Source organism: Dendrobium catenatum, unplaced genomic scaffold, assembly GCF_001605985.2.
Source record: "Dendrobium catenatum unplaced genomic scaffold, ASM160598v2 fragScaff_scaffold_1693, whole genome shotgun sequence".
Taxonomy (NCBI): domain Eukaryota; kingdom Viridiplantae; phylum Streptophyta; class Magnoliopsida; order Asparagales; family Orchidaceae; genus Dendrobium; species Dendrobium catenatum.
In genome coordinates, this window is record NW_021320155.1 from 442565 (window position 1) to 514653 (window position 72089).

Below are 72089 nucleotides of genomic sequence, written 5' to 3' on the forward strand. Positions count from 1 at the left end.
ATGAGTCTAGGCATGAAGACTAAAGCTCTAGGGAATGGCGAGGTCCTTCTAAGGCCACGATTTGTTTAAGGATATGAAAAGAGAAGAACGGCTGAGTAAAACTTGAAGGAAGTATTGTTCAAAAGCTATTTAGGATTTGCACATTCGTTTGTTGAACTCAATCATTTAGTTCAATAGCCTAGGAAATCTAATCAGCTCTATAGCACATCAATTGAAAAAATTCAGAAGTAAATGAGAGCAAGTATGCACATGAAAATAATAGTTTCATTAAGATTTTCTATTGCAATACAAAGTTCTTCTTTCTCCTTCAAAGTTAAAAAAATTATCATCATCTGTGGTGACTTCTAGTGTTGGCAGCACTTCTTCATCTTCACCAGAGTCACTTGATAGGAAACAATAGGAAAAACAGGAATTTAATTGCTGAAATCAGAATTTCAGCGGCAAGTAGATTTTAGGGTTTTTATGGATGAAAACACAAGAAAAGTACTCTCGATTGCTAGAAAATAAAAGAAAACAGCAAGATACAAACGATCCTCTATTTGAGAGGAGGATCATTCTCTCCAAAACTCTCTAGATGCTGCTAGAGTCCAAGTACACCAAAGCACTCAGAAACTTAGCCACCAAAAAGATGTCCTAACCCTATTACAACTCATACTTAAAGCAAATACAAAAATAACACCAAATGACTAAACAACCCTCAAGCAATTTGCATTAACATTCTGCAGTAATGCAGGAGCTGGCCCACTGTTTGGGACGGCTAAACCAGTTCGACTGTATCATCACTCCCTGAAGATTTATTAGTTATATGTGAATAAGCGAATTCGTGATTATTGTACTTCATGGGAAGCGTTCGACAAGCAATCGAAATCGAATTGTCTAAGCATTATTGAATTAAAATTTGGAGGAAAGCTTACCCTTGTATGTTTGAGATTCCATGAAGATTTCCATCACTTGGGCATTGTCCCTTGCTTCTTAAACATGGCTGTCTTTCTCCCACTTTATTTTCCTTTTTTATAATCCTTCAAGTATTTTGTTGGAAGCACATAATACTTAGATATACTCTGAGCAATAGAACTTAGGATGAATAGAGAGTGAGAATTAGGACCCTTCTCTGTTTACTTACCTTTAGTTTTTAGGAGACTAAGGCTTCATTTGGGACAGTTTTCTTCCTGCTTTTTAAAGCTGTTTTTAATTTTTGTACTAAAAAGCCGCTTTAAGAAGCAGGAAGAAAGCCGTCCAAAACAAAGCCTAAAGCTTCATCCAACAAAAAATTTAAAAAAAAAAGGAAAATAAAAATAATTCAATGTACAAATAATTCTGTAAAAGCTTTTCATATTTTAATTTTGATTTATCATTTTTGTTGCCCCAAGCCATTCCAGCGCAATTTGATCTCTCACTTTGAATCAATGCAGGAGAGCCTTACCAGTTGCCGTGCTTCTTGGAGTTGCAGGGCTGGCCGGCTTGTATTTCTACCTCAATACAGTATACTAACTGCAAGCAAGACTTTATTCGTAAGCTTATATTGCTATTAGTCGTTTCTGTAGCGTACTGTTTCAATATTTCTCTTTATATTACAGAGGGAATTTTACTTCACAATTCCTGAATAGAATGGTATGTCTCAACTTCTCCAATGCTCTGTTTTGTTTGAAAGAATGTATTTTAATTCAGAATTATCATATTTGATGTTTTGTTAGAAGAAAATTATGCATAAATGAATCTGAACCACTGTATTTTTCTTTAATAATTCACTATCAAATTCTATTGGAAAATGAAAAGAAAAATTTTATTTAAAAAAAAAAAAGAAACAATATTTCAGAGAAAGGAATGAGCTAATTTCTATGTTGCACCGATATGAATACGGCGACAATGGATATGACACGATACGGATACGGGACATAAATTCTTAATAATACAATATACGGGTATGGCGCAATCACGGCATTATAATTTGTAAATCATATATAAAAATTAAGAAAGCAACCAAAGCATAATATTTGAAATTACAAAAAAAATGAGAGCAATATCATTTGTAGCCTCATAGCTTATAATATTAAAATTAAAGTAAGCATTAAATGTCTATTACAAAAAAAAAAACATAAACATAAATTGTTTAGCACATGAAGTTTCAACTATTCAATAGAAGGAATGATATTATTAGCTTTTTCATTGGTTTGTCTTTGAACTTCTATATCATCTTTAATAAATATCAAAGCTTCTATTTCAGGCTCATCAAGTGAAAAATTAGCTATTTCTAATATTCCCATATCATCAAGAGAATCAAATCGGTCTCGGAAATGAGAGAACCTTGCTCGCAGCCACGGAAGTAAATACGACGTGTCTTTTTTTTTCGGGTTTTTTTTTTTCAACGGATACACATATTGGATACGCGTGTCCTTTTGAAATTAAATATTATTTTAATTGGATACGGCAAAGCCGAATCCGACATGTATCGGTGCCGTATCGGAGGCGTATCCGTGTATCAGTGTATCGGATACAACACGCCTTCATAAATAGATGTATCGGTGCAACATAGGCTAACTTATATACATGTCTGCTTTGGCTCAATCCTAATTTGTCAACTTTTAGGAAGGGGTGAGCAATATGGAATGCATCATTTATTAGCGAGTTCAGTTGAAATGAACTAGCAAGAGATCAGATTGGGCAAACAATGCACAGCAGATCTCTTCTGAAAACTCCATGAGAACAAAGATTGCTGAGCTCAGTACTGCAGCTTCTGAGCCTGAGCCATGGAAGCTCAACTGTATTGCAGTCAAGTCACACCTTCCTGGCTTGGGAGGGAATATGAGCAAATCTTGTGTGTAAGACTGCTCGATAATTGCACCTTTCTACCTCAAGATTTACTATAAAACAGCTTATTCAGAGCAATTTGACTTGTTACAAAAAAAAAAATCTACCAAGCTTTGAAGTCGAAACAGTAGAAGATTTCATGCCATTACTGTTACTGTGCTACTGAGAACAGAAACCAAAGAGCCTTTCGCCATGTCTACAATAGAGTTATCAGGTGCTTGAGCTATAGAATAAATAGTGTTGATGGCTTTGTCAGTTGCAGCATACCAAATGCTTTCTGGGAGCCAAAATCTTGTAACTAAATGATATAGGGCGGTTCTAGCAAGCAAAGACTCACTAAGGATTTTAGCAAGGAGTCTAATAGAGCCCAAAAGCTAGGTTGACTTTAGCAAAATTTGACAAAAGAGGTCCCAAAGTTAGGTTTGGGGATAAGTTTGGTTATTTAATGGTAGAGAATGCTTGAAGGGCCTTACATTTGCTTAGGGCAACTTTGAGTCAATTGAGAAAAGTTAAGATCAATGGTTCAATGGCCCTTTTTTAGAGGTAAATATTATATTTAGAAAATAAGCATCACAACTAAATAGAATAGCAATAATCCTCTATAATTAATTTTTCTAATAATATCAACCCTTCTTTTTAGACTTCGGGCAAAGAATAATGATTTTCATTTTACATCATACAAAACATTAATTTGTAAAGGTATATATCTTATATTAAAGAATTCATGTCATGATTATGTGACAAGTTTTACATTGGTTGTCGATTACCTAATGCAACCCTTCATTTTTTCTCATCCAGGACTTGATACATGTCCTCTATTTTTTGATGCAGGCAAACTAGAAAGAAAAGTCAAATAAGAGAACATTAGGACAAATGAAAATCAAACTCAATTCAAACTAGATTGCAAACATTCAAACAAACCCCAAAACAAATGAAAAAGATCGAACAAACGAAACAAAATTTTAAAATAAAAATATTATCCTCAGAACAACCGGCAAGCAGTTTCCTCACATGCAATGAGAAGTGTGAAATATATGATAAAGTGCTTAGGCTTGCAAACCGAGGGTCCACCACAGCAAAAAGGTCCAACATTCTACCAAATTCCTCCAGCAAATGTCTCCCAAATCAGCCAACAAACAACTTCCAATAGCTCAAGAAGAAGGATACAAGTGAAGTGGAACTTGCGTAGAGAAGAAGAGGTTAAAAGCCAAGATGAAATAGAGAGGAGGAAGAGGTGGAACAAGCTCTCAAACTTTTCCAAGAGAAGAAACCCTCAGGTTTTTATCAACTTATCTCAAGATAATCAACAACCCCTTCATGACAAGAACTCCACATATTTATAGAAGAAAAAGGGGAGCCAAACAGCCAACTTCAATCTCCAACCAAACCAATCAGGTAAGGGAAAGAGGAAGGGCAGCAACTATCACAAAACAACTCCTAAAAATCAGCACAGGAACCGGCTAGGAAAAGCTACAGGAACACAGCCAGAGAGGAACCCGAAAAGCCAACACAGAAACCGGGAAGGAGATGCCACAGGAAAGCATCTATGGGGAGAACGGAACAGGCAACCAGCACCCAGCATAATTTCACGAGAACAACACAAGGAAAAAATCGAGACACAAGGAGGGAAAGAAACAAGCTCCAGTCCACATACCTTTTCAAATTATGAGCTAAGAAGTGCAATAAATCCTCCAAATAATGAGCTAAGCATCAGCTCAAGCATTAATCAGCTAGCACCAAGAAGATCCCAAGATTTCAGCTCAAAATCAGTGCAGCCAAAGCCCACCCCGAGAGCAGCCAAGGCCCGAACCAAGAGACAGCAAGCAACCCAAAGAACAAAAGGACCCAAAATGCTAGCAAGCCCAAGCCTTGTCATGCCCAAGCACATCCTACCATGATCGTTGGATAGAATAAAAAAATATAAAATTCAACTAATATTCAAATTACATCAAAACAAAAATAAACTAAAGTATGATTGCATCAATTCCCCCCTAGTTGGAGAATCTCATCTCCTGATGAGAAAGCTTCCATAATTTTCTGATAAAGATCCTTATGATGATTTTTCAACTCATTAGCATCCATCCAAGTACAGTCTATCAAGGGACGATTCTTTCATTTTGCCAAAAATCTCTTGTGCTCGCCATGTCTAGTTTTAGTAACTCTGACATCAATAACATCTTCAACTTGTTCATCATTATTTAGAATTGATGTGGAGAGTGGTAAAGTTTCAACTTCCACAGAATCTTTAGAATTTCCTTCATACAAAGAAAGGTCAGAAACATTAAACACATGAGAAGTGCCAATAGTAATAGGAAGATCTTAGAGATAAGCATTTGTGCCCAACTTTCATAGAACATAAAAACGCCCAAATTTCTTCATGCTTAACTTTCCAAAAGTACTAACAAGAAATCGTTGGTGACGAAAGTAAGTCATAACCAAATCTCCCTCCTTAAAATAAACTTCTCTCTGATGTTTGTCAACAGCATATTTATATTTAACATTAGTCATTCGGAGTTTTTCAAGGACTTGCTGTTAGATAGTTTTGATATGATCAAAAGTTTCAGAAGCTTCAGCACTAACTTTATTAGGCAAAGGCAAATAATTTCTATCTAAAATGTGAGGTATTGGTTGATCATAAATGATCTCAAATGGAGTTTTACCAGTGGAGCGATTAATAAAATTATTGTATGCAAACTCAACTTAGGGCAATTCTTCAGGTGTTATATCAGAAAATTCATCAATTAAAGCTTGAATTTCATTAGGAATTTGAAGAGTTGATTCAGTTTCTTTTTCCAAAACCAAGTAGGCTGCCTCAAAATGTTTCAAATCATTTATGTTCAAAAGCAGTTCATGAGTGTTTATTTTGGCAACCTTATTATTTTTGGCAGGTGAATCAGGCACATATTTTTTAGGATAAAGAATGAACTCTTTATTATTTTGAATCAAAGAGTAAGTGTTATTTTCCCTGTTGTGAATAGTTTTGTGATCAAATTGCCAAGGGCGACCCAACAAAATATGGCAGACTTCAAGAGGTACGACATCGCAAATAGCTCGATCCTTAAAAGAACTCCCAATTGTTAAGTTGATAGAACATTGCTTTGTTATTAGAACTTCACCTCCTTCTTTAAACTAAGAAATTTTATAGGGTTTGGCAAGTGGTTTTGATTTCAACTTGAGCTTTTCAACCATTACTTGTGAAACAAAATTTCCCGAACTCCCGTTATCGATCATAGAAGTGCAAATTTTTCCTTCAACCGTGCAAGTGGTTTTGAGAATGTTTCTCCTAAGCCACCTATCCCTATTTTCAATTTTAGTTGTCAAAACTTGTCGGATTACCAAAAGCTGCTCATCTTCATCCCACTCAACATCAATTTTTTTCTAATGCAATGTCGTTTTTAGGATCGGATTTGATTTCTTCTTCTTCTTCTAACTTTTCATCAATTTCCCTTTCTCTTCAGAATTATTTTTTCTTCTTCTTCTTCTAATATGATAGTATTGATTTAAAGAAAGCATATGATAAAGTTACAAGAGAAATTCTATAGATAATTCTGAAGAGAAAGGGGTTAAAGGGGTTATTAGGGATATGTATGCAGGAGCTATTATTTGACCAAGTAATTTCCTATTTCAATTGGATTACATGATAGATCAACCTTAAGCCCTTATCTTTTTGCTTTAGTCGTTGATGTTCTTACTAGACATTTACAAGAGGGTGTACCATGGTGTATTTTTTTTGCTAATGATATTCTTCTTATTGATAAGACTAGAGAGAGTTAAAGGTAAACTCGAATTATGGAGGTAGATTTATGTTTGAGTAGATTTGAAATCGAATACATGGAATGCAATTTTAGTAGTAATAGATCTAGTTAGGGGTTTGTAACTTTGAGCTTTCAAGTCATTAATAAGTATACTCGTTTTAGATATATTTGATCTATTGTTTAGAGTGATGGTGAAATAAATGGGGATATTATTAGTAGAATTCAAGTTGGATGGTTGAGGTGAAAGAATGGTTTGGGATTGTTGTGTGATAGAAAAGTGCCACTCAAATTTAAGGGAAAATTTTATAAGATGGTGGTGAGACCTGTAATGCTTTATGGCGCAGAATGTTGGCCATTAAAAGAGAAGCTTAATATTAAGTTAAGTGTTGTTGAGATGAGGATGCTCAGGTGGATGAGTGGATTTACTCTTAGAGACAGGATACGAAACGAGCATATCTGGGAAAGGTTGGAGTAGCTCCAGTGATAGATAAGATTAGATTGAGTTATCTTAGATGGTTTGTTCATGAAAAACAACGGCCTTTTGAACCCTGTTAGGAGAGTAAATATATAAGATTTCTCATATGTTAAAAAAGGTAGTGGTAGACCTAAAAAGACTTAGTTAAAAAAATATTAGAAATGACATTTCTTTATTAGAATTAAATGAGAATTTGACTCTTAAATGGACACAATGGAGAAAAAGAATTCATGTAGCCGACCTCACATAGTGGGATAAAGGCTTGAAAATGTTGTTGTTGTTATATATATATCTTATATAACCCTTTCACTATAATTTAGTTAGTTTTAGTGCATTAGCAGCAAGTTGCATCACTACCAAACTTTCCTTACTCTCCTCGATCACAATATAGAGACAAACAAGTTATTAGTGATTTCTAAGTAACATATTGCTTCTTCATTACCTACAATGCTTTATGGTGCAAAATGTTGGTCATTAAAAGAGAAGCATAATATTAAGTTAAGTGTTACAAAGATGAGGATGCATAGGTGAATGAGTGGCTTTACTCTTAGACACATGATACGAAATAAGCATATGCGTGAAAAGATTGGAGTATCCCGTAGAAGGTAAGATTAGAGAGAGAGTAGCCTTAGATGATTTGATCACAAAAAATAGAGGATTTATGATGACTCGGTTAGGAGAGTAGATGTATTAGATTTCGTTTATGTTAAGAAAGATAGAGGTAAATCAAAAAAGACTTGATTATAAAATATTAGAAATGACATTTCTTTATTAGCTTTAAATGAGAATTTGATCCTTAACAGGACATAATGGAGAAAAAGGGTTCATATAGTTGATTCCATATAGTGAGATAAAAGCTTGATATTGTTGTATCTTGTTTCTTCATTAATATAATCAAGGTAGATGCTAATAACCTCATCAATTATTGCCCTTTTTCATTTAGTACTACTAATTTAAAACAAACTCTAAATGATATTCTTACATAGTGAAATTGATCAAACTTTTTCCTTCTTAACACAAAAGTTAGGACTTATTAGTAGCTTATTGGGAATATCAAACACTAGAAAACATATTAAATTTAGTTTAATTTATAATATGATAATGAAATAACCTAACTAGTGATTAAATTAACTAGAGATTAAATCATTTTTCGCTCCATGTTTTTTTTAAAATGGCAAGCAACAAATCACATAGCATGTGACTCCCATATGATTTTGGCTTCGTTTGGAACAGTTTTCTTTCTGCTTTCTAAAATAATTTTTCAGTACAAAAATTTCTTAAACTAAAAATTTTTATATTGTAAATGCTCCAAACGAGACTTCAGAAAAATAATTATCTCTTCTAATCATTAGGCCTTAAATCCTTTCATAGCACTATGAAATTAAATGGAGCTGCATGAAAAAAAAAAAGTTATAAAATGGAGGGTAAATCAAAAGCTTAAAGGACTCTACTAAAGATGCACCATTTCATTAGGCTTGACAATAAATATATATGTTTCCTCTTTTGTTGAGATGACCCTCCTAAAAAAAAGGGATAAATATTCAGTTAAACTTAATAAAAACTACTAGGATTTTTATTATTAATTATCTCATATGGATGAGATTTTATTTCAAGTAATAAAAAAAATATTAAGGAACTATTTGGAATTTTTTTTATTTTATTTTAAGATGAAATAAAATATCTTATAAATAGATTTTGTCTTTAAATCCTTTAACTAAAGAGCTTGTTTGCGATAACTTTTGTTTTTATTTTTAAAAATATAATTGTTTAGTGCATTTTTTAATTATTTTAATTACAAAATAATAATAAATCAAGCTATTTTTAAGAACGCTCTAAACATCTTTAGGTGTTCTTAAAATAATTATCACCATCCGGGGGACATCGCTACCTTCATCGCCTTGTCAATTGTCATCGTTCTCCTGCCAGCGATCACTACCACCATCACTTAAGTAAACTTATTAAGTAAAACTAAAAAAAATAATATTTTCGCCAAATATATTTTATTTATATCAAGATATAAATAAACCAAAATAAAAATAAAAAAAAGTGATGCCAAACTTCCTCTTAGTTTAAAGACAAGTTGTCCATCCAATAGTTGAGTATATTGAGCATCCCAACTAGAAAACAAGTTGCCCTAATCCTTCGAAAAATATGCATACAAAAAAGATAATGATGATTAATTTTCTCACAGCTATCACATTTTTGCATATTTAATTACAAAAAATTACTTTTTAAAATAATTTCCTTTAAAAAAGTAAAATGAGAATTATAGCCAAATTTTTGTAATTTAAAAAATAAAATAAAATAAAATAGCCAAAAAAATTGCCTCTTATAGAGAAAATCATAGGACAAAAATACATTATTTTATCTTATCTTTTAATCTAAAAGGCTTTGTAAGCTAAATACATCAAAATTAAATTACAAGAGGTTTCATCAAGTAAATAGCTCTGCATATCTAAGAAAATAATTTAGAATGTTAGGCCAAAATCTTAATTCCACCCTCCAAGCAAAAAAATCATGACAAAAAAAATCGAAATTTGCAAATATGCCACGCAAATTCTTTAACTAAGCATAAATATATATATCAAACAGCCTCGCGAGCCTATTCGAGCTCGACTGACGACAAGATAAAGAGCTCACGAGCCGAGCTTATCGCGTTTTGAGCTCAAGCATATTTATGAATTCATTGGGTAATCAAGCTCAAGTTTGAGTCCAATGTTACTTGACTTGTTGACTCGTGGAGCGGCTCGATGGAAAAGGTAGACACAAACGCAAAGCAGAAGGCGGACGGGAAGGAAGAATCGCATGGAATCGCACAAAAGGCTGACTCGAACATGAACGTGAAGTGGAAGGTAACTTGAGCAGAGACTTGAAGTAGAAGCTCAGATGCGGAAGGAGGAATCACACACGAATGCAGAATGAGGAATCACACGCGAACACGAAGCGGAAGGCGGACTCGAGCATGTACGTGGAAGGAGGAATGATATCGCGGACGCGCAAGGGCGAATCACGAGCTGCCTCGCGCGCACGCATCCATTTTCACGAGCCGAGCTGGAGCCCGCCATTTGAACTTGAGTTCGAGCTCGCGACTTAGCTGACGAGCCGAACTCGACTTAAGCATAACTCGAGCTCGACATGACTCTTTTACACCTCTAATCTTCATATTATAAATGTCATATTTATGTCCTATCATTCATAATTAAATTATTACGCATTAATTTTAAATTATGCAAGTACATGCTTGAAAGATCAAGAGCATTCTAACATTTTATTAAAATGATGTATTTTAAAGCAAGCCATCTAGTACTTATAATTTGCATATTTATGCATTATGTCGATTAATATGCTCCTTATGAATGATATAAGTATTTAAATGTTCAATAAAAAAAATGCAATGAGCTTAAAAAATATAATCAATTAGCAATATAATATTATGATAGGTACTTGTGAGGCAATAGATTTTTAAGTTGAGCCTCAATGGAGGAAAATGATTAACCTCTTAATGTTAGTTTGAGAGAGAGTTCAATTAATTTTTTTTTTTAGTTCAATAATTATTGAGTCTTTTCAACATTATGATATGAGATGTGGAACTAATATATTCAACTATCTTTTGATTTTGATGATTAATAAAATTAGACATCCATATATTATATATTCAAAGACTAAGATTAGATATTCTATATTAATAAATAAATACAACAACAACAATATCAAGCTCTTATCCCACTATGTGGGGTCAGCTACATGAGTCATTTTTTTTCATTGTGTCATGTTAAGAGTTAAATACTCATTTAAATCTAATAAAAAATATAATTTCTAATATTTCTAAGTCTTTTTAGGTCTGTTTCTAGTTTCTACCTTTCTTAACATAGTCAAATCTAATGCATCTACTTTCTTAATCGGGCCATCGAAAAGTCGTTATTTTATATGACCAAATCATCTAAGACTATTCTCTCTAATCTTATCTTCCACCGGAGCTACTCCAACTTTTTCAAGGAATATTACATTAAGATCAATTAAGTATATTGACATTAGTGCTCTTGGCTAGCATAAAGCTCATGATGATTAAACTCTTCATATTTCTTTAAAGATTTCTTCAATAAAATTATATTACTTAGTGTTATGCTTTATCATTATTTAATTAATTTCACTTTATAATAAAAACAATGATTAAACTAATTTATATTTATATTTTACTCTTTATATTTAGTTTATGACTTGCATAATTTTTTTTAATATTTAAATATTTTATCAAAATTATTTATCTTATAGAGCTTTATAACTCACTAGATTATTATTCTAGCTACAATTTGGATAAAGGGAATAACAAGATTGAGCCAAAGTGAGATGATGATTTGAATTTAATATAAAATGTTTTGATGTTTAATTTTGATATAAAATGTTTCTCCTATATTTTGATCTTTAATAATGCATCTTCATAATTGGCTTGTATTATTATTATTATTATTATTATTATTATTTTGACGAAGAAGCACTGTCCTTGGGCCAGTGAAAATCCCGGTTGACCTAGCATGCAACTCACATCAATTTACACGGGCCAACATTTAAGACTTTCACTGCTTGTCAAGGAATTCGAACCAAGGACCTGGGTTTTGCCCAGCCAACTCTTCACCATCCTGACAAACAGTAGTGGGTGGCTTGTATTATCTTATTGAACTTTATGAGTTTAGCATTATGCTTTTTGTTTAGGTTTGGGTCATTATCACACACTCTATTGTGACGTCTAAATTTTCAAAATGAGCCTTTGATATATATTGAGGTTTTATTTGAGACAATTTTTTTACCACTTTCTAAAATGATTTTTTGGAACCAATATTAAAAAAATTGTTCTAAAAATTTACTTTAAAAAATAAAAAAAATTACCCCAAACAAGCCTTACTCAATTGAAATTTAAACATCTATGAACTCTACTAAAAGGGATCATCATAGGGCAAGATAAAAAGTAAGTAGTTCAATTTTGAGGATTAAATATGAAAGCTTAATTAGATTCAATATCATTAAGAAAATAGATTGAATATAATACCAATATCATCGAGCATATGTGGGTGTAAAATTCTTAAGTGATCCGTGGAGCATATGTTCATTTTCTTAGAAGATAATATTCAACAAAGGTGGATGAGGTATTTTGCTAAACTTTTTAATGAAGAATGTGAAAATAAGATTGACTTTAGTGACTTTATCATCATAAATGAAAATAAAGATTTTTATTTTTATCGGCGTATAAGTAAAACCGAAGTTATAGAGGCTTTAAAAAAAATGAAGTGTGAAAAAGTTGTTGGACCTAATGATATTCCAATAGAGATGTGAAAATGCTTAGGAGATGAAGAAATTTATTGAATTACTAAACTTTTTAATATTGTTTTGAAGATTAAAAGGATGTCAGATCAGTGGAGAATGTGTTTTAATTCCTATTTTTAAGAATAAAGATAATACTCAGGAGTATGCGAATTATAGAAAAAATAAGGAGGATCTACATATAATATTTATTGATTTAAAGAAAGCATATGATAAAATTTCAAGAGAAATGTTATGGAGAGTTTTTGAAAAGAAAGGAGTTAATAATGTTATATTCAAATCATTAAAGATATATATGCATGAGCTATTACTTGTGTTCAAACACAAGGTGGTTTGACCAAGTAATTTCCTATTTCAGTTAGATTAAATCAAGGATCAGCCAAGTCCATATCTTTTTGCTTTAGTCATAGATGTTCTCAATAGACATTTAGAAGAGGATGTACCTTAATGTATGCTTTTTACTGATGATATTCTTCTTGTTGATAAGACTAGAGAGGGAGCTGAATGTAAACTTGAATTATAGAGATCAATTTTAGAGTCTAAAGGTTTTCACTTGAGTAGATCTAAAACTAAATATATAATGTGTAATTTTAGTAGCAATACACCAAGTGAGGGGATTGTGACTTTAAACGATCAAGTTATTAATAAGAGTACACGTTTTAGATATCTTAGATCTATTGTTCAAAGTGATGGTGAAATTGATGTGGATATTATCAACAAAATTCAAGTTGGATGGTTGAAGTTGAGGAATGCATCTGACTTATTGTGCATAGAAAAGTCCCCCTCAAACTTAATTGAAAATTATATAAGATGATGGTGAGAACTGCAATGCTTTATGGTGCCAAATGTTGGCCATTAAAAGAGAAGCATAATACTAAGTTAAGTGTTACAGAAACAATGATGCTTAAGTGGATGAGTGGCTTGACCCTTAGAGATATGATACAAAATGAGCATATACTTGAAAAGGTTGGAGTAACTCCAATGGGAGATAAGATTACAGAGAGACGCCTTAGATGATTTAATCACATAAATGGAGACATTCCGATGACCCAATTAAAAAAGTTGAGGTATTAGATTTGACTTATGTTAAAAAATGTAAAGATAAACTTAAAAAGACTTGGTTAGAAAATATTAGAAATAATATTTCTTTATTAAATTTAAATGAAAATTTAACTTTTAACAGAACACTAACGAAAAAGAATTCATGTAGTCAACCCCACGTAATGAAACATAAGCATTATGTTGTTGTTGTATTATTTTATTCATGAACATATTTTATTCATTAACATGAGTATAAAAAAAATGTGCTTTATAACATAATAAATTGTGTATAGTATGGTGGAAGTTGAGAATGTTGCAATAATGGAATACAGTGCTCTTAGAGGAGAGAATATACTTGTTGCATCATATCCTATAGCCATGATGTATGGAAATATGATGCAAATGAAGATAATGAAAAAGATTCTGAAACTTTCTCTTAAAGTATTTTTTTAGTACAAAAATTTTTTTAACTAAAAATTTTATTAGAAATTAGATTTAAATAAAGCCCAAACGAAGCTTCGGTCTCTTATGTAAACCCTAAATACATGTGCTACTAATAGCACCAACACAACTTGAGTACCAAGTCACTTGAGATAGTTTGAGCAAATTTTTTATGAATTAATTTAATCCTCATTACACAAGATAGGAGATGCAATAAAGTTTAGTAAATCTAACATAAAGAACAAAGATAGTGATCAAGTATGAGATGAATTTTATATTAAGATCTACTACACACCTTATTAGTAAAACAAGTGAGAAATGTTGTAAATTTCAAAAAAAAAAGCTCAATCCTTTGATACTTTGTTTTGTTAACATGACTAACAAATCATGATATGGCTAGTGAGAAAAAAATGATAAATTAGCCTTTAAAAAAAGTTAGCATAGGGTACTAGAGGAGATGGGTAGTTCAAGACAAAGCAAAAGTTTAACTATATGTAATAATAATAGTAACATAAAGGTATGCAACTTATCTAGATCTGCTGGTTAAGAGCTTTGACAATAAATCAAGAATTTTTTAGTTCAAAACTTGCATATGTAATGTGAATATAAATTTATCTTAATAGCTCAAATATCCCAACAAAGAAGTCAATGTATTACTTTAATTTGTGCTACATGTCAAAAGCCTAATTTAGCTTATTGAATTCAAGTGTGATGAGCAAGAACATATAATTATTTCACAATATATATTTTCTTAGTGTCATATCAATCTTACCATTCTCATTTCTTCCATCATACCTCACTTGACTATCAAAGACATTTCCACATCATAATGCAAAGCTCATACAAAAAGTAACAAAGGCAAGTTCCAATCCAACATAACAAAAAGATAAAAACAGGAGAACATTAGCAAGTTTAATCTATCTTTCCCTAAGAACAACTTGAAGAACTTACAGTGACAGAGAAACCAACATCTGTTGAACAGAGAAAAAAGCAAAAGAAAACCTCTGGAACTCGACTCATAAGTTCATTTTAATAGATTTCTCCCATTAAAGTGCCAAATTTTAATAACTTAAAGCAAGAGCAAGAAGAGAACTGATCACCCTGAGCTCAGTCTCCTTTCCGCCGGAACGAGCAACCCTCTGTAAGCCTAGCCTTCCCTCCAGTTGGCTGGCAAAGCACCGTCTGGCAGTTTCCACAAACAACTACTGTTTGAGAATGGCTGAATACAGTAGTTCTGTAAGACAAAACCATAGAAAGAACCATCAGAAAGAAATCTCATAATTGATCAAGAAATCAATGAAAGAACACCATATCATAAACTTACATGTTGAAGCAACCTTGGCACTTGACATCCTTCAACGCAAAACAATCAAATCAGAAATCTTCAGCGCCATTTAAAAGGGATATATCACAATAAAAAATTTAATTCCAAAACTATAATACCATGAAGAAGGAATTAGGAGACTGGACAAGACGTTTGAGTTTGTGCTTCTTCCTCTCAAGGTCAGCCGGTGGGTTTAGCAGATCAATATCGTTCTGAAGAACCTGGAATGAAAAAAAAAATAAATAGATAAGGGAATTGAAATTAGATCATAATTATGGGTTTAGAATATCAACACCGGTCAAGAAAACAAAATATTAGTAAGATGAAGCAATAGTAGGTTAGATTCTAACAATATAAACTGGACATTGAAAGAAATATGAAACCACAGCGAAAAAATGAGCTTTGTAAGAAAATCACATAAGGGATCGGATCCTAACGATAACAGATGAGAAGAAGATGCTTACCATCTTTGTTGAAAGGCCTGAAGAGCTTGGAAACCCTAATTAGGCGGTTTTCTTCTCGAACCTTTTGAAGCTTGAGGGAGGTCGAAGCCCTAACATTAGATTATTTATAGCAAGGTTAGTAATTGCAGACCGTTGGATCTATGCAAGAAACATCTGAACCGTTAACATAGCGATCGTAGCCGAGGCTGAAGATCGAACGGTGAGTAGGATCTACGTTTGGTTTAGAACTAGCGAAGATTAGATCATGGCCGTTCAACTCTCGTGCTTGTTGACAAACGAGATTTCTTGACGGGAAAGAATTTCTTATGGGCTACTGTTTTAAAGTAAATTTTTATTATTAAATTTTTAATTTTTACACTAAAAAGTTACTTTAAAAGTATTAAAAAGGTTATCCCAAATGAGGATTATTAGGTCCGGACACTAGATGTTGGGGGTGTCAATTTTTGACACGACCCGAAACACGATCCGAACCCGACTCGAAAAATTCGGGTTAGGGTCAATCTGGACGCGAAACTGGTCAGGTTCAGGTTCAACAAATCAACCTGTTTTAAAAATCAGGTCGGGTTCATGTTGACCCAGCAACCCGAAAATGACCCAAAATTGACACGAAAACTCCTATTTGACTCGGAAACCCGAGATTGACCCATTTTGACCCGATTTTGACCCGAAAATCAAATATTGACCCGATCTTTGACCCGAAATCTTGCAACTTTAGGTCAAATTCGGGTCATTCGTGTCAGGTCGGTTGACCCGGGCCCGAATTGGGTCGGGTTCGGGTCCGAAAACTTGACCCGTTTTTAAAAACGGGTCAGGTTCGGGTTGACCCGGACCGAATTGACACCCCTACCGGACGTAGATATAGGTCTGGAGATCTAATTAAAATTTGACATGTAGGCTGCACTTTTATTGCCCTTTTTTATTACCCTTTGACTGTGCTTTGACTGCATTTTGACTGTGTTTTGACTACGCTTTTACCTGAGCTTGGCTTAAAATTCTACGGACATATTTAATTTATAAAGTAAAAAATAAATTTAATTGAATATTCACGTGTCAATATTTTATTGGAGTCCGAACGTATCTCTACGTCCGATGTTTGGACTTAATAATTTTCCCTCAAATGAAGCTCATGTATCAGACCCAAAAAAGAAAATCTAACCTTGATTGGCCTCTCTTAGGGTTTTTGATGTTTTTCAGTAGGCTAAATTTTTTTAAGGGTTAGTACCATTCTTTTAAGATGATAATCAAACTTCTATTTCTATTTTCCTCCTATTTTTTAGTTATTTTTCAGAAATTTTTGTCATGAAAATTTACTTTTTATAATCAAATATATTAATGTGTGGAACTTATAAGATAGTTTCTATTTGATTTTACAAAGAAGAAAAAGATTATAACACAAAATAGCTTATAAAAATTTTATTTTTTTATAACATCTTTGTTATCATCTTTATGAAAAGTTACAGTGGCCCCAAACATATCCTAAGAATATTTTTGAGGCGACTACAGTTTTTTTTATAAAGACGCGTGTAAAGTTATTGTACGGAAAATATTTTTTTTTTTAACTTTGGTGGTTATTATAAATACGTTCTATTTTAAAAAATTAGACTACGAGTTTATTATAGCTCTTATACATTAGTATATTTAATTGCAAAAAAGCATCTTGCCACTGCAAAAAATAACAATAAAGCATCATGCAAATAAAACTATATGGTTGCTATATGAAAATCAAAGCAGTTTGAAAGCAACCCCATATAAACCCTAAATTATCTTCAAGCATTTATTCATTTTATATCAAACTTAATTTAAAAGTTCATAAATGTATCACTAACCTCAGTATAAACATAAGAACTTTAAAGTTCATATTGACTTCAAATACGTCGAATATATTTATGCAAATTTCTTAAAACTTTATTTGATATAGGATTTTGCTAAGTTTGTAATAAGATAAAGAGTTAGTGGGTCCCAAATTGATTTGAAAAAGTTCAAACTTATGAAATGACAAGAAAATACAAATGAATATAGTTAAAAAATAACAATTTGAACTAATTTGCTCTTGATTGTTTGATTTGGGGTGTATAAGTTGACCTACTTGTGACTTATGAGCATATTCTAACTAGTAAGTGGAATCTCTAGCTAGGGGTATTATTATTTAGTGTTTACATGATATTATGCAAAGATGATAACAAGTGAAATCTCTAACTAAGGGTATTATTATTTAGCCACTTTGTTTTGATGATAGGAACCCAATATTTCTTTGTAGTATTTAGTATGATATCAGTAAATTTTTAGTTCACTCAACACTAACATTCACTTTTAATACATTTGTCCTAGTCAAAATAAACTTAAAGTTTTCATCTATTTAGAACATTGCCTTTAGAAATTTTGTACAACCTTTTGTTGATTCTTTATAGGTTGTTAAACCTAAGCTATTGCCCCAAAGCTAACCAAGAGGGGGTGAATTGACAATTTAAAAATTCTCTTAGATTTTTTAAATAGAAAAATCGTTTTGAATCTCGTAGCAAGTTAATTTAAGTTTAAAATAAACTTTTCAACTACAGTAAATAACTTGCAGTAAATAAATGTGAAAATTAAAAGACACAAAGATTTATAGTGATTCGGTCAAACACGACCTACATCCACACCTTGATGACTCCCACTTCAAGTATTGCACTATTATCAAAGTGACACTCCTTTTACACCCACAGCAAGGCGGAGAAGTCTTTACACAAACTCTCTTCCATCAATCCCCAGTGCGGGAGAGAATTGTCGTCTTTTACATCCTCCAAGTGTCGGTAGAGTACCATTATACTTTCACACCCTCCAAGTGTCGGCAGAGTACCGTCGTCTTTTACATCCTCCAAGTGTTGGCAGAGTACCGTCGTCCTTTCACACCCTCTAAGTGTCGGCAGAGTACCATCGTCTTTTACACCCTCCAAGTGTCGGCAGAGTAACATCGTCCTTTCACACCCTTCAAGTGTCGCAGAGTACCATCGTATGTTCACATACTCCAAGTGTCGGCAGAGTACCGACATATTTTACACCCTCCAAGTATCGGCAGAGTATCGTCATCTATTTATACCCTCCAAGTGTCGGCAGAGTACCGGCGTCTTACTTCAAAGATCTTCCCTCGATCAACTGGAAAGAAGAAAGGAAGAGTAAAAACAAGCAAAACACAAAAAGATCATTACCTTTGAGTAACCTTGTGAACCCTTCACATCTCTCATGCAAGAAATCTCTCTCAAATACTCTCCCAAATGCACTCTTTCACTTGCTCTTGAAAAATCATGAAGAATGACTTTTTTACATCAATTTTAAAGGACATTTTATATGAAAGATACAAGAAACTGTCCATAAAACTGAAAATTTTCATTTTAAGCGTGTACAATCATACATACGATCGTATGTTCGTACGTACGAACAGTTCAAAAATTGTTGCGTACGAACCTGTTATGAATCAGTACGAAATAATTTTGTACGCGATGATCGTCCAGTACGAACAGTTAGAAAATTTTTCATCTTTATTGGGACGAAGAGGGACCCCATAATTTTGTACTCTGAATGGCATATGTACGATGACGACATCGTATGGTACGATAAGTTCAGAAAATTTTTAGTTCATCGAGACGAAAAGGGACCTGTCCAACTCATACACTGGACGTCATAGGTATAATGATGACATCATACGGTACGAACAGTTTAGAAAATTTTCAAGTTCGTCTAGACGAAAAGGGACCCGTCCAATTCATATGTTGGATGGCGTACGTACGATGACGACATCGTACGATATGAACCTTTCAGAAATTTTTCATGTTCGTCTGGACGAATAGGGACCCATCCAATTCGTATGATGACGACATCGTACGGTACGAACCGTTCAGAAAATCTTTGAATTCATCCGGACGAAAAGTGACCCATCCAATTCGTACCTTGGATGGCGTACGTACGAATGGTATATCGTACAGTACGATCCATACTTAGAAAAATTTTCTTCCTTATGTTAGTTTGACTGCTCATAGGGGAAAATAACTGAACAAATCGTCCCCCATACAAAATGACTTAGTACAGTACGATCAGCTAAAAAATTATAAATTTTAAACTATCCCCCGGCCGGTGTGTGTGCGCACAGTTATTCAATTACAATCACACTACCTCAGACTCAATAAAAATAAAAAATACAGACTTCATTTACAATAAATCCTAAACTAATATGATTTGAAGTCTTCAATAATCCGGAGAATGATTTCCCTGAAATGTTAGTACACACAAACAACAAATAACAATGCATCCAAAATATGTTAGAACAAATTGTAATCAAAGAAATAATATTTAGAATCATAAAAAGCATACACGTTGCAAGTATATCAATAATAAAAAAAACTAAGTTACAATTATCTCAACACCTTTTACTACTTCAGCAATATTCTTCACATGTTTTAGTATATTATTTTTCAATTTCTATTTTTTTTTTCAACTTAGCCTCAAATATTCCTCCACACTTGCACACCCCCCCCCCCCCCCCCCCCCCCCCCCTCCTTTTCTCTTGTTCTCCTAGTCATATAATTTATTTTCCCAATAGTATTTGGTTAATAAAAAGTAATTTTATAGTTATAAAGCCTTCCAACTCAAGGATGTGGATTATCCAAAGAAAATTAAGTGTATTGCTCAATTCAAAGATATATATAATATCATAATTTGATAATTTAAATATTATTCTAAACATATTTGTAAATTTAATTGTATATTAGCTTATTTTAGAGCTATAATTTTAATTAAGTTGTAATATTACAAATAGAAAATCATGAAAATGTTATGCTAATGCGATTTCATTCTATTATAAACTTATTTATACATCATCGTATTTCCATTGAGGTAGTTCTTAATCAAGCTAAAAATAATGTAACCAAACCAATTAATGCTTTTGTCATGCAAATCGGTGCTAATAACCTATAAGAAAAAGTTATTATGTTAGTCAAGAATCTACACAACAATATTTGAACAAATAATGAAGCTTTCACCATCACAACACTTCTTGTTTTAGATTAGGATTTGAATCTTTTTTTTCTTGTTTACACAACTGAATATTTTTCTTTTTAATCAAGAGATGATACATTCTCTCTTGATAAATATAGGGGCACTCTTCTAACTGTGGTAGTCATTAATGCTAAAAAGGTTTATTATCACTATCATTTGTCATTGCATAATTTGAATCTAATGAGCAATAGGAGTGGGTTTTGAAGAAATTAAAAAGTGTTATAATTTGTGAATACCTTTATATAATATCAGATAAACACTAAAGCTTGGTTCATGATTGTATAGATATTTTTATTTGTTCCACACATCATAATTGTTTAAGCCACCTAAGAAATCTTCAAAAAAACATTGTGGGATATGGGTGTAAAAGATGTGGATAGGATTTATAAGAAGATGCACTAGGGTGGAAACACATATGGCCTAAATATATTTAACACACATGACTTATCTACTTAATTTTAAAAGATAAATCTATAATAACAAATAGATCATGCAATAAAATGTGGAGTTTATAATCTGATAATGATTTCAAATTTGGGAGGATGATCACAAATGCTTACGAGTATTTCATTGGTGTGCCTAGACATACTCATGATCTATCAATACATATCTTTTTCTCCTTTTTTTTTCTATAATATTATTACTTTTTAAAGATATTTGCAAATATAGAATGGTTACTTACATTCGGTTACTTAAATTTTATTCTTAAGTCCAGAGTTTTATTACAAAGATATAGGGAAGAGGCATATCAATTTCCATAACCTAATCACATTAACTCATGTAGATATGAAGTATACAACACTTCATATGTATCCTATCATGTTGATCTACACAACAACGTTCAATATAAGTGCATTTGCAATCAACCTTTAATCTAGCACATATATTGCACACATTTTATTGTCATACTTGATACAAGAATGATGAAATATATAGCTTGTCTTTGAATGCTTCATGTCAACTTATGAAATAACTTTTCATATAATACATGATCATCCTTATTAAGCATGATAATAAATGAAGTAGCATAATTGAACTATTATCAAAGTCCAATAGAATAAGAGTTGGTCAATCATGAATAAGATGTTTTTGTAGTACAAATGAATGAAATCATAGATTATAACATAAGATTATATGATATTTATTAGTAATTCATATAAACCTCAAAGAATGAGGTGAGGATTGTTTTCTTTATTCTTTTTTTTTGGTGTATAATGTCTTCTCTTTGATATGTGATAGGAGGCATGACAAATCAAGATTGCACTAATGGGAGGAGGACTCATGGATAGGATTCTAATATAGCAAATGATAAGCAACTACAATTACTAGAAGTCCATCAAAGCATTATCTATGTGCATAGATCACACTTAGTAGCTCTGTCAAATATCATAATATTATTTACTGTATCAGTAACTAACTATTGATTTTACTAAATAATTATGGATATGAAAATTAGAACTATATTAGATTTTGGTAGCCATGTTCTCATGATACAATAATGGTCTATTGAATCTCCCAAGTTCAACAAAGTACTAAAAATTATAATTGTAACTTGACTAAATCATCTTTGAATTATTCATCTTGATTACAACCTACTTATGGTTTTGGTTGAGTAATAGTGCCCATAAACAAACACATTCCATCTTCTAGTTGGAAATAAATGTTGATCTCCAAGATATGAAAATTATCCTTACTATCAAAACAAATATTTTACTACTTGTAGGACATAAATGCTTTTGGAGTTGGAATGCAATGGTCCACATGACTAGAATATTATGATGAGCTTCTTAGCTTACACCTAAACCCTAATGTAGTCACATGATACATTCAATCATAATACTAGGTCCAAAAAAAAATCATAATACTAGGTCAAAAAAAATCATAATACTAGGTCTAAGTACAATATGTGATATTCATATACCAAAACGTGCATAACATTATGATGATTGTGGTGTACATATGCTAAACTCTTACATTGATTTTAATAATACAGAGTTATATAAAGTGTCCATATTTACATCATTTTTATAATCAATTAATTATTAATGCTCAATACATCAGCATATGAAATTCATATATAGTTCCTATAAAATTTAGTGGCCTACTTTTTCTTTTCTAATCTACTCATAGTGTGGTGTAATTCTTACAAATCACTATAGGGATTTAAAGAAGGCAATAAAATCATTAAGAGTGAACATTTATGAGTGTTTACATCTACTACAAATTTAAACTTTGGATCATTTACATGATCATCGGTCAACATTATATGTTTCATATTCTAATGACATTTTAGATAAATTGCTTAGTTAAAGTATTTCATTCAATTTATGTTATTAATACATCACTCCTATACTAATAATATTTGTAGATTCTATTAAATTTATAAAAGGAAAGAAAAGAGTTAGGAGAGTGCAAATTAATAACATTAACTTTTATTGGAAAAGTTAGATGATCTTCACTAGAGTATAATTACAGCTTTATAAATTTTAAAACATATGCAATTATCACTAGATATGATTAAAAAGTTACAACTTTAAGGTTAATTGGAGTCTATACACATGGATTTGGTAATCCTTCTACAAGCAATATGCATGTTTAGGTTTGACATAAGGCATGCAAGTGTCCCCCACATCTCATAAAAATAAGTTGAGTGAGTCTTATAAGATTATTTCATAAAATAGTTTGTTAGTCGATTACAAATTAATAATAAGCCAATGGATTCATATTTTAAGCATAAAAAGGAGAAAAGTTGATGTTAGTTAGTTTGATCATCACAACCTCACATAAAAATATGGAATCAGAGATATGTGTGCATTGTCGAACTAGTGCTTGGTTTGATTGGCAATGATCATACAATTTCTCATCATCTATGTTGGTATAAATCCTAAGCTTCTCTTTCCCTACTACAAGCTAAGCCAAATTCACCAATAACATGCTATCCTAGGCCACCTATCGAATGAGTCTATGTATAAATCTTTAATTTACATTTTTTTGTTGAAGAACTATATTTTAGAATATTAACCAAAAAATTATAGCATAACATAACACAAATGATGAACTTGTATGGGCCTACTTCAATACTAATGGATGAGATGCAAGCAGAATGCAACTTGCTAGTGTTGTGATTGGCTCATAGATCCAACAATTATGAGATAGAGTGGAAAGATGATCTCTTGATAGAAATCCCCAAGATTCATGTCCTACTTTGAGCTAGGATGAATGTATGCGAAAGAGACTCTATAATGCCCTAGGATCTAAGGGAAGGTTTGGACTTACCTATACTTATAATTAATCATATCATCCCCAAAAAGAATCACAAGAGCTACTAATATTTTAAAACATAATTGATACGTCATCACAAATTTATCTTGATCTGGCACAAATCTCGAGGCAAAAAGCTAGTTGGAAATTTCAAAGATTAAATTCAGGAGCATCTGAACTCCGATTTCAGCAAGCTTATAGTCAAACTGAGTGTATCGGAAACACAAATCCAATGACACTGAATTCTACCCAATCCAAGCCCAAATGGGTCTGAATCAAGGACCCGAAGCACTGCTGGAAGGTTTGAATCACAATTTGAGTTACCAAACGGTCTCCAATTTTAATGAGCTTATTCTCGAATCGAACGGCTCGACGAGACGAATCCAACGAGCCCAAGATACATCACTAAGGCCTTCAAATGGCCAATGAACGGTACACGATTGTAGGATTCAATATCGGCCGTTCATTCGACCACTCCCTATTCGCCCTTGATCTCACGACTATTTACGAGCTATGCCACTCCAGAAAAACTATAAATAGAGCCCCCATTCTTCACAAAGGGGAGGGAAGTGAAGAGAGAAAAGAAGAAGGAGGAGGAGAATCAGCTCCTCCTCGACCACCGCTAGAGTTCGTGCTGCAGCCCGAACACGCCGGAATTCTGCGTGATATTCGGGAGAACACCGGAATTCTGCTCAACTTCCACGTGATGCTGAAATTCTTCCCAATTAACAACAAAGTTTCCTCCTGATGCTGAAACTCCGCCGAAGTGAAGCCGGAGCTCTCCTCTGCCACCAATAGACGTCGAACTTCTACCTGACATCGGAAGGCTTCACTCTTCGCTAAGTTTCTACCCGACGCCGGACTTCTACCGGTTATCGGACTTCGCTGGACGTCTATGCGAAGATGGATTTCTTTCCTTTATTGGACTTCTACCTGACGTCGTCCTTCTGATCTTCATCATCAGACAACAGTTCTTCTAACCTTCGTCGCTAGCCGACTACGGTCCTCCTGACTTACGTCGCCTATCGACTACAATCTTTCCGACATCCGTCGCCCGTCTACTACGGTCCTCCTGACATATGTCGCCCGCCGACTACAGTTCTTCTGACCTCCGTCGCCAGCCGACTATGGTCCTCCTGACTTACATCGCCTGTCAACTACAATCTTTCTGATCTCTGTCTCCCGCCGACTACGGTTCTCCTGACTCACGTCGCACGCTGACTACAATCTTTCCGACCTCTGTCGCCTGCCGACTATGGTCCTCCTTACTTACGCCGCCCGCCAACTATGGTCTTCTGACTCACGTCTCCCACCGACTACAATCCTTCCGACCTCCGTCGTCAGTCGACTGCGGTCCTCCTGACTTACGTCGCCCACCGACTACAAGCCTTCCGACCTCCGTCGCCCGCCGACTGCGGTCCTTCCGACCAAACGAACACGTGAACAATGACTCTTTGTATTAACATCATATAATGTACTCCATAAGATGTACATCAAGCTAAGGTCTTCCCCCAAGGAAGGATCTCATTTGTAATCAACTTCAATACTAGTGGATTCATTCAAACTGGGCGAGGCCCTGTGGTTTTTTCCCCCTTTTTTATGGGTTTTCCACGTAAAAATATTGGTGTCTCATGTGAATGCTACACACTCTCTCTTATCTGATTGTGTGCCGGATTTTCGTTCAATGCTAAGACACTAAATTTCATATTTCTCTACCGCTGCGAATACTCCTGGACGCAACAATAATAGTTTTTATTTCTTAAAAATATGTACTTACAATAATTTAGATTATAATGCTCGTACACCAATTACATAAGTACTGAATTACAAAAAACATACCTTAAGAATTCGGACCCAAAACCCTACATCTACACTTGATCTACTCAACAAGATCTTTACTTTTTCCTAAACATTCAAATAACATAATGAGTATACCTAGCTCAGTAGACTTAAGATATTGATTCTTTCTGCTATCAATATTCATTGTAAAAAAAAAAAAGAAATAAAGAAATATTGAAACGGTAGTGAAATAGTAAACTAGTGACACTTCCAGAACATACTCAACATTTTCATTTACTTATAATCCAATTGCATAGAGACTAATAAATGCTTTGAAGAACATGTGGTTTCAGAAGTTTAGTTACACTTGACTTTTAAATTTTATCATAACCCATACAAATTTTCAAACTTTCAAATATTCATTTCAGATTATTATTTGCATGTAATTTATTAATAAAAATGCAATACAATGGTTTTTATACACATCATGATGCCTACTTATACTCTACTTCCACTTATGCCTCCTTTACCTTCCACATTTCCATAAAGCAAGTGAGGCCAGAATCTCTCCCACATCTGCATTAGGTAAATGGGGCAAAAGAGTACTTACAGTGCACACATACTTTCAGTAAGTGAGGTCAAAATCCCTCCCACATCTGCATCAGGCATATGGGCCAGAAAAGTACATTTATGACCCTTGTAATATAGTAAAAAGTGCACTTTTCCATGTTTTAGAGTAGGACCTCTCCCATGCCATGTAATGTAAATTGCAATGTAATGCAAAATGCAATGTAATGCAACAATAACTAAATTAGACTTTTAATACAATATTTAGATGATGTAAGAATTGCTAGTAAAATGCAATATTATTTGTAAAATAGAATACTCATTGAACTTTAATTTCCTTTTAAAATTTCTAATTTCAAAGGAACATTCATGTGAATATTTCAAGACTTTATTTAACTATTGTCTTTTCTAAAAAGAGCCTCAATTCACGAACACGCCGGGATTCTGCGTGATATTCGGGAGAACACCAGAATTCTGCTCAACTTCCACGTGATGTTGAAATTATTCCCAATTAACAACAAAGTTCCCTCCTGATGCCGAAACTCCGCCGAAGTGAAGCCGGAGCTCTCCTATGCCACCAATAGACGTCGGACTTCTACCCGACGTCGGAACTTCACTCTTCACTAAGTTTCTACCCGACGCCGGACTTCTACCGGTTATCGGACTTCGCTGGACGTCTATGCAAAGATGGATTTCTTTCCTTTGTTGGACTTCTACCTGACGTCGTCCTTCTGATCTTTGTCGTCAGACAATAGTTCTTCTAACCTTTGTCACTAGCCGACTACGGTCCTCCTAACTTACGTCGCCCGTCGACTACAGTCTTTCCGACATCCGTCGCCCGTCGACTACGGACCTCCTGACTTACGTTGCCCGCCGACTACAGTCCTTCCGACCTCTGTCGCCAGCCGACTATGGTCCTCCTGACTTACGTCGCCCGTCAACTACAGTCTTTCTGACCTCTATCGCCTGCCGACTACGGTCCTCCTGACTCACGTCGCCCGCCGACTACAATCTTTCCGACCTCTGTCGCCCGCCGACTATGGTCCTCCTTACTTACGCCGCCCGCCAACTATGGTCTTCTGACTCACGTCGCCCACCGACTACAATCCTTCCGACCTCCGTCGCCAGCCGACTACGGTCCTCCTGACTTACGTCGCCCACCGACTACAAGCCTTCCGACCTTCGTCGCCAGTCGACTGCGGTCCTTCCGACCAAACGAACACGTCAACAATGACTCTTTGTATTAACATCATGTAATGTACTCCATAAGATGTACATCAAGCTAAGGTCTTCCCCCAAGGAAGGACCTCATTTGTAATCAACTTCAATACTAGTGGATTCATTCAAACTGGGCGAGGCCCCGTGATTTTTTCCCCCTTTTTTAGGGGTTTTTCACGTAAAAATATTGGTGTCTCATGTGAATGCTACACACTCTCTCTTATCTGAATGTGTGCCGGATTTTCGTTCAATGCTAAGACGCTAAATTTCATATTTCTCTACCGCCGCGAATACTCCTGGATGCAACAATAATAGTTTTTATTTCTTAAAAATATGTACTTACAATAATTCAGATTATAATACTCGTACACCAATTACATAAGTACTGAATTACAAAAACATACCTTAAGAATTCGGACCCAAAACCCTACATCTACACTTGATCTACTCAGCAAGATCTTTACTTTTTCCTAAACATTCAAATAACATAATGAGTATACCTAGCTCAGTAGACTTAAGATATTGATTCTTTCTGCTATCAATATTCATTGTAAAAAAAAAAAAGAAATAAAGAAACATTAAAAAGGTAGGGAAATAGTAAACTAGTGACACTTCCAGAACATACTCAACATTTTAATTTACTTATAACCCAATTGCATAGAGACTTATAAATGCTTTGAAGAACATGTGGTTTCAGAAGTTTAGTTACACTTGACTTTTAAATTTCATCGTAACCCATACAAATTTTCAAACTTTCAAATATTCATTTCAGGTTATTATTTGCATGTAATTTATTAATAGAAATGCAATGCAATGGTTTTTATACACGTCCTGATGCCTACTTATACTCTACTTCCACTTATGCCTCCTTTACCTTCCACATTTCCATAAAGCAAGTGAGGCCAGAATCTCTCCCACATCTGCATTAGGTAAATGGGGCAAAAGAGTACTTACAGTGCACACATACTTTCAGTAAGTGAGGTCAAAATCCCTCCCACATCTGCATCAGGCATATGGGCCAGAAGAGTACATTTATGACCCTTGTAATATAGTAAAAAGTGCACTTTTCCATGTTTCAGAGTAGGACCTCTCCCATGCCATGTAATGTAAATTGCAATGTAATGTAAAATGCAATGTAATGCAACAATAACTAAATTGGACTTTTAATACAATATTTAGATGATGTAAGAATTGCTAGTAAAATGCAATATTATTTGTAAAATATAATACTCATTGAACTTTAATTTCCTTTTAAAATTTCTAATTTCAAAGGAACATTCATGTGAATATTTCAAGACTTTATTTAACTATTGTCTTTTCTAAAAAGAGCCTCAATTCAGTAATATACTAAAAAATTCATGTAAAAAAATTAACCGTTAAAACTCAATTTTGTTCAATAATAAGGGATGCAATAACATTTTAAGAAAATCCCATGGTGAAAACTTCATAAAATCCAAGGAAAACATATTTCATTCATAACTTCTTATTGAACAACATGAATTAAAAAATATAGAAAGAGATTCAAAAGCCCACCTCGAGCTCTACAATCTCCCTCACTAGTCTGACGATCAATTCTTGAGCTTTAGCCTCCAAAACTCCTCCCTCTCTTTCTCTTTCCTCTTATCCTCCTCCTTTTCCTCTCTTCTTCTTTATCAAGTTGAATTATAGAAGTGGCAGGTCAAATGGTTTGAGATATTTTAATATTAAAAATCCACTAATTTTGACCTAGCACCATAGCGCCATAAAATTTTCTAGATTCTCCCAAAAGATGCTCACCTTGGGCCCAACACTTCGGCGATGCTCCCGGGATCCGCAACGCTAACCCAAACCTTTTTTTTTTCCCAAAATTTAGAGAGCATAATGTTGCTGCACTGCCCATCCCAGCGCCACGGCGACCGCAAGAAAAAATTTGAACTTCATATTTCACCTCTTAGATTCTAAACCTTGGTTATTTTCTATCTCATTCAACATTCTAACACTCCTAACTTCTATTTAACTCAAAATTAATAATTATTAGCTAACTAAATTTCATACGACGGATAATACATACTCATACATCACAGTATATGGCAAATGATAATATGGAATATGACATTGTTTCTTCATATGATTTAACCACAACATCCATTCCAACACAATAATATCCACCATGCATACCATCCTAATTTCCATTTTTTTTAACTCAAAATTGCTCTCTATCCACAAAACACACACCAACAACAATAAGTAATATGAGCAAATGAAGCCGACCAAGGGAAGAGGAAGCTAAGTTGGCACAACTTTTGAGAACATCAACACTAAGGCCGCAATGATAAAGTAGTGGCACTATTGCATTTAAAAATATGTTGTTTTGTGAGTTTTCTTGATATACAATAGAACTTTATTTTATGATGGCTAGCTTTTGCATTGAAAGTGAAATAAAAATTTCATATTATGGAGTATAATTACATCCAAAACTTATAAAGCTTCGTTTGTGAAAGTTTTCTTACTAGTTTCTAAAGTAGATTTATAGTAGAATTTTTTTTTAATTAAAAATTTTTGTACTAGAAAGCTGTTTTAGAAAGCAGTAAAAAAATTATTCCAAACGAAGCCTAAATTGGAGCAGATTCAATAATTTCTAGATATTATTGTTTATAAGTATTAATGGTAAAATTAGAATGCTAGAGAAGGCTCCTCAAAGCCCCTTAATGCATGGCAAGAAATCAAATCGCACACTCATTTTACTCTCAATGAAATGTAGATTGGTGTGGTATATGAGCAAGAACTACGCTGTACTCTCTATGAAATGTAGATTGTTGTCGGATAATGTTACGAGAATGGCAACCGAATGAGGATTAATTCTTACGTAAATGGTACATGATATTAATAATGATATGGTTGCCAAATGGAAAGAATAAAAATTCTTTTTAGAATGGCCGATATGAGATGCCTTGCGAATTCTTCTTTAATTGAAGCATCACTTAAAATCATTTGCAATAAAAAAATTGATGAAAATATTGAATAACTTAGATCATATAAAATTAATGTTGAAGATTACATGCTTAAAATTATCAAACAAAATCAACTAAGTATATCAACTAAGACATTATCACACACACTTAAAAGAAATAGTTGATATAACATGATTATTATCAAAGAAAAAAGTTTGAATTTTTATTGAGATTAAAATTTTTAATATTGAATAAATTTATAAATAAATTGGGGAAGAGGGAGGCTGCCCATCCCAATGTGTGGGTTGTAAGAAATGTGTTATTTATTCTAATTAAACTATCATTTCTTTCCTTTTAAATAATTTTCTAAATTTTGAATAATAATGAAAAATCCATTATTATTATTATTTTTATTTTAGAGCTACTAAATAAACAAAAGAGCTGTAATGTGCCACAATAATTCAAACTTACACATGCACCAATCTGATGGTCAATAACATTTGACAACACATAGGACAAATTAGACGGAATTGGTGAAACAATAAAGATTCTCGAAAATTATTATCCAATAAAGAAAGTTTTTAGTAAATAATAATAATAAAATTTTAAATAATGTTACAATTATAAAATCAATTTTTAAATCATATTCAAGCAAAGTTATTTCAACCATGCACTAATTGGGTTGCTATCATGTTTGAACCCTATTCCAATCTTTTTCAAACAGGGTTTCAACCTATTTTAACAAGGTTCAATCATGATTCAAATATGAATTAAATATGGTTTAAACACAACTAGAACATGACTCAAATAAGGATAGAAACATGATTGGAATAAAGTTCAAACATGTAGAACATCGTTTACCTACGATGGATGCAACATAGTGTGTTTCCAATTACCGTAACATGATGGATTAAAAAGTTGATACAACTAGGTGAGTACAATCACAACTGTCATCAAGCAACATTAATATGTTGTCGACTAATAATGAATATCATGATTCAAATGTGGTAGCCCTCCACTTCCAAGGATATTGGGAAGGAAGAGTCGACGTATGGTACGTGTCGACTAATAATAACATCTCAAGTAGCTTATGATAGCACTTACAAAACAAATTCATCATTGACTACAATTTTGACACTGAGGTGTAAGAGGAATCATACTCATACAATGCTATGGCCTTCATAAGTAGTGAGATCTCGTATATCATCCAATGCATTTTATTCAAGTTTTTTGAAAAAAAAAAGAGTTTTGCAATAGAAGATAACTTCAAGAACATTTTCTCCTCTCCACTGAAAATGCATAAAGGCTTCTTTAGGCCACTTGAAGAAGTCCATTCTTTTTTGCCTTATCATAATTGATACGTCATAAAAAAATTATCTTGGTCAAGCACGAATATCAATGCAAAATCAATTTGGAAACTTCCAAAATTAAAATTGGGACCATCCGAACTCTGATTTCAGCAAACTTATATTATAACTGAGTGTCTCAGAAATACAAACCCAACGACACCAAATTCGACTTAATCTGAGCCCAAATAAATCCAAATCGAGGACCTGAAGCGCTGTTGGAAGGTTCACACCATAATTTAAGTTATCAAACGGTTTCCAAACATGACATGTTTATAGTCAAATCTAGCATCTCGACGAGATGAATCCAACGAGCCCAAGATCACCGAATTCCGATATCATTAAGACATTCAAATGTCCATCAAACAGTCCATGATCAAGGGATTCAACATCGGCTGTCCATCAAACAGTCCATGATCTCTCACCTATTTTTGCGTCATGCCACTCGAGAAATCTAGGGATCCAACCACTCCCCATTTACCCTTGATCTCTCACCTATTTTTGCGTCATGACACTCGAGAAATCTATAAATAGTCCCATTATTTCTCTTGAAGAGGAGAACCAAGCAAGAAGAAAGGAAGAGAAGGAAGAAGCTCCTCCTCGACCACCTCCTGAGTTTCGTCGACCACTGGCTGACGTTGTTGCTGCCGGACCACCACCTGAGGCCCTGAGCTCCGCCGGACCACCACTTAAGGCCCTCACCTCTGTCAGACCACTGCTTGACGCCGTTGCTCCACTGAACCACCACGTGAGGCCCTGTGCTCCGCTGGACCTCCACTTAGTCCCTCACCTCTACCAGACCACCGCATGATGTCATTGCTTCATCGGACCACCACCTGAGGCCCTGAGCTCCGCCGGACCACCACTTACGGCCCTCACCTCTGCCGGACCACCACCTAACGTCGTTGCTTCTCCGAACCACCACCTGACGTTGTTGCTCTGTCGGACCACATGTTGAGGCCCTAAGCTTTGCCGGACTACCACTTAAGGCCCTCACCTTTGTCGTACTACCACCTAACGTCGTGATCCGCCGGACCACCACTTGAGGCCCTGTGCTCCACCAGTCCACCACCTGAGACCCAAACCTTCGCCGGACCACCACTTAAGGCCATGTGCTCCACCAAGGCACCATTTGATGCTTGGATTTCTGCCAAACCACCAACTAAGTCCTGGAATTCTGCCGGACCACCACCTGACACCCGGACTTCTGTCGAACCACCACCTGGTGCCCGGACTTCTACCGGACCACCACCTGTCGGACCATCACATGATGCCCGGACTTCAACTGGAGTACTGCCCTACTACTATGATCCTTCTGACCTCCATCACCAGACAACGCTCTTTCTGACCCTGGTCTCCTGCCAACTACGATCTTTCGAGCCTTTGTCTCCTGCAGACTACGGTTCTTCCAACCTCCATCACCTACTATGGTCCTTTTGACATCCATCACCAAACAATGGTCTTTCTGACCTTCCTCACCAGACAACAGTCTTTCTGACCCTGGTCTCCTGTCAACTATGGTCTTTCGGACCCCTATCTCCTGCCGACTATGGTCCTTCTGACCTCCGTCACTTACTACGATTCTTCCAACCTCCATCACCAAACAATGATCTTTGCGACCTCTATCCTATCGACTATGGTCGTGCTGACCGAACAAACATGTCTATATTGTAAATCTCACAATGTTATGTGCTTTATATGTTGTATATTTAAGCCAAGACCTTTTTCCAAGGAAGGGCCTCATTTATAATCGACTGCAAACATTAGTGGATTCATTCAAACTGGGCCAGGCCTCGTGGTTTTCCCTCCTTTTCAGGGTTTCCATGTAAAAACTCTGGTGTCTCTTATGAACGCTACACTCTCACTCTTATCTGCTTGTGTGCTGGATCTTTGTATAATGCTAAGACGTTAAACTATATATTTCTCTACCGCCGCGAATAATCTAAGTCGCAACAATAAGTGAAGATTATTGATGTATAACATTGATCAAATAATTCTGATTTTTAGATAATCGTATTCACTTTTTTTATATATATAAAATAAAGAATAAATATCCCGTATGATGAAAAAAAAAAGAAATTAAAGTTAATGGTATCGACTATTGAATAACTCATACCATCAATAAAATAAAAGATTTCTCATAATACTATCCAATCATGTTATGAGAGTATTCAATGATTATAACCATATTGCACTTCTACCATCCATTCCTATCTCCCTATCTTTAGAGTTGTCAATTAGTCAGATATCCAATACTTAAGGAAGACAATTATTCTTCATCAATCAGTTAGAAGGGATCATTGATGCATGGATTCATAGGCTTGCACATCTTTCCTGATGAATCTGTGAAACACTCATTCAAATAGTTCTTATTATTTTGCCTCCTCCTTTGATAAATTTTTTTTGCATGTCTCTTATGAAAAATGATAAGAGATGGACTAACATCTCTTACTTTCGGGACCTCTTTTTATGCATATATAATAATAAAGGATTATATCCTAATCCATATCTTAATCACACTCTCTAACTTATCTCCAACCTTTCATAGAAGGGCAAGGATAGACATTGCAACTTAATTATATTATCAAATAATTTAGTTTAAAAAAGAATCTTAAATTTCATGTAATCTTGTAGATGGTAAAAACCTTTTTTCTAAAATTTAATTTCATATTTTTATCATAATTATATTTAAAAATATTAAATAATATAATTATATTATCTAATAATTTAATTATATTATTTAATGATTTAACATTATTAATAGTAATATATGATATTTGAAATCATATCAAAAATCTTGAAAATTTTCAAAATAGGGCAAAAAGTTATAAAATTTATTTTAAAACAAGTAAAAATAAATTTTAATATATTACACTAATCTTAAATATATTAAAAATTTAAATTGATTCAAATCATTTTTTTTTCAATCAACAATATGTTAATAAAATAAAGCAATTAAGATTTTATTTAGGACAAAATTTTTACTATTTTTTAAAATAATATTTTAATATAAAAATTAAATTTTTATATTAAAAAATAGCAACAAATTAGTCGCATTAGACAGATAATTTTGTGCGGACGCCAGATGGGAGAACTGTTCGGTAATGCTCGGTATTATGCTCGGTACCAAGTGCAGTATACATTTGAGGTGATATAGCGTATTTTTATTGGTCTCTAGATGCCGTCCGTACTCTATACTGAATAATTTATCCCAAATAGAGCCTAAATTTTTTTTCCATCTGACCTTTTTTTTTCACAGAATAATACGACGCAACCAAATACAAAATAACATCATACGGTATATAATATTAAAAATAAAAAAAAAATAATTTTCTTACGTTGAGGAAATAAAAAATCAAAGAAGATCGGCCAAGTTCTTCCCAGGCAGTTTCGCGGGAAGACAGAGCTCGCAAATTGTCATGTGTCAGCTAAAGACGATCGGAGTTCTATTCGTTTGTGGGCTTGTAGCAGTGATCGCTTGCTTCGCCTCCACGCCGCCGCGAGAGCTGACTGTGTTGGTGGAACCAGTGAAAGGCCATCTCTATGGAATGGTAAAATCCCTTCTTACTTCGGGCTTTTCCCGGTTTCATTTTCTAGTGTCTTCTTGTACAAGATCATTGTGGCTTTGGATGTCTCAAGTTATTATATTAGGCCCCAAATAGTCTGTGTCGGCAAGAAGAAGTAAAGAAAGTGGTCTGCTTGGGGAAAATCTGCTCGGGAGGAGAAAATAGTTTATTTTTCTCTCTTGGTTTGAGGGGATTGGGAGGAGTTTTTTTTTTAATCTCTTTTTGGATAGTTGGAAACAAGTTGACTGTGGCGAAGTGGATTCTGATTCAATAGTAAAGGGCGGTTTAGTTTGAAGTATTTTGATTGTAGTGTAGAAGGGTACAGAAATTTGGAAAATTTAGTTATTTTGTTGTATGAATAAGGAATGCAGCTTAATTTGTTGATGTATTTGAAATTCACCCTTTTGATATATTCCAAAATCATTCACTTTGACTATTTGAGAGATTTTTTAATACATAGTGCACCTGAATTCTAAATTTACTATTTATGATGCACTAGAATTCTAAATACTCTCAACTAAATGCCCCCTAAGTTGCTTAGAGTTGTGGCCAAAGATGAGTGAAAACTGAAATGATTTTAAGCTAAACAGCCAAAAACTTGACAGTCCTTCAAAATGTTTTGATTTATGCGGATTTGTTGATTTAGAGTGAGAGAGAGAAAGTAATGAGTAAGAGAGTTTGTTGGCCTCCTAGGGTGAATTACTTGATTGAATCTAAGTTAGACAACCAGTGGATAAATTACTTGATTGAATCAAAAGTTGGCTTTGTTCTTCTTAATGAACTCCACAACACAGGTTAATGCCAAAAAAATTCTTTGAACCTCTTGTCTCAATGACTGTGTGGTCATCTTTATGTGCAGGTTTCCAGATACCATAAGTTTTGGAAGGTAGGATTGTCCTCAGCTTCTCATTTCAACCGCATTTTTTGCCAAGATTGGCACCTTAGTGTTCTTTCTTCAGGACATCAAAGAACCCTCTCTAGTGGTGGAGTCAAAAAGAAGAGAAAAAGATTCGGACGTTTTAGCGCTCAAGGATGCACTCAAGTATCTTGATGTTGATTTTTTCAATGAATCGAAAGTACTTATTACCTCTCTCTTTTCGTTTATGCCTTAAAGTCATTGGGTTAGCTATAGCACTTACATGATGGTCTTAGGTGCGAGAAATAGCAGAGGGTGCAAAAAAGTTCAACATACCCGGATTCAAAGAGAACCGCAAGTTGGTTGCTTCTGTTGATGGAGGGCTACACAACCCTTCAGTTCTAGTGTTTGATTCATCTTGGGGTATCGGAGATGGGAGCCATGGTGTTCCTAAATTTAATTACCCTCATCTATCTGGTGTAACGAGACCAGACACAGAGGATGACATAGCTTTCATGACTGTAGGTCAATAGCTTTATTTTGAGCTTTTTATACATGCAAAAAATCACACTAATGTGTCTAACAACTTCTTGCCAGATTCTTGAACTAGGTGCCCTCATTAAGACTAAACAGATTACATCGAGTGAGCTTACAGCAATTTTCCTAAGGAGGTTAAAGAGGTATTTTTCAGTTAATAAGAAATTCTTGGTTTTTTATATACCCTTCTATTACTTTCAACATAAAGAAAACATCTAAAAGCTTTAACTGGGAAATTTCCTCACCATCTGAAATAGGTATGATCATGTCCTGCAAGCTGTGATTACATATACTGAGGAACTAGCATATAGTCAAGCAAAGATGGCAGATGAGTTACTTGATCAAGGAGTATATTTGGGTGCATACATATATCCACATTTTGATATTTTATCGCAAATTGTACTAAATCTAACTTATCAAATTTTCTTTGAGATTTTGAGACAATTTTACATATAACCAAGCCATCTAAACATTATAATGATAGAAACATAAGCTCAGGGCAGTTTATATTGCTCTGAACTGCATTCATATAGTTTTTAAGCAAAGGTTTTTTATGATTTTTCTTTTGCCTGATCATTTTTTTCCTCAAGAAAAGCTTTAATTAGTTCACATCTAGTTCAACAAGATTTCTTTGCTATTGATTGGTTGCTTTGCGGTCAGGTCCGCTTCATGGAATTCCCTATGGATTGAAAGATCTCGTCGCGGTGCCCGGCTATAGGACAACATGGGGATCAAAGACATTCAAGGATCAAGTTATTGATACTGAAGCATGGATTTATAAAAGGTGCTTGAATCATGGTAGCATTTTAGGTGTATGGAAGATAGCTTACTGATCAATGCAACTTTATTATTGAAGGTTGAAAGAAGCCGGTTCGGTCCTCATTGCGAAGCTTGTCACGGGATCATTGGCCTATGATGATATTTGGTTTGGAGGAAGGACCCGAAATCCTTGGAACATTGAGGAATACTCAACTGGCTCATCAGCAGGATCAGCAGCCACTACTTCTGCAGGTTATGCCAAGCTTTATAATGTATTTTGTCATTTTCGCCATCAGAAATTTCATAACCAGATCAAATTGTTTCTTTATATGACAACTTTGTGAACTTTGATGTAATTTTTTAGGGCTTGTTCCTTTTGCAATTGGCTCAGAGACATGTGGGTCTATTACTTACCCTGCAGCTCGCTGTGGAATAACTGCCTTAAGACCAACCTTTGGAACTGTGGGTCGAAGTGGGGTGATGTCCTTATCTGAGAGCTTGGTAGGATTCGGTTTCATTATCAGTTTTTTCACTTTCAGTCACTTAGTTCAAAGATCTTGTTGAAGCTAAGAAATTGAACTTTAATCTTAGGATAAACTTGGCCCTTTCTGCCGGAGTGCCGTAGACTGCGCGATTGTAATAGATGCAATCCGCGGGGCGGACCCTGAGGATCTTTCATCTCGGCATGTTCCACTTGATGATCCATTTTCAGTTGACATAAAAAAACTCACAGTTGGCTATCTTGAAGATGCTGAGATGGAGGTTAGTTTACCTCAAAGATTGTTGTGGTTGGTACAAACGTAATAGTAAAACTGCTTTGATAGACTTCATTGCTATTTTATCCTTGCTCATGACAGGTTGTGCATGTGTTATCTTCGATGGGTGTTGAGGTTGTTCCTTTTAAGCTAAATTATTCAATAAAATCAGTTCAGCAAATCCTCAATTTCACTATGGATGTGGACGTATTGTCACACTTTGACAAGTGGCAGCGCACTGGGCTTGATGACGAATATGAAGTGCAGGACCAGTGGCCATTTGAGCTGCGGCGTGCTCGACTGATCCCTGCTGTAGACTATGTGCAGGTTCTAGTGCTTTATAAATCCGCTATTTTCCACATATGAAACAGTAATAGAAGCTAATGTCACCTCTGCATCTACAAAAAAATTAAGTAAATGTACTTTAAAACAGATACAATTTTAATAAAAGTTGTCAATGTTAGGCTAGGAAAATTTTTTTGAGCAAAATATCAAACAAAAAGCTAAGGGAACAAACATAATTGAGAACACAAAATACAAAAATTTCATGGTTTGATGGGATTGATCAACATCCACGAACACATAGATGAAATATTCTACTAAGCTTTTAAAAAGTATATCAAGAATTTCTCTTCATACAAAATTGAAGATAAGGATAGAGTATCACTTTATCTATGTCAATAACTCATGAGTGATGCAACCATTTTCTCCGAAAATAGGGGCTGAATGGGAAATAAGGTTAATCAATTTATCTATGTCAATGAGTAATAAAGTATCACTTTAGCAAGCTCTGCTTATATTTGCATATCAATAGAATTTTTACTTCTTTAATTTTGATTAGCCACAAAGTATTCTATTTCAGTGAATTGTGAATGAAATGGTACTTAGTTGTTTATTCTTTATCATGAACTATAAAGTAGCTTTATTTGTTAAGTGAATTGCGTTGTCCGTTATTGAAGATTGTGGCATCCTCTTATGTTCTTCCTAGTTCTTCCAAAATATCTTTTAGTCAGACCATCCCCTTAGTAATTGCTAGTATCATGCTTATATTCTTGGAATTGCTATTATTTTTTGCTGTTGTGACATCCAGCTAATTGTGGTACCAACGACGATGTAGATGTACTCCATGTTACTTATCTAGATCTTCTTTTATATCTGTGTCATCATAGCCCTACAATTTTTACGTCAACTTTTCTAAACTACAGTGAGTGATTTATGTGTGTTCCAAGTAACGTAAGATCCACTTCATAGCTTCTCAGCATTCCTTTCCTAAATTTGACATGTCTCAACTGATAACTCCCATTACATGAGCATTGTCATGTCTTGTGCAAACCATTGCATATATCAAAGAACCAATTGCTACGTTTGGAGGATTTTAGCCACATAATCCATCTCTTCATTTGTCTTTGCTGATTGATCTTTTGAAAGCTTAAAGTGATTAGCCAGGGGGGTTTATCAGCTTTGCTTTCATCATATTGAATATGTGCAATATTTTTTTAATTTATTAAAATTGTGATAGATTTAGACTATCTATAGCTTTATTGTGGTCAGCTCTCATCCCTAAAGCCCTTATTGCTTCTTTTAGATTCTTTATATCAAATTCATTTGACAATTATTTCTTTAAGTCATTAATCTTCTTTATGTTTGCCCCTGCAATCAATATGTTATTAACTAATATAGGCAAGATAATACGATATTTTTTCAGTTCTATTTATATAGAAGTAATGATCCGCATTGCATATATGAAAGTCAATATTGTATATGAAAAAAATCAAACTTTAGATATCATTTGTGAGGGGCTTGCTTTAAGCTATGGAGGCATTTGAAGTACTTGCAAACCAGGCTTTTTTTTCTCTGGTGTAACAAAGATTTTGAGTTGAATAAAGTTTTTATTACCCTAGATCACCATAGAGAAAAGTAGTCTTAACATCCATTTACTCAAGGTGCAAGATTTTTATTGCTGCAATGTTCAATTCAAACTGTATAGTTTTTTATTTAACTGTAAGAGAAAATTTTTAGTGAAGTCATACATTCATTTGTTGGAAGCCTTTCAATATTATCCTCGCAGTGCATCATTTATCGTCATTTTGCTCCTATTTGACTTTCTAGATCCAATTATTTTGCAAAATTTTCTTATCTTTGGCTAGCTTAATCAATGTGTTTTGTTTTAGAGAATCAATTGTTGAGCTTCGTTCAGTTTACGTTATGGCCAATCATGAAACATGCTAAAGATATTCTGTATGTTTGTTGAGCTTGTCTTACTAATTAAGCAATTAGATTTACCATTTATTTTATAAGGCTTAGATCTCAAGGATCTTTTACTCTTAGCTTTTTTAGATTTACTATCGTTTTGACTTGGTCTATAAAAACTCCCCTTGTTTAAGAGTGGGTTTGAAGAAATGGCCTCCTTAAAGGGAATGCCTTCAAGTCAAGCTATGGTGCAATAAAGAAAGGCTTGGATTCTTTTGAACCCGTTCACGTTTATACCTTCCAATGGTGGATCTCTTGTCATTGATTTACCTTGCTGTTACAAATTGGTGTTCACCATGTTACTTTTGATATTTAAGGCCTAAAACTTAGAGTTGGCTATTGGAATTATGCGATGGTGAATCTGGTAATTATATTAGCAAGATCACACCTTCGTGTTTATCTTATAACTTTTGATATTTAAAGTCTTGATCGTAAAATTAGATGTCAAGACATACTAGTGGGGAATCTTTAAAAATTGTATCGCCCAAATGTCACGCCTCAATATTACTTTGTGCAACCTTTGACATTTAAGATCTTGACTAAAGAATTGGCTGTTGGGATCTTTTGTGGTAGATCTCATAATTACATCAGTCATGCCATTTATTCTTCCTGTAATATTTTATATTTAAGGCCTAAGTTTTTTAATTGAGAATTGGCTCTTTGGAATTTTTTATCGCAGATCGCTAGGAATTGCATTTCCCAAATGTCATGTTTCGGTGTTCACCATGTAACCATTGATATTTAAGGCCTTAACCTTGGAATTGGTTGTTAGGATATTCTAGTGGCTAATATGTATTAATTAATTATATTGCACATATGTCAATCATTGATGTTCATTAGACAGTTGAATATTTAAGGCCTTAGACTATGAGTTTGCTTCCGAGACTTCTCAATGGTAGATCTCTTATTAACTGCATTTCCAAGATGTCACACCTTGATGCCCACTATACAAGATTGGAAATTTAAGGTCTTCACCTCTTAGTGTACTATTAGGATATTTTGATGGTGGATATCTAGGAATTTTATTACCTAGATGTTATGCCTCGATGCTCACTATATGATGCCTTTATGTAATGCATTTTTTTTTGAAATGCCAGTCATGCCTTAAAGCAAATTGTTGGGCGAAGGCTTTTTAAGTTTTCACTTTGAGGATGATCTAATTGGAGATTTATTGTTAGTCAAAATATTCCTTTGAATTCATCTTTTCTTGATGGTATAAATAGCCTTATAAATGGAGGTCTTGGCCTTCTAATATGCCACCAAAATCTTTCTGCGATAGATATCTAGGCGATGTTTTTTTAAATGTTACACCCTAGCGGGTTTTATTTTAGCATATTTAGTGAAAGATTAATATTTTAAAATATGAGTCATGTCTTAATATGACTTTTCTAAGAGAATACTCTAGGTCTTAACTTTGAGTTTGTCCTTATATTTAATGTTGATAGTTGAGAAATGTGTTGTTGGTTTCTAGCTTTCTGTGAAATACCTCTCTCCTTAATAAAATGAAGGTCCCTATAAGTGAAAGAGGAAAGGTTATCCCCTGCTATAGCTTATGTGGTCAGTGCTCGGATACCTTTTAAATAGCTTATTTTATAATAGCTTTTAGGTTATTCCTTTTGAACCCCATTAAAGCACCTTGAAGTCATTCTGAGTGAGGATGGTAGCTATTGGAGTTTGTCACAAAGATCAATGCTTAACTGAGTTTTGGAGGCTTAATGTTAGGTGACCATTTTCCCAAATTTGGTTTCTCCTATTTGGTTCATGGCATAAGTGGAAGGAGTTTGGAATGGATGGAGTTTGTATCATTTGAGAATTCTATCGAAATCTCAGTTTAACTTGAGTGAAGCTCCATAGATGGTGAGAGAAATTTGCCCTAACAAAGTCTCCCAAAATCTAATCACTTAAGAAAAGCCTACCCTTTCCATGTGAGCCTCTTCGATGTGTAGAGAAAACTCACAAGTAATTTTTCTTAAAATATATTAGCTTTAATTTGATATTTAACCTGATGTTTTAGACCATGATTTATTTAGATATGAGATCGAGACTTCCGATAGGAGCATGTTCCTACTATTATATATTTTTAAGAGCATGTGTTTAGCAATTTATCATTCATGTTCCTACTATTAATTACCTCTCTTGCTCATGGGAGAGCACTCTTAATTAAAGAGATTTCCTATGCTTAAATTTAACATCGTATTTAACATTTATGAGTAAATTTAATTCTATGCAGTTTGTTTAGGGTGCTAGAGGTAAACTTGATAAAGATCTCAAGATTTTATTATCTCGATTATACCAATGGATTTAGTTTATCAACGTCGGAAGTCTTTGAACCATAATTGTTATGGAGTTTGATTAGCAATCATGGGTTGCTTCCTCTTAGGTACCCCAAGCAGAAAAAGGTGAATGTATGTGTCAAAGATGCTCTTTCAAGATTTGCATTAATTACTGATAGAGGATTGGCTATACTAGTTTCGCTAAATAGTTCAAAGCATGAAGCATGGCCTCTTTTAGTTTAGAGGTATTGGTTATGATAAAAAAAAGCTCTGAGGCATGTCATGAACATAAATTATTCATGAATTTTATTCGCGACTTTTGGGTGGGTTGGAGTTTACATCTTTTGGAAGGCCTAAGTTTTGATTTAATGGATTTTTTTGCTTTTCGTTGACCCAAATTAATAAGTTTGAGGCTTACATCCTTAGGAAGGCCCATGCTAATTTTAATGGAGCTTACATTTATTAAAAAGCCTATAAGCGGGACATATAATGTTGAGGAAGAAAGTCCAATTATGTGTCTTATGGACTTACCCTATATTTAAGGTGATTCGTTATATATGATAAGGCTTGCATTCTTTGGAAGGCTAATTATATCTCATTTGCATTCTCAATTTGTTTTTAATATTTATAAATAACTTGATTCAAAACATGGCTTATTACTCTATTTGTGAGTTACTTAAAGGGTTGAGGCTTACGATCTTGGCTTTTAGCATGCCAACATGCGGGGCTTACAATTCAAATATTTGAATCATCTCAACTGCAGGTCTTAAGACCATCCCCTCTAAGCAGCAAGGCGACACAAATGGTTTGTAAAATTAATGTGATTTTGATTTTCAATGAAACATGTGTTAATTCTCATATTAAGGCGATGACTCACCTAAATCGTGGATTAAGTGATTGCAAGATTGAACTCAATCATTGGCCTATCTGCTTCATTAGCTAAGTTAACATTAAGGCTTCATTTGGGACAACTTTTGATCGCTACTTTTTCATTGCTTTCAAGAAATTTTTATGCTGGAAAGCTAGTGTAGAAAGCAGTAAGAAAATTATCCCAAATGAAGCCTAAATAAGTTTAGGTTAGGACCCTTGGGGGTATTATAGTAATCTAGGTTTTGAGAAATTATCTTGCTATTAGCGGGGTTATGGATATTTAGGTAGGCCAAGGATTTATTGGAACTCCTATCACAAATTTAAGACCATTTAGAAGTTCTACGTGCATTGCCATAGTTCCTCATCCTATTTTTCGGGCATTCTAACGAATGCTTATGAAGATAGGTGGATGAAAATCATTTATGAAAAAATATATTCCATAACATTGTGGGCTCCGAAAAATTGCGCCCCAGCCTCACTGCAGACCCCCCTTTCTTTTTCATCTTCAAGTTGTCAAGGAGAGTTTTAACATTTAAGTTTCGAGGCAAATTTTCAGAAGGCATATTTGGTTTTAAATAAGACACTGCCCAGAGATTTTACCCTCATTTTGCGAGGGCTTTATGATATGAGTTCTGGTTTCCTATAGGCGCAAGCCCCTATAGTTAATTACCCCTTCCGATAACGAGAGAGAACTTTCTATTAAGGCTAGCCGTCAAAATAATTATCAGGTATTTGATGTATAGTAATAACATGGGTTTATGTATTTGAAAACTTAATATTTAAAATTAGAAATTTCACCATCTTGCACTTAAATAGGATGGTGCAAGGGGGGAGGAATGGTGATGAACTCGATCAAGATCCCATGGTTCTGTCATCTCAGGTCATTACGGTGGTCTATTTAGTCAGAGGAGATAGTCAACCCAACCTGACAGAAGGATCCTTGTCGGCAGCCATGGGTTGCTTCGTCCAAGGGTACCTTATAGAACTGAGGTGGATATTTATCTAAGGGGGCAAATTTGAATCAACCTTAACTGACAACTATTAATTATATCCTATTGATTCATTGCTCAATGATTTTGAACTTGCATTCGTAGTTGGAGTTAGGTTGAGTGGTTGTGTGAATTATTAGGTATAGAAGGAGGTTTGTAGGTCGAAGGGTCCGAACGGGATTGAATCGGATGCAGGAGGTTCGTTTGATTCGGCTATCGTTACGTGGAAGCGGATGGTGCGGGGGGGGTGGGGGGGGGATGGTGATGAACTCGATCAAGATCCCATGGTTTCGTCATCTTAGGCCATCACGGTGGTCTATTTAGTCAGAGAAGATAGTCAACCCAACCTGATAGATGGATCCTTGTCGGCAGCCATGAGATGCTTCGTCCAAGGGTACATTGTAGAACTAGGGTGGATATTTATCTAAGGGGACATTTGAATCCACATTAGCTGACAACTATCAATTATATCTTATTGATTCATTGCACAATGATTTGGAGCTTGCGTTCGCAGTTGGAGGTAGGTTGAGTGGTTATGTGAAGAATTAGGTATAGAAGGTCTGTAGGTCGAAGGGTCGTTCGATTCGGCTGCTGTTACGTGGCCAATCGAGTTTGCGACCGGACGGCTTGATGGCAGGCTTGTTCTGTGATTCTGCGGGCTCCGAAAATTCGGCCCCGACCTTCGCCTGCTGTTGCTTTTTCTTTTCGGGGGAGTTTTAACATATTAAGTTATGGGGTAAATTTTAGAAGGCAGATAGGTTTGTAGATAAGATATTGCCCAGAGATTTCGCCCTCATTTTTGCGAGGACTTTATGATATGAGTTGTGGTTTCCTGTAGGCGCAAGCCTCTATAGTTAATTACCCCTTCCGATAATAAGAAAGAATTTTCGATTAAGGCTACTCGTCAATCAAATACGTATAAATACGTGTTATCTGGCATATAGTAACAACATGGGCTTGAGAATTGAAGAGTTTGGAAATGATTGAAAATTTGAAGATTTGATATTTAAAATTAGAAATTTCACCGTATTGCACTTAAAGCAGATGGTGGGGGAATGGATGATAGATCCGATCAAGATCCCATGATTCAATCGTCCCGGGCTATCGTGGTCCCTGGTCTACTTAGTCAGAGGAGGTATTTGAAGGATCCTTGTCGGCATCTATGGGTTGCTTCGTCCAAGAGGACCTTATAGACCTAGGGTGAATGTTTGTCTAAGGGGACAAATTTGAATCCACCTTAGCTAACAAAGGGCTTTGTGCCCTATCGATCATATCCTATTGATTCATATCTCAAGGATTTGATGCTACTAAGGAGCGTATTGGCTCTGGCCATAACCTGTATTTCATGGTGCCATTTGGCGACAAAACCACTTGGTTCAGAGGGCCCCGGGTCATAATCGTTTATCCTGCGGTGCCATTTGACAGCAAAACTTTCGGTCATAGGACACGTACCACGTCCTTACTGGCAGGAGATTGTTTGAGAATTGATCCTAGTGATATTTTCGACCAGGCATTAGCTCTATGTGAGTTGAAGTAGTTTTTAATTTGTCCACCTCGACAAACTATTGCGGAGGGTGGATGGATTTTGCTTTAAGTGTTTCATGGTTGGATTTCAATTTTAAATATTTTTGGATTTCTGGATTTTGGATTTTGGTTACTTGGGATGACATTTTGAAATATTTGGAATGGACCCCTCTGGTTTAGATTTTCGTTCAATATGGCCATCATCGGGTAGTGAATATGGGGTGATTTCCACTTGAAAATATTTGCATTTTATAGATGAACCTTGTCGCTCTGTCGAGTTATCGACAGAGGATTGGGTTTTGTCATAGGATTTGTGCCTTTACTAGTGAATTCTCATTGTTATAGACCTTGAAGGCCTAATATGAATGTATTAAAATAAATATACCGGTCGCCGCAATCGTATATTTGTTTGATGGTTCGAATCCTGTCGACTCCTATTGATCCATAGAAGGATCAGGTTCAAACTTGAATTCACTTGTCGACCCGCGCAGCATCCCTAAACGTCATGTGTGTAATAATAACACGATCACCAGGGCCCATGCGGGTGTTTGGGGCATTTTGTAATTATTTACTGAACCTTGTCGACTTCTATTTACCATCTTAGGAGGATCGGGTTCAAATTTATTGACTCGCGCATCATCCCTAGACTTCACGTGTATTCCTATAACACGCTCGCCAGTGCCCATACGGGTTTATGATTGCACTTTCCCCTTTTTGTGTACCTATGTGTATACAAACTACGGTGCACGTGCGGGGGCATTATGGGAATATTTATTAAACGCCTTCTATATGCTTGCATGAATGTTATGGTGAGTGGATGAATTTTGCTTTAAATGTTCAATGGATTATTTTAATTTCAAATATTTTGGATTTTGGGATTTTTTGGATATTTGGATTTTTAGATATTTGGGAGACATTTAAAAATATTTGTGAACCCCTCCGGTTGAGATAAAAATTCAACACGGCCATTATCGGGGTGTACTTTGAGATCACTTGAAGATATTTGAATTTTGTGGAGTTTGAGGGCATTTTGAGATATTTGATGAGCCTTGTCGACTCCCATTTGCCTGCTTAGGAGGATCGGTTTCAGATTTATTGACTCGCGAAGCATCCTTAGACGTCATGTGTATGAATACACCACCCTCGTCGGGGCCCATGCGGGTGTTTGGGGGTATTTTATAATTATACCATGTCGACTCCTACTTCAGAGGATCAGGTTTTATAGGCTTTATGGCTTTATTAGTGAATTCTCTTGATTATAGGTCTTGAATGCATAATATGAATGTATTAAAATAAATATGCCGGTCGCTACAACCATATATTTATTTGATGGTTCGAACCTTGTCAACTTCTATTGATCTATATAGAATGATCGGGTTCGAACTTGAATTCACTTATTGACCCGCGCAACATCCATAGATGTCACGTGTGTACCAATAACACTCTCGTTGGGGCCCATGCGGGTGTTGTGATTGGATTTGCCCCCTTTTTGTGTACCTATGTGCATACATATTACGGTGCATGTGCGGGGGTACTCTTGGAATATTTGTGAAACGTCTTTTGTCCGCTAATATGAGTGTTGCGGATCCGGTGGCGTGACATAGCAGCTTCTGAATTAAGTTGTTCGCTGCTTTATATAGGTAGACTGTCGTGCACTACTTATTGTTTTCTGTAGGTGGATTATAGTGCACTAACGAATCTCCTTCTTTACATTTGTAGATACTCGTAGATGGTATGTTAGGTGCACGACTATCATTCATCAGGAGGCTTGCAAGCCTCAATAATCTTATCCAACTTGATATTTTGAACCTGGTTGAATTGAGATTCATTCCATCTTTGAGATAGGTGGAGGTATACGGGTGCCCTTATCATCTTCAATTTTCATGGATGTCAAGACTGTTTTCTCCCAAGTATAGGACCAAGAAAAAATTTTTGAACATCAAGAAGTTTAGTTCGAATTTGGTTAAACATCTCTTCCATTATGTCAGGAAGTGTCCTTCTCCGTACATCGAGTTGTCTTCGAACCCAACGTATTCGCAGCATCTCAATTACTGTTGTTGCATGTTGCTGATTGCAGACATATACCTACAATTATTTGTAGATATCGTATATATTTGTGTCCACATGGGATTCATCGTTCTTGCGATATGCCCATTGTTGTTATCCACAAGTATCATATCATCTGTACTTGTTCGTTTTCTCATCGTTATCGACTGTATGGGTGACCTGACACCTATTTTGAGTTGCTCCGTTGTCACCCGTGGTTGAATCATTATAGCCCGAGGGACTTCCTACGGTCGCTTGTAGGTGTTAGGTGATTATAACTTCTTCAGATGTATTTGGTTGGTCCTTCAGTACATGCCCGGTTATTGCTATTTGTATGCTTGAATGTATTTGTAGGGTGTTATGGTTGGTTGTATGGACACCCCGGTGTTTCTTACATGTTACATGTACTTGCCTCATAACCATCTTCACCATTCAGAGGTGGCCATTGATTGTATTTGTTTGCAATGACGGGCCTTCCATTATCAGCTACAATCGTCACCCTTTCTCAATCAACATACATTTTTGCTTGCGTCTCAAGTTCTTCATTGTCGCATATGGAAGACACTTGCACTCTTTATAGTGGACTGATATCATTTGGACCTGATTGAATATCATTATTCATATGCATTGAAGTTTTGGCTTCCACTTGCTTGCTTGCACGATGACGTCGGTCATAGAGGTATTATTGCGTTTGTCACTGATCTTTATCGACAAGGTTAGCATCATTTCCTCGGCAAATTATAATTTTTATCTTAGACATTTAAGTTATGCTTCATGTCATTTGTTTGATGCTCAAGCTATAGTCCAGTTCAACATTTGAGTTCATTCCAAGTTCAAGTGTTTAAGTAATGTTTGAATTTGCAAGTCTAGTGCGTGCGCACTATGTTATATTTAAGTCCAAGTTCCACTTGAAGTTGTACAATTAGAGTTCAAGTGCTTGTTCAGAGTATTCTGAAGTCTTTGCAAGTTCAATTGCATGTTCAAATTGATTTGAATTCAGCTCCAATTTGATTTTATTTTTACTTTGATTTGACCTTTTATTCATCATTTAAATTTTGTTCAAGTCCACAAGTTATTATTCATTTGAGTCCAAGTTCTTGTTCTTTTGAGTTCAAATCAGGTCCGAGTGCGGTCGTATATTCATACGAAATTTCGGCAGCCTCCTGGCGTCTCCCCCATTTAGGATAAAACTACGAGAAATTGGGTCTTCCCACCACGCGCAATAAAGGTGTGTATGGTAGGTGTCCTCGGACGAGGACACCGCATTCGTGATCTTTGTCATCCACCACGCCAAGAAAGGCGTGCATGGGTCTTCGGTACCTGTTACAAGAAAAGCAGTTGTTTCCCCGTAGGTATAGAGCCTCGTACGGGTACTTAAGAGTTGGCTTAGCCCGGCTAAGAAAAGCGTGCACCAGGCTTACCTGCCTCGTTGCATGTGTCGCACCGGGTTCCCTCCTACCACGCTAAGAAAAGCATGCATAGGTGGTTGACCGGCTCGTCATACACACCGATGACAGGATTTTGGACTCAAGTGCCGCTCACCTACCTCGTTGTAGGTGTCGCACCAGGTTCCCTCCTACCATGTTAAGAAAAGCGTGTATAGGTGGTATGCCGGCTCGACACACACATTGAGGTAAGAGAGGGATTTTTAAATTAATTATAATTATCTTTTATTAATTATATTTAATTACAATTAATTATAGTAATTAAATTGTTATAATGAATTAAAATAATTAATTATATTTAACTTTAATTAAAGTTAAATATAATTAATTAAAATTAACTAAAACAATTAATTATAATTAATTGTAATAATTATAATTAAATTAAAGTAATTATAATTAAAATTAATTAATTTTAATTAACTCTAATACAAATCTCTCCCTCCCTCTATTTACTAGCGTCGGCCGCAGAAGCGTGTGTGGGGGAGAAAGTTACCCTTTTGGTCAGCGAGCTCCCATTGTTGCCTCGGATCAAATGCGTGACTTCCGATCCTTCAGGAAGGGAAAGTCATTAAATGAGCAAAGTCGAACAGCACCAAAGGAACCGAAGGAGCGGCGGAAGGGAGAAAGTTTTCTCCACAGCGAGCGAGCTCCGGTAGTTGCTTCTGCCAAAATGTCACAACTTCCAATCCGACCATAAGGGGAAGTCGTCGAAGGTTTGGAGTCGTTCAACCACGAATGGAGCCGAAGAAGCGGCAGAAGGGAGGAAGTTACGATCGCAGCGAGCGGCTCCTGTCGCTGGTTCCGACATTTTGGTTCTGATCAAAATGTCGGAACCCTCACACCAGCAAGCTCTCTTGTTGCTTCCGATCAAAATATCGTAGTTTCCAATCTGACTTCGAGGGAACGTCGTCGTCGGAGTCAAGTCGAACATCAACGAAGGATTCGAAGAAGTGTGCGAGAGGAAGAGGGAAAAGGAGCAAGAGAGATCGGAGAGCGCTGGAGCCAAAGAGGGGGTCGTGATCGTTGAACCGAAGAGTAGGGGCTTCGGTCTCCTTTTAATGTCGAGGGGGATCGTGCAGACAACATGTGAAGAAGCGACGTCGGTGTGCGAGCGACGTGCGACGCCAGAGCAGGTATGGGCTTTTTTTAATCTGCTAAGGTCAACAGATTCGAACAAAACATCCAGAGGATTCGTCTGTTGCCCTCTTAATAGTGAGAGTAGGCAAAGATCGCGCATATCTTGGAAGACGTGACATCGGACGTGCATAGATTGCACGAGCTTTGTCGATGACGTGTGGAGGATGGTGTAGGACATCCAGAGTTCGTGCGCCGAACAGGTATGAGCTTTGTATTTTTTTTTTCATTAGTGTACATGTCAACAAACCTTTACCAATTAATCAAACACCTTGTAGGAGGATTTCATGTTCTGCATGTTTTTGGAGATATTGGTGTGCTTTTCAATGTGCAAGTATAGTTATTAATGCATTAACATGAATCTTGATGTACTTACATATTTCAAATCTATTTTTTCTTGAATTCTTATTTTCACTAAGAGTTTGGGCCCTTCAGATTTATGGTAATGGTTCTCAGAATTTACATCAACGCATTTGGTGAAACTTTAATAAATGATTTGAAGCACCCAAGAAAATTAAAAAAAATAAATCATAACTTGAATCAGTGTTTCCCCTTGATTTAAAAGGATTTTTTTATATTAAGACGGTTACGAGGCGTGCTCAAATTGATGCCATGATGGAACATGATGCGGCTTACGCCATAGGAAGGAAAAGAGATATACCCCAACAACTGCCATAGTGGTTTGCGATGTCACTTATACCATCAAGGATCAAGGACAATAATGTTTTATTTTTGTTAATTATAAAATACCAAAAGTAGGCGAGACATTAAATTTGCAAACGGATAACATTTCTTCTTAGTTTTTATTGATTTCCTCACGTCAAGAAAGTTTTGAGGTGTGCTATGGAAGATGCCAAAGTATATTGATATAGTTTGATAATGGAGATCATCTTTTATTTTTTGTTGATTTTTCATGTTAAATTGCTACAAGATGTGCACGGCTAGATGCTATAATGGAGCACCACGTGACTTAAACTATATAAAAAGTTACAGACGCACCTCAACGTATGTTATAGTAAGATGTGGGATGCCTTATGTCATGAAGGTTTTAATGGAGAGGCATTAATAAGTTTGTAGTCAACCAACATCTCCCCTTATTTTTTATGCTGATTTTCACGTTAGCAAGGAGACAAAGAAAGCTCTGGTATATTCTATATTAGAGTATTACGTGACTTATGTCATAGAAAAGGCTATGAGATGCAACCCTGTAGATGCCAGGGGCATTTACGTGTTCAGGATCAAGAGAGAGATGGACTTCAACAACAACATCAAGCCTAGGGTCAGCTACATGAATCCTTTTTCGCCAATGTGCCCTGTTAAAAGTCAAATTCTCATTCAAATCTAATAAAGAAAGATCATTTCTAATATTTTCTAACTAAGTCTTTTTAGGTCTACCTCTACCTTTCTTAACATAAGTCAAATCTAATACCTCAACTTTCCTAACCGGGTCATCGGAAAGCCTCCGTTTACTATGACCAAACCATCTAAGACGACTCTCTCTAATCTTATCTTTCACTGTAGCTACTCCAATCTTTTCATGTAGAGAGAGATGGACTTCAAGGAAGTTAATACCTGATTAAATTTGCACTAGCTTTGGTATTCATCTCTTATAGAGACTGTAGTTAGTATTTATATAAAGGTGTTGTTCTCAAGTGGGGATGAGAGAGGGTTCGTCACTGTATGAGAGGCTTAGCTCTATGAGCAAGTTGAAGCGGGTTCTGCAGGGAAGAGTGGCAACCGGCAAGTCGGGTTTGAGATTTGTATGAGAGAAGTGTAGGATGAGCTGGTTTTGAATTGTGGGAGCTGTGGGTTCAAGTCTCACATAAGGAATAAAGAAGGTAGAGGCACACATTCGTTGGGAGGCGAGGGCAGCGACATGGTTCAAGAAGAGAGATGGGTAGTCTCTGAGGCTAAGAGGTGTGAGGATTTGTTGGGAGAAGGCCAAGTTTGTTAGGAGTTTGATGTTAAGCGTGAGTAAGGGCATGGAAGTTGGGAGTTCACACAATTGCATAGAGGGAATGAAAAGCATGTTGTGTGTGAAGGGAATAAGATACAAGTAGTAGAGTTTTAGCATTAGGAGAGCTGTGGTAGTTGAGCATAATTTGTTGGGCGTTGATGGAGAAAAAGTAGGGTGTGAGAGACTGCTCACTCCATCATGTGAGGAGCTTGATAAATCTTGGGTGCAAGTAAGTACAGAGGGTATTCATCACATGTGTGTGTAATTTGTGGAAAATGAGTTCCTATAGAGAGAGAGAGAGAGAGAGAGAGAGAGAGAGAGCACGACCGCAAATGTGAGAAATGCATTGGGGGATTTTAATGGGCAAGCATGGAGGGTTATTTTCAATTTATGCCAGAGAGGGGGAGACAGAAGAAGCTCTCGTGTGATTCATAAGGAGATAAGATGTTGGTAATGCTTATCAGGTTGGATCTAGTTTGGATTCGACCCATTAATAGCCCCTTTTTTTGCTTTTCATTTTTTTTAAACAACTACAAATAGTGAGGTAGGGGTGTAAATGAATCAAGCAATGTCGGGTCAACCGACAACCATGGCTTGAGCTTGAGTTTGATTAATTAATCAAGTTTGAGTTTGAGCTCAATCTCAAGCTTATCTCTACAAATTTTAGTCGGCTCACGAGCCGACTCATTTATTATGATAGAAACATAATGATTTTGATTGAAGCATTTATTACAATAAAATGATAAAGATAATGGGAAATATAAGAAATAATAACAAATGACTTGATATTTTGAAATGATATATAATTAATATATATTTGTTTAATTTTGTAGTTAAACTCTTGAATTATAATATATTTTAACTTTTTGAGTGTGTGTTATATTAATATTCATCTAATGAGGGGGCTCATGATCCAAAATGTTAAATCGGAGTTGGCTCAAGTTTGGTCGTTAACTCATTGAGCTTAGCTCACAGCGCCACTTATTTTGTCAATCTCGAGCCGACTTAACTAAATTTAGGGGTGCAAACAAATCGATTTGAGCTCGAGCCAAGCGGTATTCGAGTCAAGCTCGACTGCCAAATTCTGAGCTTGAGCTTGAAATCGAGTCAAGCTCAAAAGACGAGCTTGAGCTCGACTCATCTCATGTCGACCGGCTTGTAGAGCTCTGTTGTCATGCTCTATCATCCCGAGCTCCATCGTAATCCTCTGTTGTCCCGAGGTTGGTCATCTTTTCATTGTCGTCGTCTTCGTGCTCCGTCATCGTCAAGGTGCTATGTCGTGATCATTTCATTTTCCCTCATCGAGATTTTGTTTTCCCGCCCCCGTCGTCCCGCAATTTCTTTTTCCCACCGGAATGTCACCTCCACGTGCTGCCGACGAGTCGAGCAGAGGTATGTTCGAGCTCTGAAGCACTGACGAGCCTGTTAATGAGTCGGCTTGCGAGTCGGCTTGACTCGGTTGCACCCCTAACTGAATCACACCCTTAGAGCATGGTAAGTATAAATTATTTCAAAAGAGCGTAAAGATATTTATGCTAACTTAAAACCTCGCCAAAGAACTTTAAGAATCACAATGATGATTGAAGCTGCCATTAAAGAACTCCAAAGGAAGAAGAAAACCACCAAGCTATCTTCACGAAGCACTGAAAACAAACACCGTTAACTTTATTTCTCTTCAATGATTCCTCAAGGTTAGATTACACTTGTTTCTATAAGCTATTATGTAGCATTACTTGGAAATAGCCTATCCTGAGTTAGATGGTGGCCAGCCAACATAAATAAGGAAGCACTTAAGCATGATACGATACAATTTTTTGTTTTACTATGAAAGAAGGGTCGAAAATGATCAAATTAAGAAAGATAGTGGCATTATAATAAACACAAATTAATATCCAATATTGCATGGTTCGTCCAAACTTTGTTTGCTAGAGAGTGGAATTTTACCACATGTTAGAATATATTGAGGGGAGGGCCGGCCAAACGCTTTTTGAAGGAATTTGATAGTTCATTTAATACATGCTAAGTACCATTGATTGGAGAGGGTCGACCAATCATGTTTGAATATTAATTGAGGTCCTCTCAATTGATCTTAATCATCACACGCTTATTATATGAGGGAGGTGACTAATCAGACAAGGGGTGACAATTTAACACTCACATTACACACCTTCAAGAACTCCGCTCCACAGAGTTAAGTTTTTATAGCATTCACAAGAGCTGGTTCTAACTTGATTCAGTAATGATTAAACAATTTTTGGTTGACGGAGCCTTGAGCTGCATTGAATTCTTGGTCTCCTGCAATGTTATTTTTATTGAATTCATTAATGATCATTATATGCGTGCAATTGCTGTTCAGTTTGAATATTTTGTTTCTGGTGTACAACATAATTTGACTTGGAATGTGTTAGACCGGTCCAATCAGCCGGTCCAGACTGGACCGGCTCAACGAAACGGAGGCGGAACTTTTCTGCCTCCTGCAGTGTCGCGTGAGCCACCAAAGCCTACGCAGCTTTTTAGGAAGGATTTTTTGGGGATTTGGGAAGGAAATTTGAATGTAGGGACTATTTAGGGATTTCCTTTTGATTTGTATGCATTAAATACTTTGTTTTCTTAAGGTTAGGGCATCTTGAATTTGGCTGATTTTGGGATCTTTTAGGTTTAGGTTTTGGGCTCTAGATTCGTCTAAAAATTGGGGGAGATCGATCCTCCTCTCGAATAGAGGATCACCTGTATCTTGTTGTTTTCTTCCGATCTATTGATTCTTACAATAAAATTACTGTTTTTTTCTGATTTTCATTGGAGTTTGGAATAGTTTTCTCGCTGTTTTTGTCTTTCTTGTTAGGATTGGCTTAAAATCTACAAGTGTTTCCTATCAGAATGTTCTTTTTATATTTTAAAGGCACAAAGAGCTAGAGGGAAATTGATTCGGGAAGTTCATGAGAGCTTCACAGTTGATGCATTTATTGGAAATGCAACTGATTGGGAGAAAGTTTGCTTGGGAAATCTTGTGGGAATGCCAGTTGTGGTTGTTCCGACCAGCTTCAAAAGCATTGAGAACCCGCCAAAAGGTGGAACTAACAGAAGAACAACTGTGACGACAGGCATTTACGCCCCTCCAGACAAAGATTATATCGTAAGTTCATGTTTATTTTTAATCTTTTATGAAGAAACAAAGCATGCATGATGCTTCCTCTCTGCCAGTTTAATGGGTTTCCATGTTGAAGCCTGGCCTAAATTTTTTTCGCACTTGCACACAGCTGAAACTCTAATTTTTGTCTTAAAAACTCGTTATTTTTTGCTAAGATATGTCAAAGCTTCACTTGTTTTAGAGATTACTGTATAAAAATTTGTTCTTCCAGGAAAGCTGGGAGTCTTCTTCGATGAGAAATCACAATCACTAAACAACTCAAACGGGCAGTAACCCAGTGAAAAAAATTCAGTCAATATAGGTCTCAAAGTTATTGGATTAGTTTTGAAATATCTACTATGCAAGAAAAATCAATCAAAATTTGTATTGTTCTCTTCCATAGCAAATCCAATAAATTTTATACTCATTGTAATCAAATTTAAGTTAGAATATCCTGATTCTAATTGTTTCTCTAACTACGGTTGTAAGTTCTCTTGCTTTAGTTATGCAAATTAAATAACAGTTAAAAAAAAAAAGTTCTCATGCTTTCTTTTGTGAAAGACCGGCACGATCAATATTGCACGATCATTTAAAAAAATATATATAATACTTGCATCAACTATAAAATCATCTTTACAAAAAATTACAGCTACTCCAAAGTGATCCTAAAACTCTTATTTTGTCCTAGAAATAAATAAGTTTTGTATTTCTAACTAAAAGTCCACTTTTGATTTTTAAATTTCCCTTTATTGCAGTCTTCTGTGCTGATATCATATTGCTCTACTTTTATTTGCTTCAGGCTTTAGCCCTAGCAATGGCATATCAGTCTGCCACCAATCATCACCTTCAGCGGCCACCCATTGATGACCTTGGACCAAATGATCCTATTACAGGAAGGCCAAATGATCTCATTACAGTTCATGGTATTTTCTCTTCTGTGCTTTGAAATCCTTCAAATAAAATTTAGATTAAGATTTTGTTTGGGGCGATTTTCTTATTACTTTCTAAAGCAGTTTTTAGTACATTTTTTTAACTAGAAATTTTAATACTAAAAAGCTATTTTAGAAAGCAGTAAGAAAGCCGTCCCAAACGAAAGCCTAATCCTACTATGTATTCTGATTTAGGCTTTGTTTGAGACGGCTTTCTTATTGCTTTCTAAAGCAGCTTTCTAGTATAAAAAATTTTAGGCTTTGTTTGGGACAACTTTCTTACTGTTACTTGAAGCAGATTTCTAGTACAAAAATTAAAATAATTGAACTAAAAAGCTGCTTTAAGAAGCAGTAAGAAAGCTGTCCCAAACGAAGCCTTAGTTTGAGCTAGAAAGCTGCTTTAGAAAGCAGTAAGAACGCCGTTTAAAATGAAACCTTAGATGCTATGGCTAATGATATCTATTTCTTCCTGTAGGTGAGAGTTAGCTGCTTCATTTGTGGTCGAGGAGAATAAGGCCATTTTTTGTTTTTGGTAAAATGGTTAACACATTTGCTTGCTTTCAATTAAGTCTATCTTCATGGTAGAATAAATAAATCCTGCAATGTGAGGCTAATAAGATACATTCTTAGTCATTTTGAGGAGTTAACAGTTCATTTAGGCATTTGAATCACTATTTTAAATATTTTATTTTATTTTTCTGTTGTGATGTGCCTATTTTATTTATAAATTATGAAATAATTTTGCAAAATATACTCTTGCTTTAGTAACTGCTATTTAATTTTATCATATATTTTTACTCACATATAATCATGCTGCAAAAATTATAAAATATTTTTTATTTTATTCTTTATTTTAATAGGACACAATGGTGAAAAAGGATTCATGTAGCGGACCCCACGTAGTGGGATAAAGGCTTGATGTTGTTGTTGTTGTTGATAAAATAAGCTTATAAATGTTTTAAAAATCTATATTAAATATTACAAAACTATGGACTCAAATGCAAAATTTGAAGAATTTCTATCATTTGTAAATCAGGTGTTAAATATGTTAGTTAACAAAGTTAAAATAATAATTTAAAATGATTATAACAATGATATATGTAAATTCAAATGTCACTTTCATAAATATGATTGGAAAATATTTTATTAGCTCCACCAACACTTCGGGTGTCAAAAACGGGTTAAAAAGTCAAGTTCGATTCGACTCAAAATTGTCCTAACTTGAATCTAGTCAAGCTAATCTACTAACAATATGAATAACCTGAACATGACCTATTAACCCTTTTTGATATTTTTTTATAACTTCTCAAATATAAAATTTAAAATATTTGATTAAAAAAAATGCCCACAAGTAAAACAAATAAAAAAGAGATAGTAAACAGGTCATTTTTTAATTAAAATGGGTCATGTGTTAGCTAGAGTTTAATCCATTTAATAAATGTGTCAAATTTACGAGTCGGGTCAGTTATTGCAATGATTAAATTGAAAAGAATTTTACTCATCTAATTAGTAAAGTCTTAAACTAATTCAAATTTAATTATATTAATATTTAAAACTGATTACTAACTATTTTAAAGTGTTATACTAATTATTATTTAATTTTGATTTAATCAATTTAAATTTAATTTTATAATATTTAAAATTATAGATATTATCAAATATTTTTTGGAACGGTAAATGATAAATAAAAAATTCAAATATGAAATAAATTAGCCATTAGCATTTTAATTTGTTCTATATATGTATAAATTTTAATTTGTTCTACCTAATAGGCTAATAAGCTACTATATTGGTGGTCTAAGAATGAAATTTTCAGAATTACTAGCAAAGTACAAATTCCTCTTATTGTAGGACCCTTCATGGCTTAAGAGATTTTGGCTTACCTTTGCTAAAGTTAGTATTAAACTTTCGATCATTAGCATCTTGCCTAACAAGCTTACCATTACAATTAAGATTTCGTTTGGGACGACTTTTTTATTACTTTCTAAAACGGAGTTTTAGTACAAAAATAAAAAAATTTGTACTAAAACTCCGTTTTAAAAAGAAATAAAAAAGCCGCCCAAACGAACCCTAAGGAGAAATACATCTTTATTAATGCCATTTATGAGTGGAAGCCTTTCTCTTGCTCCTCATATGACACTTTACACATGATAACTCAAGCTATACAAAATCTCTCAACCCCCATAGGATAAATCAAAACTATCAAACATCCACCATTACTATTGCGACACATATCCAGATTCAGTATTCAATTCAATCTATTCTGACTCAAACTGAAAAAGGTAAAATTGTTAAATTTCAACATTTGAACATTTTTGTATCTGCCTGGAAATATTTTTGTGTATATATGAGAGTATGCATATATTTCAAAGCGAATTATGAGGGTTTGCTTGCTTGTTTGAAGAATATGAATTTCTTCCCTTGGGCGTCGTGTGGAGAGAGACTATTTAATTGAGAACGATCTGATAGCTACTTAGCAGCGGTGGACTGCTAATAAGAAATTATTTGTAGGCAAACTTTTGGTGGTAGTTATTCTAGAAAAAAGAGTATGTTTGGACTTGGAGAGTCTAGGAGAGGTGGACCAACACTATCAATTCTGGATAGTGGTAGTGTGGTCAGTTTTGGAGGTTCAGTTAGTGGAATATTTACGTATGAGAGTTGTGGAAGACAACATCTTGGCCAGTGTTATAGGGTGATATGGCATTGCTCTTGATGTTGTTATATAGGATATAGAGTGGAAGAGTGTCTGCAGGAAGGAGCTGACCGACGATCTAAACCCAGATCTAAGAGTTATATCATATCAACAAGGAGACCAAGGACAGTATCCCTACGTACATTTACTGAAATCTCTTTCGGTAGTGGTTCTAGTTTAATGGTAGGCTCAGTAGAGGGAGATCAACCATTGGTCAGAGAGAGCCTGGTAGTTCTTTTACTCTAGTTGTAATTTATGCATGTGTATACAATATGACTCAGTATGATGCTCAAGATACCCTAGATATTATTATAGGTACATATTATATTTCTAAGTAGCCTTATCATATTTATTTGATCATGGAGTCAGTTATTCATTTACATTTTAGTGTTACTTTGATTTACTACACTTGCCTTCAATTTTAATGTCATTTTCCATGTCTTTTATGTTAACGACTAAAGATAGTATGTGTAACAAAATTTTTTTTTGAATTTTTTTGAACTAGAGTGCTTCAGCGCTACTGTGCTAGACTTGAGAGCAAAACATCACAAAAAATCATTGTCATGGCATTAGAGTCTTTGCTTAACAATAATTCTGAATTCAATATGTTGCGCTATGGCATTGAATCCAAGCGCTATGGTGCTAGGCCACTAACATTTCTTTTTATATATTTTATTCTAAATCCTAAGCACTAAAGCACCTCAATACCACCACCTCTCTCATTCTAGTGTGGCTTGTTGTGGAAGGAGGGAAAGGAAGAGGAAGAGGAGAGAGATAAGAGCGAGAAAGTTAGTTATGGTCAATTTAATCTATCACTTTAGTTAGGAAAAGTCTTCTGATTGTTGTAAGTAACTCGAATCTCATTTTGATTTTCATTGATTTTGAGTTTGATGAATTTAATCTTTCCTAAATTGATAAAAATGTATTTTCTCTTGATTCGCCCTTTTATCATATATCTTTTTATATATGGTAGATATATATTTTATGGATAATTTGACTATAATATTATTGAATTCTACAAAGTAAATTAGAATTTATAATTTTTTGAAGCAATAGATTAATATATAGGTTTTCCTATATTTTATAAATTTAAGCATTTCATGTATTAAAGTAATTAATACTATTATTTGCTTGTAAGTAAAGAAGACTTGCTATTAATACTATAATTAGTGTGGCTTGACTATTAAAACATAAAATCATGTAGAAGAGGGTGAGCTAATGAGCATTTCTTTAAAGATGATTTATCATGTTATCCTAGTTGTGACTTGTAACTAATGATCGATTACACTGATGGATAGTGTAATGACTCTTAATGATGTATTGAAAGTCACCTGTAATGATAAAGTGATAAAGATATTGTAGTGATAATGATAATGATGAATACAAATGGAAGAATAAAAACACCACATTAAAGTTGGATGCATACATACATTGATATATACAGATGCATGCATATATACATTAATAGCATTGATAAATATATTAATAATGTGTGTGCATATATATCATATGAATGATTACATGTATTGATTCATATAATATATAATTAATAAAAGGCACAAGACTAAAGATATTGACACCTATATATTCATGCTACAATATTGATTTAATGATTTTTGACATATTTATGTTCTCACACTTGTCGTTGATTTATATATTTCAGCTTGATGATTCTCACATTTTGTTATTGATCATATTGAATTGTACTAATGATGATTGATCATTGATATTATTGAATGCTATTGATTGAGATGGGTATGCATATTAATTTCTTAAATCTTGTATTGAAAGTTTTAGTGAATTTTGAGTTTCTTTTGGTCTTTGTAAGCTCGTATATAGTTTTATTGATTTCAGGTTAGGGAAGGGGCCATTTCTTTGTACACTGAGGTGGATTGAGATCTTAATGTTCTTTTTTTTATTTTTTTATTTTATATTTAGGATATATTTATAGACTTATTAATTTTTAGTGATCTCCTAGCTGTTATAAATATGACTTTGGTGAATGTATATAATAAAATATTTCTTTGTGTACGATATTCAATGGATTTCATGAGATAGATTGATTTATATTAATAATTTATAGAAGCTCTAGTAAATAATTAAAATGATAAAATAGATAATTATTTTAAATTTGAATATGGGGCATGACAATATGGTAGCAAGCATTAAAAGTTTGTGATTTTTTAGATATATAATAGGAAGTGATGATCTAGTTTTTTTTTTTGTTTGCCTATTTATGAATTTGACTAACTTGCTGGATGATAATATGATGCACATGCACATTGGTTATAGAGAGTTGAACAAAGTCACTATTAAGAATGGGCATCATATACCTCAGATCGATGATTTGTTTGATCAACTTGTTGGATCTTCTATGTTCTCCAAGATCGATTTGTAATTTGTATTATAAGGTGAATGTGAGAGATGATGATGTGATGAATATTTATTTCAATACTATATACATACATTACGAGTTCTTAGTCATGCCTTTTGGGGTGACTATTGTTGATCTCATTTTTGTATGAGGTCAGTAAGGACCCTTCCAGACTCCAAATCAATCCAGACCCTAGGATTCTTCCAGATCAACCTAAACTCTAGGATTCTCCTAGATCCAGACCTTAGGATCTATCTAGATCTTAGATCAATCCAGAATGAAATCCAAGGATAAAGGTGTAAGTCCTGAAAGTCTTTTCCAATGAATTTTCAAACTCTTCAAAACCTAATCAAATGACCTCTAATTCAGAGTCTATCACTTATACGGTGATAAGACATGTCTCTAGAGTTAACCCTCTAAACTTGAGCCCATTTTGAGGTCCCTAGCCTCAGAAATTGAATTGAAATCCAAAGGCTATAAAACCTTCAAATATTTACAACCTATACCACTAGACCTGCCATCCAGTGGATTTTGACCTTTGAGCTTTCTACAAGCCTCCAATCACTTCCAAACCCTTAATCCTGACCCATTAAACATTAAACTGTATTTTGATCGACCCACTTTGAGCCCTAGTTGACCAGGGATCAAAATGACCAAAATGCCTCTTAAGGGCAATATTGAAGTTTTCTTCAGACTTCAATATGCCCTTTTCAAATCAAACCCCAAAACCTCTTTCAATGTATTCTAATCACCATTAGGAGCACATTGGACTCAAGCCCTGACCCTAGTCAAGCTTGATTGACCAGCTCGACCCTTTTGACCAAAATACCCCTTAGGGGCTCAAATATCAATTTCAAATCAAATGAACTCCAAATCGCCTGCAACCACTTCCAGCAAGTTTTAAATATCAAATCAAACTTGTTGGACCCATACCCAGACCTTGGGTCAACCTGGTTGACCAAGTCAACCTAGGTTGACCAAACAGACTCTTAAAGGTCAAAACAGGCATTTTTGACCAAACTGACTTTCCAGACCTTGGGACCACCTCCAATGGTCTCCAAATATCATAACCAATTGATTGAACCCATTTCTAGACCCTGGACCCATCTGGTTGACCTAGTCAAACTAGGTTGACCCAAATGCCCCTTAAGGCTTTAAATGCTTCATTTCAACCCATTTGACATATTTAACCCATTCAAGCTCTCAAACCCATACCAAAACCTAGGCAAAATCCATTCAAACCTATTTGAAGTCAAACCATTTCGATTTGATTTGGTCAACCTTTGACCTATGGTCAAATCTCATTATACATAGGTTATTTCACTTAAACAATTGAACATATGGCTTGATATTCCTTCCAAGCTAATTCATTAGGTCCTCTCACTTACCACATCAGCCACCTCAGCCCATTGACTAGTCAAACAGTCAATGGGTAGTCAAATGACCTTTTAAATGGCCAAGTCTCCTGGCTCAAGCTACTCCAACCCATTTAAGCTCCCTCCAATTTATCATTCCAACTCTCAAAACATTCTCCTATGCCATATTAGAAGTCCATCTGGACTTTGACTGGTCAAACAGTTAAAGCAAGGCATTAGAGTGGTCAAATGTGGTCAAAATCCATGTTAGGCTTAATCCACTCTTTCCTAAACCCACCCAGCTATTTGATAAGACTCTAGAAGCTTCTTAGAGCCTATCACAACTATTAAATCAAAATCCAATGGCTCTCATTCACTCCCATATGGACTAGATGATAAAGGACACTTTCCACCTAGGCTTGTCCTTACGTCCTTTGATTCCCTACTCCCACCTACTCCCTGGATAGATGGCACTCATCTGGGAGCTCACTCAAACAATCTCAACCACCCATTAAAATTGGAAGGGTTTGAATAGGGCAAATGAATGAAATGAAGCCTCATTCAATCCCTAGCTCTCTCTCTCTCTCTCTCTCTCTCTCTCTCTCTCTCTCTCTATATCTATCTCTCTCTCTCTCTCTATCCTGGCCGTCCCAAACCCAATCACCAGTCATCTCAAACTCCCAGACATCTCTCTGTTCATTTCCAGCTCGATCTCACCGGTCAAAGTCACCGACGACCACTTTTTCGGCGAGATAGGAGTAGTCAGTCCAAGGCTTGTTCCAGGCGATTCGTGATGTTTTGGAGCGTGGATACAACTGGAAACTTAATCGTGGATAGTTTACAAGCTCAGAGAATCCAAAAGCGGTGTAAACCATCCTTTAAACCGTGGTAAAACCCTAAACCTAGCTTAGGACACATAGGTTAAATAGATTTCAATTTAATGCATCTTAGCTCGTGAAATTAGTTCGCCAACATTTCTGTTCATGCATTCTATCTAGATTTAAAATTTCAAGTTGATTCATACACCTGATTGAGAGAACGAGCGAAAAAATTGAATCCTAGGGCGTCACTCATAGTCTCCTGTGAGTGTACGTTTTCTGGACCATTGATCACTCGATCAACAGTCCAGATCGCATCGTTCAGCGGTCCATTACGTCCGTGTATTTGATTCGACGCTCGGATGTTGGTCCAGCAACATCTAGACCATTGATTCGAGACCGCGGGATTGAAATCCTGCCGTCGGATCTTTCTCCGTGAGATCAGACTGTGGGATTTAATCCTGGCCGTTCGTTTCATCGCGTGGGTGATCCGACGGCTGTAACCTCGTGCTAATGTGGTTAAGTGTTGCGATTTTCGAAATCGTGTCGCCCTAATCATTATCAATGATTAGTCAACCACCGCGTGATATGATCCGATTGTCCCGGAGCCGCCACGTGACCTTCCCATTCTGCGCTTCTGATCGGACAATCTAGGACCTGCCACGTGTAAACCCCGCCGCCTCCGTGGTTTGCCTGGACGAACCAGAGCCCGACAGCTGTCCCGCGTGCCGCCTGTTATTAAAAATGATTTAATTTAATTTTAAATCATTTTTAATTATAGATTTCTTCTGAAAATTAACTTAAATTATTTTAAATTATTAAAAATATTTATTCTATATAAATATTATCAAAAATTTAAAGTATTAAATTAAAATTAATATAAAGATAAAATTTTAAAAAATATATCATAAAATATTTAAATTCTAATTATTTTAAGTTAATACTCAATTAAATTAATTTAAAAATATTAAAAACATTTCAAAACTTTATTTTATATATATTAATATATATAGTATATATATATATAATATATATATATATACATGTATATTCAATTTAACTTAAAATTTAATCTAATTTAATATATAACATGTATTTTAAATAGTTTTAAAATATTTAAACATTTAAGTATGTAATAATTATTATTTAAATTTAGATTTAAATATCTATTTTAAATAACTTAAAATTTCAGAAAATAGTTGAGGTTTAATTAAATTTAATTTATATGTTATTATTATACTAAATAATTTTATTTTATTATTTTAATATATTATTATTATTATATATATATATATATATTATTATAATATTATATATAAAATCTTTAATATATTTGAGACATCCACCTTTGAAACTTTAAGCATAGATTAAGCATGATTGAATAGAATTTTTGGGGAGTGATGATTAATCAATTAATAATTATTTTGTTAATTATTCATTGATTAATCCTTCATTTAATTAGGCTTTAACTTGATTTGCATGTTTAGGGAACACACATCATGTTTTAAGGACTTGATCGTATTATTGTGTGTGCTTATCCATATTTGTTCAAGGGTTAGAAACTTTCATTCAAACCTACTTAACTTAGCGACATCATTAAGGATAATAATTAAGGACTTGTTTAGAGAACTTAGAATATTTCTAATAATTAGGATACACATCCTTATAACTTGAAACTTTGACCATTTAAACTTAGTGACACTCTCAGCCCTTACAAAAATTCTCACTGGATTTAGAATTTATTAAACCCCTTAATAAATTTTCTTAAGTTTAAACCCTTAATTAACCCTTAAAATTTCTAAAAATTATAATAAATCCAATTTAAACCCAAAAAATACAAACAACCCCTCTAACTGAGCATAATTGAACCCTTAATCAACGAAAATTAAAACCAACTCAATTTGACAGTAACTCTGCACTTAATTTGATTTTAATTGAAAACCAATAATTATTAATTTAATTAATTAAAAAATATTTAAAATTCCAAAAAATTCTCAAACACTTGGGAATCTCTAATTAGGTCATTCCTGACCTTTTGAGTTGATTTGAATGAGTTTGGAATTCATTTGGAGCAAAATCAAGAAAAGGCCTCTAATTAAGTAATTTTAAAAATTCAATAAATATCCAAAACTTCAAAAATTCATAACTAATTCAAAACAAATCCAAATCAATCAAAATAAATTGCATTCAACTCATAATAATGTCTAGTATTTATTAAAAATATTGAAATTCTATAAAACCATTAAATCTGAAAAGTCAACTTTTGATCAAACCTAAGTCAAATTTTAGCTAAAACTTCATAACTAAATATAGAAAAATCCAATTTTAGTGTACTTACAATCTAACTGATCGTATTATGGTCTAGTATTTTAATAAAATATTAGTTTTCTAAAAAATACTTTTAATTAAAAAGTTAATTTTTGCACCTTTAATTAAATGATTAAAATAATCCAAAAAAATTCTAAAATTTAATATTTGATTTCAAACTCCAGAAAATACTAAGTTAATGCTTAAAACACTCAACGAACCTTTTAAAACCCAACAACCATCCTAAAGATGAAGTTTATTGGCTAGACTACTCCGGGCTGCGGGGCTACGTGTCCTAAGGAGGCTTGTTCCTCGAGCCTGGTGGCACAACGACATGAATGAATTCTAAGGGGTGTTAAACCTTAAAATATATTAATCATTAATTACTTAACCATTTAAAATCTCTAATTTAACCACATTAATTTGGTTTATCGGCTGTACTACTCTGGGCTGCGGGGCTACGTGTCATAAGGAGACTTTATTCCTCGAGCCTGGTGGCACAACGCCACGAATCAATTAATGGCAAACTTAAATTAATCAAAATTTAAAAACCACCAATCAACCAATTTTGATTAAAATTTATTAACTTTTAAACATTAATTAACTTAATCCATTTAATCATATATGGTACCACTAGGTAACCCAAGCCTACGAGGCTATTAAATTAGTCCCAAGGAATGTGAAATAAACTTCACGGCCTTGGTGAGAAACAAATGTGATATCCAACAAACAATTAAAATCTGTTTCAAAATTAACTTTAAGTCACTAATATTTAAACTCAAACCTAAATTTTCCTTAAAGCCTTTCAACCAATCGAACCTTAAGCAACTTCAATCTAATGATCCTACTTAGGACGTATCCAAACCATACAGCCTTTTACACACACTTGAGATGGTTTGCTAGGACAACCAACTCTAGTTTTAGGTTAGGCCGGTGTTTACCTTTTCTGCCGCTGTGTGCTGTATTTTCCGTGATTTTCATTGCATGCTGTTTGCTAGTCTATAGCTGATGTGTTTATTTACTTACTTGCTTAATGTACTTTGTACTGTGATTGCTTGCATGCTAGATCTACCATTAGGTTAGGAGCGATTTTTATACTAATTCAATCTTATGCAGGTGGCCATGCTCATACAGGCCATTGAAATTAAAGGGGGCAATAAACTCAAAAAAATTTATATTATCATGTTTTGCACAGGTACTTGCTGCACTTAAGATCTCCTTTAAATTAAAAGAGCATGACCAAGTGTGCTAAAATTATGCATTTTAAATTTCAAATAATAACTACTTGAGATTGTATATATAACTGTTGATTATTAGGATAACCTTGCAGGATAGAGTCTAAATTTTTCAATTTTAATTAATGTAAATTTGATTTGACATGGTTATAATTATTTAAAGTGATTTAAGTTTGGGACATATTTATATCCAACTTGAATTCCAAAGAGGAGAAGACATCCCTAAAGGGGAGAGTCTTCGTCCATTTGGAAGATCAAGTTAAGATACTCTTCAAATATCCAAAGAGGAAAGATAACACCCCGTTCAAGGGGGATTTTCTTTTCATTTGGATATACTGAACCGACGGATCAAGAAGCTCTTGGGAAGACAAAGAAGTGGAAGTCGAGAAGAATCCCAATTCTCAAAGTCACTTGTCTTTTAGAAGTTAGAATCCAGATTGTTGTCAGTGGTGCCCGTCCACTTTACTTTTCTACAGTTGTGGGATGCAATATTAGAAGGCACTTGCCTATGGACTTTAAATTTGAATAATTAATTTAGTTGATTTGTTTATTTGATTGTGCATTAGAAATATCTGCTTTCCTAGTCTTTTTATTTGCATGCTGTACTTTCTTTTGCCTGGAATGAGAATGTAGGCTCATAAGGACCGGTTAAAATTCTTCTACTTTAATTAAATTTAAAAATTTTAAGATAAGATAGAAACTGTAAACGGTCTTAATAAGTAAGCTTGAACTCGCCGAGGGTTTTTCATGCATCATATTATAACTTCTCTATCTTGTCAGGCACCTCCATGCCTGCGAGTTCTGGCAGGCCACCTGGCCTATGAGGGTGCCGATCTGTCAAGGGGATGTTGTGCAATCTCTAGGAAAAAACCTATTTTCTAAGCCAAAAATTTTTAAACTACTTCATAATGATTCATGTATTTAATCGAGTCGACTAGCATGCATTGCATTAGTAATAAATTAAATCGAGTCTAAAATTTTAATTGCATCTATTTAGCCATTAAATACCCAACACATATGTCAAAAGGGCAAATTAGGATCCGCTCTAGATGTTGGCCTCGATCTCCTCAAACTTAATCTAATTTATGTCCTTAACTACTCTTTCATAAAAGACTGAATATATTTTTTTAAAAGCGCTTAGGGGGTTTAGCTGGCTCCCCAATCCAGGCCAGGGTAAGCCCAGATCTGCATTGCACTAGCTAGGTTCGGATTACTTTTCAGCGCCTAATTTAGACTTAGGTTCTGAGGCGGGCTCGGGCTATAAGACCTCACACTCCGGGAATTGAATCCCACACTTCTAATAAAATTGATTATTCAAACTTAAATATCTTTCAATCGAATTCAAGCCCAACACTTAGGATAGGCTGGGGTGTTTCTGAAGTAATTCAAAATCTTAAAACACCTCCTACCCTTCTTCCTTTAACTCCAGAAATAAATGTTCAACCTTGAACCAATCCCACTTGAAATTCCAACCTTTATCTTCTTTGATATACAGTTTTGAAAATATTAAATAGAATTTATACCGCTATTTTAATCAAGAGTATTCATAGGAAATTTCAATTTCTTACGATGTAATTAACTACGAGGGCTTGCGCTCGTAGGAGATTTATAAATCCAGATCTAACTTTTCAAAAATCAAGTTTTCAAAACCTTTGATTAATTCTCTTGGGAAATTTAAAATTCAACGATCGTTATCTCCATTTTCAAATGATCGATAGTGATTGATAATTTCTTTCCTCGGATTGATATATCAATTACTATCGTGATTTTGATTATGAAACTAATGATCTCTTATACAAATTATTATAGTCAAATATTTGATTGAACATCACTTTGATCTTTCGAGATCATTGTTGACCTCTAGTGATTGATAATTTCTTTCCTCGGATTGATATATCAATTACTATCGTGATTTTGATTATGAAACTAATGATCTCTTATACAAATTATTATAGTCAAATATTTGATTGAACATCACTTTGATGGTCCACAATCATATGTTATTTCTCCTCAGTTTGCCTACGATAATCAGGATAAAATTCAAAGTTCTAAAATTTTAACCTATTAGGGAATGGTATATTCGCCTTCTGAGATGTTATGCTATTCATAATTACGTACTTGATTTTAAAACTAAAATTCTAGAAATTCAACTTTCCAAAAAAAAAATTAAGATTTTCAAACAAATATATTTTTCAATCAAACAACTATGCACCAACAATTTTTATGGATTTAATGAATCAGACATTTTGGAAGTATCTAGATCAATTTGTCGTCATCTTTAATTAATCGATGATATCATTAGTTATTCTTTGAGGAAGATCATTTAATGTATCCTAAAATTATTTTGGAGATTCTAAGGCAGCATTAACTATATGTAAAATTTTTCTAGTGTGAGTTATGACAGAAGAGTATTTCTTTTTTTGGAGTTTATAGTGAGTGGTAAATGTATTTTTATGGATTCCCAGAAGGTTCAGGCAATTACAACTTGGCTGAGGCCAACTATTATATATGAGGTGCTCAACTTTCTAGGCATGTCTAGTTATTACATAAAATTTTTGAAAGAATTTTATCAAACTTTTGTACCCTTGATGATACTGATTGAAAAGTTAGTATCTTTCATCTAGATATCTACTCTAGTTTTGACTCTTTTATAATTGGTATAGAAGGATTTCATGCATTCAATAATATTTTACTAAAAGGACTTGGATGTGTACTGATGCAACATGAAAATGTTATAGCTTATGCTTATATATTCATTTTTTGGTACGAGGCAGCACTGTGGCCGGTGCCGTAGGGTACCGCAATGCTAGAGCAAATTTTTATTATTTAAAATATCCAAATATACGATTCCATTTCACTCAATTTATTTGGGTAGCCGGTGCTACTGAGAGAAAGAGAGAAGAATTCTAGTAAGAGAAAGTCTATTTCAGGTAACTTTAGTTCATTTTCACTTGATGACCTAATTCCAAATTTTGTTCGAATCGAGGTAGGTCATCGTTTGCCTATCTAAAATTTCAAAATATGAAGATTTTTTGAATTTTTGTTTAAATTTATATTTCTGTAACAAAAAATGAAGATAACTTAGTATCCTGACTGAAAAATAATTAAGACTTGAAATCCTAATTAGAATTATGACTGAAATTCTAGTACTAATTAAAAATGAAGATGACTTAGTATCCTGATTGAAAATTTTCAAGTACGAAAAAACTTGTACTAATCAGTATTATGCTATTTTAATTAGTTATAAAATAATTTTGACTAAATTTTTCTCAAAATTTAGATCTTAGGGCTTGCCTTTTGCAAGTCAACACAATAGGACATGTCCAGTCTGTGGGTCTTATCAGATTGGGTTGTGACAACTACCTCCCTCCCTTCTTCCTGGATGTAATAAAAGTAGATCATATACACAAGCATGAGGAGATAACAATCTCCATTGTGCTATCTCCTTTAATACCTTTTCTTATGCATCAATTCTTAAAGTAAACAACCACAATAATATCATCTCTATCAAAACTTAGTTGGCTTGTGAAACCGACATCCTTTCCTTCACCCCCATAAATAGTGCATCCCCCATGTCAAACCATGCCAATAATCCATTTGACCCAAACGTTCCAAACTCCACCATTATGTACATTCTTTTTACTAATACATTTTCGACCACATCTTAACCCTCCCAACAACGTCATCTCAAACTTTATGAGTACGGAAACTCTTCTTTCTTTGCCTCTATTATGGAAGGAAGCTCTCAAGAAGCAGCCTTGCCTACTACCTCTAAAAATAAAAAAGACTACGAAAAAGAGGAGTGCCCCTCCACCCCTTAATTACTAATATTTTTCGTAAACACTATTACATGTAAATTTAGGCTGTTAAAGGTGATATTCACATTATTGATTGTAAAAATTTAGTCAATTACCATTGCATTGACCTCTTTTTCTTCATGAAATAAAATTGAACCAAGATGTTATTGAGGTCATGATCAATACCCAACACTTTAATATCTTCACTTTGGATAATAGTTGCAATAATTTTCATACCACCCCTAATGGAAAAAAATATGGATTAAATGAAATAAACCCTACAATTCCTTCACTAATCACTGCTAATATGTATTTCATTCATGGTTATATTGTATTCTCTAATATCGTCAATTTTTTTTATCATATTCATATATGCTCATAATAGTGCTAAGGAAAGGAGACTTCTTTTTGGCAAGATATATATGATATCTCATAAACTATGAATGAACCATCTATTATTTTTAAGGACTTCAAGTGCATTAGATTTCCTAATGATAAAATTGGTGGAAATGCTCCTCCACCCAATAAGCTTGTTGATTTCAATAATTGAATTTTTAATAAAGTTTTTTTTTGGTGCTTCCCCATACCGGTTTCTCTTTTAGTTGATTTAATCATTAGATTTAAAGTCCCATTAGATGTATTATAGATAGAGCTTTCTATACCAATCTTTGGCTTGGTTACTTTTCTTTAACTCACTTGAAGGTCCTTGCCCCTTTATCTTTAGATCATTCTCCAATTCTT

General features: G+C 34.6%; 3 protein-coding genes across 3 annotated transcripts in view; 2 read left to right on the forward strand and 1 right to left on the reverse strand.

The window, feature by feature from the left end:
• Nucleotides 1-1716, forward strand: part of LOC110094655 — a 29711-nt gene extending 27995 nt beyond the window's left edge. The window contains exon 4 of the mRNA XM_020819923.2: nt 1413-1716. Within this exon, the coding sequence (XP_020675582.1) occupies nt 1413-1491 (79 nt within the window). The 3' untranslated portion in view covers nt 1492-1716. The remainder of the gene's footprint in view (nt 1-1412) is intronic.
• A 12920-nt stretch (nt 1717-14636) lies between these two features.
• On the reverse strand, nt 14637-15751 carry LOC110094664 (40S ribosomal protein S27-2-like). The gene is made up of 4 exons (XM_020819941.2): nt 15625-15751; nt 15280-15381; nt 15161-15189; nt 14637-15070 (listed from the first exon to the last, which is right to left on the reverse strand). Exons 1-4 carry the CDS (start codon nt 15625-15627, stop codon nt 14944-14946), a joined length of 261 nt encoding a protein of 86 aa, XP_020675600.1. The 5' UTR covers nt 15628-15751; the 3' UTR covers nt 14637-14943.
• A 19338-nt stretch (nt 15752-35089) lies between these two features.
• On the forward strand, nt 35090-57519 carry LOC110094661 (glutamyl-tRNA(Gln) amidotransferase subunit A). The gene is made up of 14 exons (XM_020819934.2): nt 35090-35304; nt 36179-36205; nt 36279-36395; nt 36472-36696; nt 36773-36855; nt 36970-37070; nt 37373-37496; nt 37569-37723; nt 37836-37972; nt 38063-38233; nt 38329-38553; nt 55614-55847; nt 56641-56764; nt 57246-57519. The coding sequence occupies exons 1-14, from the start codon at nt 35173-35175 to the stop codon at nt 57254-57256; spliced, it is 1866 nt and encodes a 621-aa protein (XP_020675593.1). The 5' UTR covers nt 35090-35172; the 3' UTR covers nt 57257-57519.
• The last annotated feature ends 14570 nt before the right edge of the window (nt 57520-72089 follow it).

Bases quoted from the DNA above. Each gene is read 5' to 3' on its own strand.
- LOC110094664 (XM_020819941.2), bottom strand. The intron at 15,190-15,279 runs GTATTATAGTTT...TTTGCGTTGAAG, and splicing joins CTCCTAATTCCTTCTTCATG to GATGTCAAGTGCCAAGGTTG. The intron at 15,071-15,160 runs GTAAGTTTATGA...TTTGTCTTACAG, and splicing joins TGCCAAGGTTGCTTCAACAT to AACTACTGTATTCAGCCATT.
- LOC110094661 (XM_020819934.2), top strand. From the start codon at position 35,173: ATGTGTCAGCTAAAGACGATCGGAGTTCTATTCGTTTGTGGGCTTGTA. The intron at 35,305-36,178 runs GTAAAATCCCTT...CTTTATGTGCAG, and splicing joins AAGGCCATCTCTATGGAATG to GTTTCCAGATACCATAAGTT. The intron at 37,973-38,062 runs GTAGGATTCGGT...CTTTAATCTTAG, and splicing joins TGTCCTTATCTGAGAGCTTG to GATAAACTTGGCCCTTTCTG.